Source organism: Trichosurus vulpecula, chromosome 6 (assembly GCF_011100635.1).
Source record: "Trichosurus vulpecula isolate mTriVul1 chromosome 6, mTriVul1.pri, whole genome shotgun sequence".
In the NCBI taxonomy this organism is placed as follows: domain Eukaryota; kingdom Metazoa; phylum Chordata; class Mammalia; order Diprotodontia; family Phalangeridae; genus Trichosurus; species Trichosurus vulpecula.
Window position 1 is genome coordinate 137,475,711 of NC_050578.1, and position 71,967 is coordinate 137,547,677.

At 40.2% G+C, this 71,967-nt stretch overlaps 1 long non-coding RNA gene across 1 annotated transcript; it reads right to left on the minus strand.

The window, feature by feature from the left end:
• Nucleotides 1–30,488: 30,488 nt before the first annotated feature.
• Nucleotides 30,489–60,737, minus strand: LOC118852791. Its single transcript, XR_005010624.1, has 2 exons — nucleotides 60,245–60,737; nucleotides 30,489–32,422 (listed from the first exon to the last, which is right to left on the minus strand). It is a non-coding gene; the product is annotated as an uncharacterized LOC118852791 (long non-coding RNA).
• Nucleotides 60,738–71,967: the final 11,230 nt, after the last annotated feature.

Sequence of the window (71,967 nt, forward strand, 5' to 3'; positions counted from 1 at the left end):
CAATTCAATTTCAAGGTGTCTTAGAGCAGGAAGCAGATCTAGCCCAGCTAACTCAGGTCTAGCTTAAAAGAGAATTGGTAAGGGAGGAGAATATGGCAGAGACTGTCTCCTCCTGGTCCCTTGATCAGAGAATGAGCTTACTTCAAAGGATCAGATCTTCTCACGGGAGTCCTTGCAGTATCCCTAGAAGAGCAGGAACTGGCGATCATGTGCATCAGGAGTGAAGGACAAGACACACTGAGGAAAAAGCTTCCGGACTTTTAGTTCAGCAGAAAGCCAAGGGGAACCCTCGGGAGACTCCTATGCTGACCACAGCAACAGTTAGAGCAAATGATTGCTCTGCCTGCCTGGTCTGGGTGCAATGTCTTGCCATTCCCTGATCCCTTTATCTTTCTAAGGAGAATGCTTTTTTCAGTCTCCCTCATGCTAGTGCCTTCCTTTCATAGATCTAATATATTAACATATTTTGTATGTACATAATTGTTTGCATATTGTCTCTCCCATTGGAATATGAGGGCAGGGACCATATTTTTCCCTTTCTTTGTAATCCTCAGTACTTAGCATGATACCTGGTATTTAGATGGTGCTTAATAAATAAATGCCTTTGAATCAGCATTGTTAGTAGGGCTGTCTTGCTGTGCTTCCAAGCCCCCAATACCTGTGAGGACTAACCAAAGAACAATGGGTAGCGACTGCTTTCCCAGTGTGAATCCTTCTTTGTAGCTTGACAACCACCCCCTAGTATTTCCACTGTTTTCACCATCTTGTCAAAATCCAGAGTGATTCTGTCAAAGCTAGTGCCTAGCCACCTAGACTTTTATCACTCGGTTAAGGACCATATCAGCAACCATTTGAGCTCCCCTAACCAAAGCCTCTTTCAGGTTTTCTTTCACCTATCCTTCCAGTCTCTGAAATTTGGCATGCACATGAATTACATGCCCAGAGGGCATTTCCCCTTCCTGCTCAATTGTAAATATTAAGAACGCATCAAATGTTTGCCATGAGGCCATCATCATCACCTTATTGCCTCCGTAGGTTTCACAAACAGGTTTTCCAAGTGAGTTTGGGACTGTTAGCCTTTTATCACCGTACAAATCCAAGAGCTGATTCTCTAATACTTTCCAATAGTACATTCCTTTTTTCCAACTTGGATAACTAGTCCTTCCTTAATGATTCAGTTACTTGGGTGATCCAAGCTTCCCATGTTTTTTCCCCAAGAGAACATGGAAAGATTCCAACCTCAGGTCAGTGACATATCTCCTATGAGATATCAAAGCTTGATCTTACTTATGGGTTATGCTTCTCTATTTACTGCAGGGGACCTAGCTTTAGTACAACATGTTGTTGTTCAGTTGTGTTCCACTCTTCATGACCCCATTTTGGGGTTTTCTTGGCAAAAATACTAGTGAGGTTTGCCATTTCCTTCTCCATTTTGTAGAAGAGGAACTGAGGCAAACAGGGTAAAGTGACTTGCCTGGGGTTAAACAGCTAATAAGTGTCTGAGTCCAGATTTGAACTCATAAAGATGAGTCTATCTGATTCTAAGCCCAGTGCTCCAGCTACTGTCAAACTAAGAGCTGCTGAAGACCTTAGCTTAAAAAGGCCAATATCTCCACTGCACCTGGGGCCATCTCCTGATGTGTATCTGGCCACTAGACCCAGATGGCTCCAGAGGAGAAAGTGACTTCACACAGCCCTCCAATCCAATTCAACTTTAATTAAATGAAATCCAATTAACTTGTACGTCATGGCACCATCTCCGTAATGTCATGGTCCTCTTTGGGAATGAAGGACAAACAACAAACAACAACTGTACCACCTAGCTGCCCACTCTACACTTTCTGACATAAGTACCCTTCTCCATCTCCATGACATCCAGCTTAGTCTTCATACTTTGGGCTCTACTCTTATGACAAATTCCTCTAAAAAGATGTGAAGATCAGTATCAAGGTATTATTTCCTACTCTCAGTACATCCAGTATTTCTGGGTGATTAAATGGGTAGGATGTTCACAGAGTACTAAGTGAATGGCCCCCCCAATCCTGACCTTGCTATGAACTCTCCTAAAATTCCCTAACCTTCATCTTTCTGTTCAATGCCATTGTTATGTCCTTATTTTTGTTCCCCTGCTAGATACATCTAGAATCAGGAGATCCCTATGAATAGCCTGTTACAAAACAGCACAGAAGTTTTCAACAGATCATCAATGCAGAGTTAAGTACCAAGCATGAGTTATACCACAGTGACAGAATAAAGCACCAAGAGATAAATAGTAAAGCACATATTCAAATATTCAGAATGTAACTATAATGTCACTCCATCCATAAGCCAATAATCGGTAAATATTTAGGCAAAAGCATCCAATAAGCCAAAGGAATTTCACATTGACATGTTCTTATTAAAACACATACTTCATGCAAAAATTAGCAGCATCAAAAGAGGTACTTTGTACCAAAAAAGCAATTTGTGATTGTATAAAAATCCTTTTTAGAAACAGGGATCCTCTCTACGAAAGGCTAGAAAAACCAAAATAAATCAAGATTAAAACAAGATTCTAAATATTAAAATTGAAAAAATAAACTGGGTTATTTCTTTCAAAATATTCAGGATAAGGGGCAGCTAGGTGGTTCAGTGGATAGAGCACCAACCCAGGAATCAAGAGGACCTGAGTTCAAATTTGGCCTCAGACGCTTACTAACTGTGTGACCCTGGGCAAGTTACTTAGCCCCAGTTGCTATATCTATATCTGTAGTTATGTATCTGTGCATGTATATGCATACACACAGATATAGATATATTCCATATTAAAACCTGGAAAGGCTTACATGAACTGATACAAAGTGAAGTAAGCAGAACCAGCAGAACACTGTACACAGTAACAGCAATATTGTGTGATGAGCAGCAGCAAATGCCTTAGCTATTCTCAGCAATACAATGATCTAAGACAACCCCAAAGGACTCACATGAAACACGCTATCCACCCCCAGAGGAAGAATTGATATTGTCTGAATACAAGCTGAAGCATACTATTTTTCACTTTCTTTCTTTTTTGTTCAAGTTTTCTTGTACAAAATGACTAATATGGAAATATTTTACATGTTGCATATGTATAACCTATATCAGATTTCATACCATCTCAGGGAGGGGACAGTAGGAAAAGGGAGGCAGAGAGGGATAGAATTTGAGACTCAGAACTTTAAAAACTAAGTTGTTTTAACATGTAATTGGGGAAAAAATAAAATATTTTTAAAAAACAAAAATATTCAGAATTGAAAGAACAAAACAATGAACAAACAAAAAGATTTTGAAAATATGAATGTCTTTCAAGAGGTAAAAGAAAAACTTCTGGAAAAAAATCCAGACACTGGATATGTTCAAATTGGAAACAGGAAGAAAAAATTGGCAAAGTGAGATATACTTGGGCCCCTACCACACAGGACTTTGCATAAACACAAGGCAAATCAAAAATAAATGAAAAATACCATAGCTCCCACATGTAACCACTAGGTTACTTTAGGGATGCAGGTCTAGCTGTCAATCACCCTCTAAGTCAAAGGACCTGCCTAAGCATGCCCAGATAACTTTTCAAGACCAGAATGCCAAGGGTGAAAATTCTTAACAGCTCTCTTCTCCTCCCCTATACAGAATGCCAAAATGGATGTTCCTAGCCCATTTGTTTCTCTGACTTTTTCTCAGCTCAAACTTTAAGAACAATACCTTGGTTTGGGGGAATATTGCATTGGGCTTAGAATCAAGGAAACTCACCTTCATGAGTTCAAATCTAGCCCTAGACACTTTCTACCTCTATGACCTTGGGCAAGTCACTTAATCCTGTTTGCCTCAGTTTCTTCATCTGTAAAATGAGCTGGAGTAGGAAATGGCAAACCACTCTAGTATCTTTGCCAAGAAAACCCCAACTGGGGTCACAAAAAGTCAGACACGACTGAAAAAAAAGACTCAACAACAACATGGGAAATATGGTAACCAACTGCAAGTTATGCAGAATGTAAGATAAGGCAGAGAGTCCCATTTGTGCCCACTTATTAGAGGAAATTAGAGGAAACCCAAGCTTAAACTAGACAATTTGGTTAATAAACAGTATTAAGAGTCTCTTTTTTTCTAAGTTCTCCAAACAAACTGAGGAAATAATCTCTGGATTCAGGACATGACCCCAGAGAGCTGGCCTGCTTTGAAGAGGGAGAGTGGGCTTCCTCTACTTTCATAAAGAGAAGGTGGAAAATAGAGGAGAAAACCTACTTTTGAGCTGCCCAGTGGTCACAAGTTGGCCTGGTCTGGGGAGAACTGGCATCTCCTCCTTTTCCTTTGGGAGGTGGTAGTTATGAATGCCACTTGGAGGTCACATCTATATTGGTAAACTTTCAACAAAATTGACCCAAGAAGGATTTATCATATTTTAAAATCTTAAAAACAAAAGGGCTCTTATGGAACAAAGGCCAATCCTAGGCCCAGAGGGAATCTAAGAGACTGAAATGGGTAAATAAACATGAGGACTCTTGGTTTCCTTTCTGGAGAGGTGAGGAGGTGAAGAAAGAATGTCACCAAGTCTCATCCCAGCCTTTCTCAATCACAACTTGTTAGGTTATACTCCTCATTCAGATAATTCTTTGCCTCCCTCCCCTCCAGAAAAAGCTTACTGTGGTTTGCTGGCCATCTGGGCCCAATATGGAACTCCTGGCTTTTGGATCAGTTAGCACCTCTTGTTCTCCCAGGTGACTGAGCCAATCACACCCAGGAATATGGGTCTTCCCTCAGTCTCAGCCTCTGGCCCTGGACTGTCTACCCTTAGCTTCCAAAGTCTGCTGTCTCTGACTCAGTAGAAGAGACTGCATCTTCCCCCTTCAAGTTCAGACCAAATTTTGTTGAACTCTGTTAAGTGTCTAAGATGAGAGAGACCTTCAGGAACATCTGCTCTAACCCCATCCATTTACAAGTCAGAAAACCAAAGCCCAGGAAGGGAATTATTCTAAAGCATTTATTCATTGAGGTACCATTGTCATGCTCAACATCAATCTTGACCATGCCTAGCCTCTCTAGAACTTCTTCTATTCAGACAAGTTCTCCTGCCTCACAGGAGTGTGTGGGAAGAACATGGAGGGCTAACACCTCTGGTGTGGGGGCCTGCCCAGCCCTTTTCAGGGATGCTCATCCACCTTTGTTGTCCACTATCACCCAACTCTCACCTGTGGCTTCAAGAAGCTGTAGTATGATCCAGCTTTTGGGCTAAGAATTCACCGTTTCACAAAAACTGCTGGGAAAATTGGAAAATGGTACGACAGAAACTGGGCATACACCAATATCTTACACCGTACAACCAAAATAAAGCCAAATGGGTACATAATTTAGGAATAAAGGCTGATACTATGAGCAATTTGGAAGAGCAAGGAATAGTTTACCTGTCAGATTTATGGGAAAGGGAAGAATTCATGACCTAACAAGAGATAGAGATCATTACAAAATGCAAAATGGATAATTTTGATTATGTTAAATTGAAAAGTTTTTGTATAAACAAAGTCAATGCAACAAAGATTAGTAGGAAAGCAGGAAATTGGGAGAAAAACTTTACAACCAGTGTCTCTGATATAGGCCTCATCTCTAAAATATACAGGGAACTGAGCCAAATTTATAGGAATACAAGTCATTCCCCAATTGAGAAATGGTCAAAGGATATGAACAGGCAGTTTTCAGAGGAAGAAATTAAAGATATCTACAGGCATACGAAAAAATGCTCTAAATCACTACTGATCAGAGAAATGCAAAACAAAACAACTCTTAGATACCACATCTCTCCTGTCAGATTGGCTAACATGACAAAACAGGAAAATGATAAATGCTGGAGAGGATATGGGAAAATTGAAACACTGTTACATTGTTGGTGATGTTGTGAATGGATCCAGCCATTCTGGAGAGCAATTGGGAACTATGCCCAAAGGGCTATAAAAATGTGCATACCCTTTGACCCGGCAATACCATTTCTAGGGCTGTATCCCAAAGAGATCACACAAGTGGGAGAGGGACTCATATGTACAAAAATATTTATAGCAGCTCCTTTTGTGGTAGCAAAGAATTGGAAATCAAGGGGATGCCCATCAATTGGGGAATGGCTGAACAAGTTGTGGTATATGAGTGTAATGGAATACTATAGTGCTGTAAGAAATGGGGAAGATACAGACTTCATAATAACCTGGAAAGACCTAAATGATCTGATGCTGAGTGAGGGAAATAGAACCAGGAGAATACTGTACACAACCACAGTCATATTGCTTCTATGATGACTAACTTTGATAGACTTGGCTCTTCTCATCAATACAAGGTTCAAAGACAGCTCCAAAGGACTCAAGATGGAGAGAGCTATCTACATCCAGAAAAAGAACTATAGAGTCTGAATGCAGATTGAGGCAAACTATTTGCTCTCTTTTTTTCTTTTTCTCTTCTTTTTCATTTTGTTTTTTCTTTCTCATGATTCATTCCATTGGTCATAATTCCTCTTTACAACTTGACTATTGTGTAAATAAGTTTAATGCGAAGGTGTATGTAGAACATATATTGGATTCCATACCATCTTGGGGGGGAGGGGAGAGGGTAGGGAGGGGAAGAAAATTTGGAACTCAAAAACTTGTGGAACTGAGTGTTGTAAACGAAAAATAAAAAAGCTAATTTTAATTAAAAAAAGGAAGCTGTAGCATGCTCAGCAGCCATACCCTGGTTAAAAAAAAATCACAGCAGACAGATTAAATCAGATTCAGGGTAACCTCCAGGTGGTGAGTTAAGTAAGTAGATGAGTTAGGGGGACGTATACAGCAAAGTTGTAAAAACTTCCCCCAGCAGACAAGAACAATTTGTTCCAACAGCCATGAAAGTGGCTGAAGGAGCACTTAGGACTTGGTCAGATGTCAGACACCAAGGTCAGCAACTGCATCCCAGGTCATCAATGGTTGTCCTGACTTTTGTCTTCTCTGTGGACTTGTATGACTCTGGAAGAGACAGTGAGGCTGATGACTTTATGCAGCTCTGCCTCACTGAAATCCAATTTACTCACAAGTCAAGACATCACTCTTAAAACAAGGGATGAACAGGGCAACTAGGTGGCACAGTGAGTACAGTACCAACCCTGGAGTCAGGAGGACCTGAGTTTAAATCTTGCCTCAGACAGTTGACACAGTACCATCAAAAGCTATGACCTTAGGCAAGCCATTTCACCCCAATTGCCCCATCTTTCCCCCTCAAAAATAAACAACCAAGGGATGAACAAGAACAATAGTACAAAGTATACTAAAATGGAACTGTGTTGTGACCCTGAGTCACACAATGTACACATTGATACTGTATGCATGAAACTGTAAGCAAGAATAAGAACTACTGCCCCTTGTAGAGTTAACTCTTGCTATGCTGTTGAAATTTTTACCTCCTTTCCCCTCCAGCTAATCGATAAGGTCCTTGAGATCAATGACTATGTACAATTTGGTCACTCCCACAGTGCTATTTGTTCAACACATATGGAATGAATGAAGTGTGATATTGTAAATCACACATGTCATCTCAGATTGGGAAGAGGTGCTGATGGCCACATCTAGCTCAATCTGTGTCTGACCAAGCCTCCCCCTCTACAAAATATGCTACAACTAGGTATCCAATCTGTTCTTAATTACCTCCAGTGAGGGGGAAGCTATCTCCCGGGGTAGCCCAGTCCACACTGAATAGCTCTAATTATCAAACCATCAGCCTAAATTGTCTTTGTAACTTCCATCCATTCTGTCCATCAGGACAAAACAGAATAAGTCTAATCAATCTTCCATTTAGCAGTCTCAAATATCTGGGGACAGCTATCATGGTTCTCCTAAGTCTTCTCTTCTCCAAGTTGAACACCCAAGTTCCTTCAACCAGTCTTCATCAAGCATAAATTAGAGGCCCTTCTCGAGATGCTCTCCAGGTTGCCCAACAGCTCTGGAGGAGAAAGTGAGGCTGGCCCTCATTTAAATCAATTCACTTGCGTGTCACCGCATCATCTCCCTGATGTCATGGTCCTCTTCAAGAACGAAGAACAAACAACAACAAGGTTGCCCATCCAAGTCTTACCTAAAATGTGGAGAACACAACAATGCACGTGTGGGATGAAGAGATACTCTTATCTCATTAGGCCTAGACACATGGCCTCTGCACTCAGCTGCAGCTCCCATTAGCTTCTTTGGCTGCCATGCTACACTACTGACTGACACAAAGTCTGCAATCCACTTAAACCCTCAGATCTTTTTCAGATGAATTGCTATTTTGTTTTACCTCTCCCATCTTGTACTCACGAAATTGATTTTTGATCCCAAATGTAAGACTTTACAATTAGGCCTATTAAGATTCATCTTATTAGACTTGACCTGACTTTCCATCCTTTCAATATCTTTGAAAATGGGCAGCTAGATGACATAGTAGATAGAGAGGTGGACCTGAAGTCAGGACTCTGTGAACTCTTCCTGAGTTCAAATGTGGCCTCAGACACTAACTGTGTGACCCTGGGCAAGTCACTTAACCCCATTTGCCTCAGTTTCCTCATCTGTAAAATAAGCTGGAGAAAAAAATGACAAACCACTCCAGGATCTTTGACAAGAAAACCCCAAATGAAGTCACAAAGGGTCAGACACAACTGAAATGACTGAACAACATCTTTACAGATCCTTGCTCCTGTCATGTAGTGTGTCAGCTATCCTTCTGTGAATCATGTCATCTACATGCCATCTGCACTTTGGCTAAATCTTAACAAACAAACCTAGGTTTTGGCCCAAAAAGAATACCAGTGAAAGGATATCCATTACATCATGAGACGATATATTCCATTTTAGGCTCGCTCCAATGGGCAGGAAGTATTTCTGCTATAAGGAGCTTGCTATTGGAGAAGGCATGGGCCTTGATGTCCTGCTTATCACATTTTAAAGTATATAGATTAAATCTGCCTGCCTATAACTTCTGCCCATTGCTCTTAGTTCTGTTCTCTGAGGCCAAGGAAAAGAAAAAAAAAGATAGAAAGATAGATATATAGATGGATGATAGATGGGTAGATAAATAGATGATAGGTAGATAGAAAGATAGATAGATGGGTGGATGGGTAGATAGATAGATAATAGAAAGACATAGATAGACAGGTAGATAGAAAGATAGATGATAGATGGGCAGACAGATGATAGAAAGACATAGAGAGACAGACAAACAGATAGATGATAGATGGAAAGATAATAGGTAGATAGAAAGATGGATGGGTATATGGATGATAGAAAGACAGATAGATAGATAGACAGATAGATTTCTGGGCTAAAGAGAACCAACTAATTAAAGTGATTATCAGCAGGCATTTTAAAAATAATCATTGAGAGTGATATTGTATATAGGGGGATGGCAATCCAGTTCCCAAACCTAGACAACCTGGGTTCAGGTCCTGCCTTGGCCACCTACCAGCTGTGTGACCCTGGTCAAGTCACTTAACTTTTCAGTGGCCCAAGCAACTCTCCAAGCCTAGAAGTTGCAGAGTGGGGCCCACCTGACATTGTTAGAAAAAGTTCCTTCACTGGGAATAACCTAGACCAAGAAAATCACAGGACGGGAGGAGGAGGAGAAGGAGGATGATGAGGATGGATGAGGAAGATGATGATGACAATGATGATGTCCACTACCATGAGGAAAAATAACAACAAAAGAACTAATTAAATATTTATTGAATAGATTATAATATTTAGAACTAAAAAAGACATTAGAAAATTAGTCTAACCCTCTCAATTTAAAAATGAGGAAACTAAGGTACAAAGAGCTAAGCTGACTTGGCCAAGACCACAGTAATAGTGCTGCCACCAACCTGGGATTCCAATATTGACCTTCTGTGTTTTCTACTCCACCAAGTTGTGTTTCAGCCTAGCATCTGCCATGCATTAGAATTCATCTGGGTGGTTTGAGTCATGTCAACTCAGTAATGTCTCCATTAGTAGATAATTCGTATAACTTTAAACTATCCTTTTTCGTCTCTCTCACTCATTTTTGAGAACCTGAGATTTTCTTAGTTGCACTGAAACAAGACTGTGCTTAAGTAATGCATGTAGCATTGTATTATATCATAGAAGTGACCTAAACCAAGCCCAATGTGACCCAATGTGACCTTACAGTGTGCCAGAGAAACAAGGCTGACCTCAGCCCTGCCTGTATTCCCTGACTAAAGTGATAATGAGGACAAAGTGAGCAGGGATTTGCCCCAGGTCACTGAATTTAGAAGGTGCCAGAATTGGATGGCATGGACAGACTTGCAAGACTACACCAGCCCAGAAAGAATGAGGTTTAGTACCAAGTTTGCAATGATAAGTTAAAATAGAAGTAACCATAAAACAGTTGGAGTGAGCTCTTCCCCCTCCCTTCCCTGTTCTTCCCCCCACCCCAGTTGGCCACCCCAGTAGCAAGGGTCCTATCTCTATACCCAGTCCAAATGAGGGTTTGCTTCCTGCCATTTGCCCCAAGTATTGTTTTTGATTGTGGTATTTGCCCTAGGTGTCAAAATTCATAGATACAGCCCTTCCCCTAAGCCTTACATAATTAATGTGGTTTCCTTTTTTTTGTTTTCCTGTCTTGCATGGTTGGAAAAATTGCCTTACAGAAATGACTCATGATTGAACCCCTAATCTCTCTCTGTTTTTGTCATTTCTGTTTACAGTAGTTTTACTTGCTGATGTGAAGAAGTTATGACTCCAAAGACATGTTAGAAAAGGAGTGGTTTTAGTCACATTTATAAGGAATGATGAAGGGAAGGAAGGGGAGAAAGGAAAGAAAGAGGGAAGAGAAGGAAGGAGGGAAGAGAAGGAAGGAAGGGAGGAAGGAAAAAGGAAGGGAGGGAGGAAGGGAGGGAGGAGAAGGGAAGGAGAAAGAAAGAAGGAAAGAAAGGAGGAAAGAAAGAAGGAAGGAAAGAAAGAGAGAAAGAAAGAAAGAAAGAAAGAAAGAAAGAAAGAAAGAAAGAAGGAAGCAAGGAAAGAAAGAAGGAAAGAAAGGAAGGAAGGAAGGAAGGAAGGAAGGAAGGAAGAAAGAAAGAAAGAAAGAAAGAAAGAAAGAAAGAGAGGGAGGAAGGAAGGAAGGAAGGAAGGAAGGAAGGAAGGAAGGAAGGAAGGAAGGAAGGAAGGAAAGAAAGAAAGAAAGAAAGAAAGAAAGAAAGAAAGAAAGAAAGAAAGAAAGAAAGAAAGAAAGAAAGAAAGACAGGAGGGAGGGAGGGAGGAAGGGAGAAAGGAAGGAAGGAAGGAAACTTTCATGTCTTTTTCTTTCTTGGGGAAAAAGGCAAGATTTGTTCTTCATTCTCAAGATTCCGTCATTTACAAGGTTAAAGTACAAAAAGAAACCATATTACATGGGATATTTAAGATCCAATCACTATATCCATCTCACAAAAAGCCACTAAAACTGGTTCCGGCAGAGAAGGAAGAAGGAAAGTTTATTAGAGCAGACCACAACCTCGAAATAGCCCTAAAGCTGGAAAGATAATGTCAGACTCTGTTAAGACAAAAGTGAGCATGGCGTCCTGGCACTGAAACTTTGGGAAAGCTCTTAACCCCAGGGACCATGCAATACTGGGCAAGCATACAGGACCCAAAAATCTGTCAACTGTGACAATAACTGGCTGTCTCTTCTATGCCGTTCTCATCATATAAGCTCAACCTGAATGGTGCCAAAACAATCCATCATTTTATTTTATTTGGTATTTTAATGCAAAACAGGTCTCCCAAGACCAAACTTGAAACTGCATTTTCCAGACCTTTTGACAAAAGATTTCTTTGGTTTCCTCTGAAACCTTGTCCAATGCCAGCAGGGCGAATGCAGCTCCTATCCTTGCTATGGCCTCACTGGCTTGGTTGGGGTTCAATAGGATCTAACTCCAGGAGGATCTGATTGAGAAAGGAGAGGAAGAAAAAGCCATGTTTAAAAAAAAACAACAACAACAATGCTGCCTAGTCCTGCCTCTTTATCATGTATTCAGGAGAGGATTGCTTTTTCTCGAGTCAACGATGGCCATAAAAAAACCAGATGTTCTATTGACTACAACCATTTTAAAATGGGATGCTGCTCCTGAAGTGAGTGACTGAATGTAGATTCAGAGAACCTGGGTTCAATACCAGCTCTGCACCTGCAATTGATGTGACTTTGGAAGATACCTTCCCCTCCCTGGACCTCAGTAAACATTTTCAATGGGGGAGGAGCTAACATGGTAGAGTGGAGAAGATGCCAGCCTCAAAGTCAAAGACCAGAAGATGTGCTTGGGCTTTAGTTCTGACACTAGTTGTGTGACCATGGGTGAGTCATTTAAATTTTCTAAACCTCAGTTTTACCATCTCTAAAATGGAGCTAGCAATGTGAACACACAACAAGGAAGTGCTTTGCAAACTTTCAAGCAGTAAAATGGGAGTGATGATGAAGACGATGACAGCGTTGACAGTGGTGAAGGTAATAAATGTCAATGGTGATGATGGTGACAGTGTTGGTGTTGATGATAACAATGCTGATTTCATTATTTATAATAGTGATGGCAATGGTGATGATGTTGACAATGAGGAAGAATGACTGAGCCAATGAATAGATGAATGAAAAACATTTATTAAGCATTTACTATGAATAAGCTCTGTGCTAACTTCTGGTAATACAAATCAATAGAAAAAGCAAGACAATTCATATTTTCAGGGAGCTCTCATATTAATTGGGGGAGATAAAAAGTTTTTTTAAAAGTTAATTTGCAGAGCAGATCTAAAGTCCCCAAAGTCTTAAGGTTGCAGCTGTGATGGAGATGACAAGGCCCAAGAGCTGTTAAGATATATCAGGAGGTCAATGACAGCGCTGGGGCTAGAAAGGGCATAGAGAAAGGGAAAACCAGGCAACCCCATTGGTAGCAGGTCTTCCCACCATTCGTAAAGACCAGGTGGGTTCTGGCTGGGAGAAGAGGTAAAGAACAAAGGACATTCCCGGTGGTGGCAGGGTTTCTCACCACCCAACCATCACAGAAAATTCTACATGTTCCAGACCCAGGAGAGGGGGGTGAAGAGATACAGCAAAGGGAAAAGAGTAGCCCCAGTGGTTATGGGTCTTCCTTCCACCCAGCCACCCCCAATGAGTCCTGGACTGTACAGGGCCAAAGGAGGGGATAAGATGATTATGATTGGGGGGCAGCTAAGTGGTGCAGTGAATAGAGCACCAGCCCTGGAATCAGGAGGACTGGAGTTCAAATCAGGCCTCAGACACTTGACACACTTGCTAGCTGTGTGACCTTGGACAAGTCACTTAACTCCAATAGTCTTGCCTTCTCCCTTCAAAAAAAAAGATTATAATGATTGGGATGTCATTACTGATGTCATTGATAATGCCAATGATGATGTTAGAGATGATATTGAGACAATGACGATGGGATTGCTGTTGATGACAATGATAGTGGAGATGATGGCTATGGTGCTCCTGAAACTGATGCCATATTGGTTATTATAATAATTAGGATATTGTTGGTAATATTAATAGTTCTGATAATGAAGAGTCAAATTAAATGAGCCCTAAGAACGCTTCCAGTTCTAAATCCTATGACAAAGTGAGAAGGTTCCTACCTGTCTGTACTAAAGCTAAAAAAGCCACACACAGCACCCCATAGGTGAGGTTAACAATCTGCAGGTTGATTTCCTTTCTATAACCTATCAGACAGGAGCACTGAAGACAGCTTGGTCATCACATTGAGTTATCTCCTCTCTCACATCTGTAACAGACCAAGCTAAAAGAAGATTAATTCAAATGATTGATGACCTTGTGAATTATGACATGTATGGCCTTTTGAGACAGAAAAGGGCCCACAAAAAGCTGACACCACACTCGAAGCTGTTTCAGAATGGGAGAAACTGTCAAAGCTTACACTCTGCAGATATAGCCTTGTAGAATGCGGAGTCCTTTTCATACCATGAAGAAGTATCAGAGGAAGACTTTGGGGAGACTCTAGGTATAAAAAACCTAAAAAATTTACAGATAGTCAATGCAAATGCCTGGTCCACTTGGCAAGTATGTCTTTTGAGTGAAGAGTGAGTGACAACACTTGAAAACATGTGTTAATAAAAAATAAAAACAAATAAATTTTAAAAATATATATTAATGCAATTTCATTTTTACTGTTCCAAGTCAATATTTACCAAGAAATAACCCAATGTGATTGGATCTGAATTTAGTTTCTCATCTCAACTGCCCTATATGTAAGGAAGAAATTCACCTTAATATCATTCCTCATCATAAATTAATGAATTGGTGTTTTCTCTTCTAAATACACCTCTTTGAAGTTTGCTTAGCCAAACTGAGTCATCAGGTTTAATTACCATTGGGTAAACTGAGGTTAGCTCCATGGTTACTCCACAATTATATAACCTCAAAGAGTCTGAATGGCTTCCCACATACACACACACACACACACACACACACACACACACACACACACATACATGAGCAATTTGTTGTAATTCATTGGAGGCAATGGCATGTTTCAAAGAATGCTAGATTTGGACTCAAAGGAGCAGTGTTCAAATCCAGATGTTTCCAGTTGCTGTCTGTTGCTTTCTACAAGTCAATTGACCTCTCTGGGCTTCAATGCCACATTAGTAAAATGAAGGGGTTGTATAACATGGTCCTTCCAGCTTGAAATCTACAGTCCTATAATTAGTTCTTATATCCATGTGGATCCCAAGTCTTCCTTCTCATAGAAGGACTCAGAAAGATGCCCAATTTTGAGGCATTTTATGGGCAAACCTCCATGAAAAATCCTATTTCAGGAGCCCCCAGTGATAACATCATCTTTACTGGGCCTACCAGAGGTTACATTAGCCAAATGTAATAAATTAGCATTTATATGTATTTATTTTTTATTTTTTATATGTATTTCTTTTTATTTATATGTACATATTAATATTTATTATACAAATAGCATAACAAAAGAAGTGATAAGAAAGATTTCCCATGCCCACATTGGTGGATTCTCAACAGGTTACCACACAACCACTGGGGTTCAGGACCCATGCAGAGCACATGGTCATTGGGGAACATACATGAAGGGGTCTACATATAGGGAACGCACAAGTCTTAAAAAACATAAGGCAATTCACACTTCCAATTGTGCAAAGTTATCCTACTGTTCTCCATTCCTCCATGCTGGTATTCATCTAAGCTGTTATTGTTCTCCTGGCTTCCCTGGCTTCCTTCAAGTCTCAGCTAAAGTGTTTCCTCCTACAAGAAGCTTTCCCCACCCCTTTCAACGCAAGTACCTTTTTTCTGTGCTTATTTCCAATCAATCCTATATATCTCTTGTTTGTACATAGTTGTCTGCAGATTGTCTCCCTGATTAGACTTTTATCTCCTTGAGGACAGGGACTGTTTTTTGCCCTTCTTTGTAACCCCAGTTCTAACTTAGCACAACGCCTGGCACATAGTAGGTGCTTGTTGATTTGATCTGACTTGTTGCCATCTGCTCGGCTTCATTTGTGATACAGATTCTTCCAAGTAAGAGGGAAAGATATTCACAGTGGACAGCTTTAATTGTGAGCCTAATGATTTTGTGTTTTATTGTAGAGATAAGTCAGTTGGTTGAGGCAAAAGAGATGCTTCATCACTGCCTGAATCTCTCCCTCTCCCACCCTATTAATACTTGTAAGAACAAATGGAGGGATTTCATTCTATTTCTCTAATGCTACATTTGATACAGCACATAGACTATGACAGCACCTGCTAAAACCATTTTATTTAGGCATATCTAAATCACCGATGGAAATTCTAAATGGGCCAATTTCGATGTATGTCTGGTCCTCGTGGACCCAACTAGCTCCATGAAGGAGCATGAGGTTGTCAGTGGTGAGGCCTCTCCAATGGATGAGATTTCAGAAGAAACAGGAGGATGGGGCTAGTCACAAATGGCAAGGCTAATAAAAAGACTCATAGAGCCTCAGACAACCTGCAATCGTTCTCTGTCTAATATAAGACCCTGTTTCTTGCTAGTAAATTAATCAAGTATTCAATAAATCAATTTGGTGTTTATTAGGACCAAGATATTTTATCTGGAGTCCTGGACCTCATCATTTAATATCTCTATGCCTCAGTTTCCTTACCTGTAAAATGGGAGGAGGCATAGCTACAATGGCCTCTAAGGTCCCTTCTGGCTATAAATCTATGATTCTGGTTTCCCTCACCAGTTCCTCTTTTCCCTTTTGTGATCCCTTTGACCCTGTTAAAAGCTTCAGATATCACCTACTACCTCAATAATGGTTTCTTCCTCTCTCACACTATATAGCATTTTGTTGCGTAACTCATGGGATGTAATGCGGCATGATAGGAAGAATGTTGTATTTGGACTTAAATTCTCAGGGGAGGTTTCTCCCCGATGAAGCCATATGGCCCTATGAAAGAGCCTCAGTCCTTGACCTCTGTGTTTATTCTTTGCAATTTTAGGTAAAAAGAATGAAGCTTGGGATGATGTGAGTTTCAAAACGTCAGGAGGGCATCCCAGCATCCTAACATTTCAAAGTCTGGGTTTGTATCCAGAGCTGCATCAGTGCCCCCAAGGAAAAGAACAATCTTCGGGAACAACATTTGGGACCCCCATCCAGTGATAGCTGTGACAAGGGCTGATCCAGCAATGATGCTGCAATTAGATATGAATTTGGTGAGACTACAGCTATGTATGAACTAAACTAAGAGTGAGCTTACTCCCCCCAGACACCAAGATAGTACATGCTATACTCCCAAGTATGCTATCAAAGCATTGGGAAAGACGTTGGCACATTTGTTCTCGCTTTATGGACAAAGTTAATGTCTCTCTGTAGAAGCTAATTGATGTTAGGTGATTCAACAGAACTGCAGCAGAAATAATGGGTGTCTAACAGTGCAGGGGATACCACCAGTGGGGGCTCATGCCAACGTCAATAGAGAAGAGACACCACAAGCCCCTCAAGATATCCTGAACCCGCAGGGGAGATGTAGCCAATGTGGCTCTAAGAGAATGATCAAGAGAATACTTGTTCCACTTGAATTGAGTTGAAGTTTGCTTTTTTGAAGTTTCTACCTATAGTTTCTATTTCTGCCCCCTGTAGCCAGGCAGAGCAAGTAAGATTCTTCTTTCAATGTTCTATTCCTTTGAGCTCCATGGGTACTAAGGTAGCATGGGGCAGTGGACAGAAAGCCAGCCTTGAAGCTGAAAGACCCCTCTGTTCAATGCTGTGTGACCCCAGCCAAGAGATTGAGTTTCTCTGTGCTCTAACCAACTCTCTAAGACTATAAACTGCAGGGGGGATGCTTACCTGTATGGGTAAAAAGAGTTTGCTCATTTGGCAGATCCCTTCACAGATGAAATCACAGATCTAATCCCACTACCAATCCAGGGCTGTATGTTTTTTTACTCACACCATGATTGTGGGTCCTTCCACATATCTCTTTCTAGGCTTCCTTCTTGTACCAAACTAGGAAGGCCTCAATAAGCTTCATCCAGCCACAACCCTTGATGGTTCTCAGGCGCAAGCCCAGGCTGACAATATGTTGAGCATAAACAGAAACATGGGGTTTCCTTATAGCTCATGCATGCATAATAGGAAGACTGTATGAGAACTCAGGCTTTAGAGGAAGCTTGGATTTGTCCTTTGTAGGAGGTTATACATGGCACGTGCAGATTTTCCTTACTTGGTTCCAATCCAACATATAGAGGTTTGGTTAGTCTATGTCAGTCCCCATAGTGGCTGGAAAGCTGGTGCATTGTGGTGATGAAGAGTTTTCTGGCTGGCTGAGATAGAAGGACTGATGATTCAGGAGGCACAGAACTGGAAATAAGTTTTCAAAAAAATTTAAAAACAAGCAGTATTTACCTCCATCGGTTCCATCCAACTTTTCATTCTGGTGGTAAGCAAGAAAAGAACTCCTGGGAGTTGTCTGGTGGGGAGATTGGCAGTGACTGTACTTTCTTACTCATGTCTGTCTTTAGTCTATGTGAAGATGGTGCCTTTCTTTTGTCTCTTCTATGTTTGTTCTTTCCTGATCTTAGCTGAATGAGTACTTCAGGAAGGGAGTGCCTAGGCTGCCAAAGAATTCAGGAGATCCATCAGAGCTATCAGAGAAGTCTCACCAGCAACCAGAGCCAGTGGCTCAGGCAAAATGAAGTGAAGAGTCAATACAGTCTCAGACTGACCCACTTGACCTGGGCTGTCATCAGTGAATTAACCTCTGGACAGAGGCACTGTGCCCTGCAGGAAGCCAGGCAAGCTGATCAAGGGAACAACTTGCCCATCACAATTTAATGACTCAAAGTGAACTTGGTAGGAATCTCAAGAGAGAATAAGACTCCCAGGCCCAGGAGTTGTGAGGTATTCCTTAGGCCCAAGTGTTCCCTACGTGTATACTTCAATGCCTTTAGGCTCCAATTTTAAGCCTATTCTCCCCAGGGACTAAGTATGCGAAGGAAGGGGGAGTGTGCCCCCAGCTTCAGGATATTGTTGTAACTTCTGTCACTATATCTTGTCAGTAAATATCCTTTGTAAAAAGCTATTAGAGTTCTACTGGTTGATCAGTGTTTCGGTGCACATTGGAAGGAGGCTCGTGAACAAGAACAATACAAATCAAAGCCCATCTGTCAAGATGGTTTGACTGAGGTATGGCCACTATACCTGCTATAGTTTCTTGGAGCCACAGGTGAGAGCCGGGTGGGTGACCAGCCCTGAAAGGGCTTGGCAAGCCTTTACACTAGAGGTGCTAGACCTCCCTGAACACCCCACACATAAGACGGTATAGGACAGGCATCAAGTAACCGTTCCAAAAAGATGAGTGTCACGGGAAGAATATCCCCATGGCTGTTGTTGTCAGAGAAGGTGGGCCTTGAGTTGTACTTTGAGGGAAGTATACACAGGAGTGTGATCAGCTGAGGGAAGGAGGGAGGAGTAAGGAGACAAACATGAAGAAAGGCACCGAAATGAGCATACACAGCAAGGTGATGATAGCATCCCACTTATCAAGATGACCAGAAGTTAAATCTGGTCTCAGACACTTCCTAGCTGTGTGAGCCTGGGGAAGTCACTTAACCTCGGTTTGCCTCAGTTTCCTCATCTGTAAAATGGGAATACTATTAGCACCAACTTGCTAAAGTTATCACGAGTACTGACTGAGATGATAGCTTAGCACAGTGCCTGGCCAATAATAAGTGCCATAAAAATGCTTATCCTACCCCACCCCAACAAAACAAATTCCCACATCATCTATGGCCCAAAACATATGTCTATACCTCTGCATTTGCAGCCCATTGCCTCTTTGTCGAGAGGTAAGCCGTGTGTCTCATCTTCAGACTTCTGGACTCCTGACTTATAACTTCATGAATCAGAATCATAAAGTCTGTCAAAGTTATTTTTCTCTATAATGTTGTTGTCATTGTGTAGAGTGTCCTTGTTCTATTCACCTCTTTGCATTCATTTATAAAGATCCTCCCAGATTCCTCTGGAACTGTTTCCATCATCTCTTTTAGCACAATAATATCCCATTGCATTCATATTCCATATTTTGTATAGGCATGCACCAATAGGAGGGCACTCCCACTGGTTTCCAACTTGGGGCTACTACAAAAAGATTTCTATAAATATTTTTGTACATAGAGGTCTTTTTTCTTTGATCAAAAGGCATGGACAGTTTAATAAGTTTCTAGGAATAGTGGTAAATATTTTACTAGAATAGCTAGACCAATTCACAACTCCACCAATAATGCACAAGTATACATATCTGTTTTCTCATAGCCCCTCTAGCATGTCACATTTCTCTGATCATCTTTGCCAGTCTGATGGGTGAGAGGTAGAACCTCCAAGTTGCTTTGATTTCTGCATACTTTTTGCATGTAAAAAAGCCTATTAATTTAGAAAAATTGTTCTATTTCTGTGAAGTTAAAAGTATTTGTTTCACTGAAAATGTAAGGAACTTTACTGCTGTTCTGGGCTTTGAGTTTTGATTTTCCTTGCATTTGTGCCCCCAGGGTCTAGCTTAGCACCTGGTACATAGCAGACTTTAACAAATGCTTGTTGAACTGAGCTAAAAAGATTTCAGGAGAAACTTTTTAGCAGCATTAATCAATTATCGATATTTTCTAAGGACTAGACATTGGCAAGAGTTAAAATTATTAGAGGAAAATTGAATAACAACTTGAAAAAGAAAAGCAACAGGAAAGACGCAGAGACAGATGACAGAAAGATGTATGATATACAGAAGATGTGTCGAGGTCCTTTCGATGATGGTAATGCAAAGAATGTCGCAGAATGTACCATCCATAGCCCTCCCACATAGCCTGTCACAGATGTTTCCACAACACTTTATTACCATGATCTCCAGGATGCCCATTATTAAGGAGATTCATAAGTATTTCATGGTGGAATATTACCAGTAAAAAAAACTGTCCACATCATTAAGCTGTCTACAATGAGGGAGAGACAACACTCTTGTATTTGTCAATATCAGGTTCAGGAACCCCGCATAGGATGGCATGTGGTTCATCCTTCATTCTCAAAGAGGACCATGACATCAGGGAGATGATGACATGACTTGCAATTGACTGATTTGAGTGAGGAAGGGCTGTGCAAAGTCACCAGCCTCACATTTTCCTCCAGAGACATCTGGTTACAGTGGCCAGATGACTGGAAATGACTGGAGATGGCCCAGGATGCAGTGGGAGACCTTGCCCCTTTTAAGCTAAGATCTTTTCAGGTTCTCACTTTGAGTGAGGCAACATCCATTCAGTGAATAGGTCTCTTTAAGAAGTGAGTCAAGGGATGGCCCCTTTTGTAGCATGTTTATAATAGAGCAGTTTTCATAAGCAAAAGCAACAGAGAAAAGTCCTTTTTTCCATTGAAATGTGATCACCTTGAGTCATACCTGCACAGCTTCCTTTTCCTTAATGGAATGAAATGTATAACCACAATCTGAGATTCAGTCTGGGAGAAATGAATTTAGAAAGTGACCTCTGTAGAAATAGCTAATGAGGGAATTTTGGAAGCAAATCAGGATCTGAATTGAGAGGCTGTGATGAGTTGGTATTAAAGTAATTGGAAATAAATTGCAAATGGTAGGCTGGTGCTCGCAGACTAGGCTTCAAATTAAAGCTTCATGGCATAGATGGTTTAGCCTAAGACTCCTGAGGGTTCCTTTAAGAAGTAAGACCAAGGTGACTTTGTTGAACCTTTAGCCCCTGTATATACTACACCATGTGTAGACCCTTTATGTACTGCATCATGTATAGATAGCTACACTCAGACCTGAGCAAAGGCCACAGATTTAGAAAGAAATATAGATGTGCTTTACTTTACAAAATTGATGCAGTCCAGAAAGTTGCCTGTATATTTTTTTTTCCAAAATCTAATTTTGATTTTTCAGTGTTTCTGGGAAAGTTCCCTATTTGAAGCAAGCTTTTTGGCAAAATCTTGAAGGGGAGAAAGGTGGAGGTGAAATGCCCTCACTTTCCTTAATTCTAAATAGATATTCAAGCCACTTGGCATTCTAAATTTGGAGATGAGAGAGAAAAGCAAGGAAAGGTAAAGAAAGACAAGGGTAGTAGAAGGAAGAGAGAAAAGAAGGGAGAAGGGAAGGGGAAAGGGAAAAGGAAAAGGCAAAGGAAAACACAAATAAGCAAATAAGATATATTAAGAGATATACAAAATACATACACATATACACACATTAGTATCTATATATAACATATACATAAACACATGTTGTTCAGTCACTTGGTCATGTTTGACTCTTTTGGAATGTCAGTGCTGACTATGGGGTTTTCGAGGCAAAGATTTTGGAGTGGTTTGCCATTTCCTTCTCCAGTGGATTAATGCAAACAGAGGTTAAGTGACTTGCCCAGAGTCACAGAGCTAATAAGTACCTGAGATTGGATTTGAACTCAGATCTTCCTGACTTTAGGCTCAGTGCTCTATCCACCGAACCACCTAGCTGTATCCTACATAAATATATACACATATATTTACATGTATATAGAAAATATGCATAGATAAACAAATTACAATATATACAAGCTAAATTTGATGGCTTTTCTGGAAGATTATTATCCCCTGAGAAAATGAGGAAATGTCTCTTATAGAAGGTAGCACCTAAGTGGTATCCTGAAGGAAGCCAGGAATTCTGTGAGGCAGAGATAAGGAAGATGAGTGTTCTAAAAAAAAAGGGGGAGCCTATGTAAAAACACAGATATAGGAGGAAGAATATCATGGATGATAAATCCATTTAGTAAAACCACAAGGTTCTTAGTGAAAAACCACTTCCTACCTACTATTCCTTGGACATGACTCTCTTCTCTGGGCTCATTTTCCCAGCTGACACTGATATTTGCAGTTTGGTTCCCCAGAGAGGCAGCTGAATACTAGGAGTAAGGTCCTAGGTGTAACCCTGTGGTTTGATAGGGTTACCAACACTTTGCTCAGGCGCATCTATAAGTATGCTCCTTGTGGATTATCACCCATACCCAATTCTCCTTTAGAAAAAAAAATTATTAAGCACATATAGCAAGAATTGTTCTTATAGAAACAGCCCCACTCCAAAAAAAAGAAAAAGAAGAAAGAAACAGGAGTATAATCCCGCTTTGCACACAGAAGGTGCCTGCAGAGAGTGGACTCAAACTTCCAGAGTACATGTGGCCAAAGAGTAAAATGACTGCTCCTGGTCACTGGTCGCCCTTTTCTCCCCTTGTGGAATCCTCCTGACATTTCTCTTAGGTGTAGTTATCTGCTGGGCTCCAAGAGCTGTTCCCCTCCGAGAATCCTGAAGCTGACTTTCTTCCGTGTGTCTGGATTGTCCTTGATATGTCTCAGCTCCTAATATAGGATCTGTCAGCAGCCGTTGCTTCTCTTCGGACACTTACTGTTGCCAAATTTTTCTGACCTTGCAAACTTTTAAAATTCACAAGGTTGTTGCCTAGTCAAGGGGAGGAAAGGAAGGAGGAGAAAGAAAAAATTCTCTCCTCCCCCTCCTAATTCCCTATGACACTTTCCCTCACCACTGGACTTGACTGCCCCTAGAGTCACTGCTCCTAAGATGGTCAAACCCCTAGATATGTGTCCTGTTTAATTTATACCCCCATATTTCACAACTGACTTTCTTCTACCAATGACAAAATATTCTCCAATGACCCAAAGCCCCTGTGAGCCTTTCAAAATGCCTAAGTATTTTTCAAAACTTTTCTTTTTTTTTTACTAAGCCCCACTCCATTTATTTATTTATTATTATGAACTTAAATACCAAAAAAGAAGTATTTGATTGAGTCAAGATATGTAAGCCTCCTGTGGTGTATGCTTGCTGAGAGTTTTTCCTATTATTTGTGAAGAAAAATGCGTTCTTATTTCCATAAAATTTTAACCAATTAGACTGATCTTCTTTGTCCTTTTGGACAAGGAAATTTTAATATTTCTATAGCTACCTTGGAGCAATGAGTCCTACACTCCTTTACAATTGTATGGTGTTTTTTTCTTAATTACATGAGTTTTTATTTAGACAACTTCTAGACTCATTATTGTGTATTTTACCATGCCAAAATTGTGTGTTGAGACTCGTAAATCAAACTCTTTAATTGTTTTAAATGTGTTATCCCCACTAAGCTTTGACTTCAGGATGCCAGACTCTCTTTTAACGTCAGTTTTGTCCTTGAGAGGCTTAAGCTCGGTATCTTGCCTAGAGAAGAAGGTATTTGCACTGCCTTGAACCACTGGTTCAATCTATCCTCTGGGTTCAGGTAGATAGATTTCAGTCTCTATTTTTCCATGGAGCACATGGAGAATTTTATACTCACCAAGCCCAAAGGACATTTTCACATCACTGAAAAAAGTTTCCACCAGATGAAATACTTCTTTAATGTGACTTTCAGTGAAACCATGTAACTTGATGTCATCCACAAGCAGTATGGGATTAATGCAATATTTTGATATGATTCCTTCTTTGACTTGAATATCATGCTCACTTCTATTGAAGGGTATTATTAATAGATTTAATGTCAGACAGAAAGATAATGTGCTTAAGCTGTATGCCTGTAAGGACCTCATGGTTTATATCAGTTCTTCTTTGTGTTATCATGCTGGTGGCATGTATTAAACAGAGAAAATTTTTTCATGAGCACATGAAACACTCTAACAGTATCATCATGCTTAGGATCTATTTTATGTATTAGCAATATTAAGCCGTGAGGGTGGAACTGAGTCAAAAGTTTTGTAAGAATCAATAAAGATGCTAGAAATGCCACCATATGCAAATGTTGCTGAATACTCAGGTGGCTTGATCAATAGTAAATCTATCAATAGTTGCACTTTAAGCCCCTGGGACTTTTTGACAAACCTTTTTTGTCTCTCAGTTAATACAGTTTTCTTATATGTATATATTTGGGCAATACAAACTAATTGTTTTTTAATAAAGTATGTAAAACGTGGTAGGCCTATATTTGGAGAGGTAGTTGCTTACTGGTATTCTCATCTTTTAGTAAAAAATAAGTGATGCCTTTTGTTAAAAAAATTTGGGATCAGTTTGGCCCAGTAAAGTGCTTTGGGATCACAGTAATTCACACACCTCTGTGACCTGTTTGAGCCAATAATTATGGATTTCATTGCTTCCTGATTTTGTAGAACAGCTAAAGCGTCTGTCACCCTCCCACCCCCTCACCTCTACCCACTCAACCCACCTTCCACTACTCACCTTTCCCCTTCCCCTCCTGGCTTATTGCTCATCACATTGGCAGTAGGCAAGCTTTGTATTTTGTGCTTGATCCAACTTACGTTTTTGTCGTGTTGGAGTTATCTCAACCATATACAAACTCACCCTCAGTTTTGTCCTTGGTAGGACCAAAAAATGGTTCATGTACTGCTTAGTGGGTTCACTCTGTTTTCTACTTTCTTAGCTTTTCAAGCTTCTGTGGCAGAGTTTCTGAACAGTGTTGGATTGCATATTTTACTCTTTTCTATCCTTTGACTGCTTTTCTGTCACCTTTTGACTTCCTCTTTCAAATGTTGACTAAAGGCATCAGGAATTTCTGGTATATTTTTATTTTACAGATTCTATTCCATGTATTTATTTCTGTTGGCTTTACTCGGGCAATAGGATTTTAATGTTTTCTACTACACATACTGAGTCGGTATAGATGTAATAGTCAATAAGCATTTATTAAGTGCTGACTGTGTGCTAGGTACTGCACTGGGCTCTGCAGATAAAGAGAAAAGCAAAAGGCACAATGTCTGTACTCAAGAAGCTAACATTCTAATCAGAGAGCTATCACATAAATGGGTACAACGAGAGAGAGAGAGAAAGAGAGAGAGAGAGAGAGAGAGAGAGAGAGAGAGAGAGAGAGAGAGAGAGAGGAAGGTAATACAGATGGTGCAATGAGCAGAGTGCAGGACTTGTAGTCAGTAAGACATGAGTTCAAATCTGAATTTAGGCATTTACCAGCTGTGTGGTCCCAGGCAAATCATTGAAAAACTCAGTTTTCTCAAAACGAATTTGAGAGTTCATAAAAATGGAAGTGGAACATTAGTGGGTGATGGCCAGATCAAGGGGAGGACCATCTCCTTGCGTAGCTGAGGTAGACTGGACAGCTAGGTCACAGGATGTGAATAGACTGAGAAACTGAGATGCTCAGATATTTGAGGGACCTCAGGTTTCTTCCCCTATAAAACATGAGGAGTTTGGATTGGATAACCTCCAAGGTCCCTTCCATCTGCAAATTCACAATCCTATAATCCTCAATAATCTCTAGGGTCCCCTGTAGCCATCGATGACTACAGAGCTGACATTGAGAGAGGAGTACCATGACTTGGACACTTCCCAACTCCCAGGCTATGACTAAATCCACTGGCCCATTCACTGGCTAGCGAGGGCAGGTGTTGCATAGGGCTGGCACCCAGCCTTTGCCTAGGGAAAAAAATTACATGATCACAATCCAAAGTGGAACCAATGATGGGCAAGACAGAATCTACAGTGGCAAGAGAAGGGGGTTGGGCAGCAGGCGGAAGACTTGGGAGCCAAGGAAACTCTTTAAACTCAGACTAGCAACTCCTGAAAAAAATGACAGCAATCAGGAACTAGTCCTGAGGGTGGCCTGCTTCTGTCCGGGCCTATCAAATGCACCCAGGGGTTACCTCACATTACTGGAAACTGCCCTTTGAACTCAGCCCTGGCAAGTCTCCCAGGCAAACATAACGTAAAAGAGTCTTTCCTCCTTGGGGCCCACATGGGGGTGTCCCTATAGACACTGGAGAGCTGGTTGCAACAGGTTAGAATGAGGCCCTGAGCCAAGAAAACAAGCCCTCACCGGTGTTATTTCCTACTGCTTGTGTTGTTTATTAAAAAGTTTGGGTTTTTTATGTCTGGCCCCATCCACCCCCCTTTTTTCTGGACTGCACTGCAGGCTTAGGAATTATTAAAGAAAACACTAGTATTATTTTTTGCAAAAAAAAAAAAAGTGTTAATCCGGATTGAGGCTAAAAACTTTGCTTCATCAGCCATCCCAGCAGTGCAGTCTAGTTTGGGGAAAAGGAGTGGAGGGGGCTGATGAATTGTTCCCCTTGTTCAAAACAAATTCTCTGAACTCCCAGGGAATTAAGAAGCAATCCTCTTGGTAAACCACACAAATGCTTCAGACCCGGAGAGGAGGAACAATGTCTCTCCTCAATCGACTTGAACACCCAGGATTCAAATAAGCAAGGGGGGAGATCAAAAAGCTGAAACTCAGAGTCCAGTCCATCTGTGAAATGCCCATGGATCTCACACAAGGAATCATGGTTGCTCCTGGGCTGATGAGAGAACAATCAGAAGACTTGGTGGCCTTTTGGAAGCTAGCAGATTTCTCAGTAAGAAAATTCAGGCTGGGCAATCCATCAATAAGCCAGGCCTCCTACAAATGAAGGGGTCAAGACTGGGCAGCTGCAGGGCCAGCACAAGTGAGCACCAAGGGGAGCCAGGCAGTTCCCCCAACCCAGAGCTGCCAGAGGCAGAAAGTGAGAAAAGAGGTTTGAGGATGAGACGGGGGGCCCTAAAATCTCTGTCAGAGACTTGCATGCTCAACCATCAAGTTTTCCGTTTTCCATCAAGCCAAATCTTAAATCTTTTAAGTGTACTTTCCCTCTCTGGTTAAAAAAGGCTATCCAAACATTTCTAGCACAGATCTGAGGTTCTGGATGTAAGATAACCTTGAAAGTTGTCTAAGAATGGGAATTCTTCCAGAAACATACTTATGTATCAATTCAATGGGGGCATAGTCTCAAGGCCTTCTGAGTGTTATGTCTAGGGAGTGCCAGGGTGTAGCCCTTAAGAATCCTACTGAATCCTTCACGAGTTTTAGGATCAGTCAATCGACAAGTATATATTAAGTGACTACTATATGCTGGGAACTGAGCTTGTTGCTAGGGATACAGACACAAAGAATGAAATAATTCCTACTCCCAAGGAGATTACATTTGAATTGGGAAGGCAATAAATATATAAACTAAAAATAAATACATATATTTTAATTAAATGCAGGATATTGGGGGGGGCATGCCATTGGCAGTTGGGAAGATCAGGAAAGTGTCCATAAGATCACAGAGGCCCTTGGGACCTCAGAAGTCACTATAGGCCAATGGGCCACTTCACAAGTGAGGGAAGTAAGGCTCGGAGAGAGTAAGTCATTTACTTAAGGTCAGTAACATGGAAATAAGTAGCAGAGCAGGGATTCAAACCTAGGTCATGTGACTCTAAAGCCAGGGCCTTCCTACTGTACCAGGCTGCCTCTTGGCCCTTTGGCTGCTAACCCCACCCCCAATGCCATAAGCACCTGAGCAAGATGGATATTGGAAAGTGAGTCAGGACACTAGGCTTTTCCAATATATCATCTTTCCTTCCTCAACTGCTTTTCCTGACCTCTGACTCTCCCACATTCCTAACGATCAAATGCCTCCCCCATCTTGGATAGAGGTAATTGAGCCGAATTTGAGGCCAAAGGACCTGACTCTGAGTCCCAGCTCTGCTAGTTATGAGTCAGATAACCTCAGACAGTCTGTTTGAGCTCTTAAAGCCTCAATTTCAATTTAAAAAATAATTATAACATCCACCGATGATCACTGAGTGGCAACAGGACAAGGCGGCATGGACCCATGGACAGAGAGACTGGAGAACAATGTGGGTTTGAAATGGTTAACTCTAGGGTCAGTATTTGAAGAAAGGAAAGTGAAATCAAAGCAGGAGTGAGGATATGAGAAAGTACTGTGAGATTGAAGGACTGGAGATCACAGGGATGAAAAGACTAGGTTTAGGAGCAATAAAGCAGAGACAGACAGACAGACAGAGATGGAGAGAGACAGGGAGGGAGGGAGAGTGACAGAGAAGCAGAGAGAGACAGAGACAGGCAGAGAGAGATACAGAGAAACAGAGAGAGAGAGACAGAAGTTATACTCAGAGAGAGGAATGTCAGAAACAGAAGTGGGTGGGTAATGGCAAGATGTGCCATGTGGCCATTCTTGTATATGGCTGATGTGGAAGAGGTCATGAGATCTGAGAAGGTCGAGGTACTGGGAAGTTAGGGTATTAATAATTAATGCTTGAAGCACCCCAGCATAAGGAATTGGGGAGGAGAGTCAATAAATCCGTTACAAAATTACCTAAGAAAGGTGAGAAATGACTTGGGGGACAGTAGACGATAGTTACTACAATCTGGATAGGATGCTATGTTTTAATAGAGTGAACTTTGAAGGAGCAGAAGTTGCTGTATTATGGGGCAAAAGGAAAACTGCACCACAGGGGAACCAGGAATATTCAAGCTTCCTCAAGGACAAAGTGTCAGGGGTATGAGACAAGGTGTAGTCAGTGCTGGGGAGAATGGCTGGAATTGCAATGTCATCTAGGATGCCAAGTCTCTGAGAGTGCTTGAAGATAGAAGGACATGAAGAGAGAAGGTTCAAAAGGAATGGACGTATATTAGCTGTGAAATGGGAATTCCAGAGGGCACAGTGGAAGGGTGGGGCAGTTCTGGAGTGGTTCATAAAAGCAGCAGAGTTGAGGAAGAAAGGGATGTGAGAAGAAGAGTTGGGGGAGAGGGAAGGAGAGAGTCATTCTTAGGAAGCCAGTGATTAAGTATCACAGGGATTTGGGGAGTAACAGAATAACAGGTGGTAAAAGTTTTCTGGTCATAGGGCATAGGAATGAATGAGAGCAATTTCTATTTATCCATTAAATGCCAGTGTTAAATCTTTGAGATTCTTTCCAACTAGGAAAATCTTAAACTCTATGATACGTTCCTTCTTTCTCTTCTGACCCTTAACCAACACAAGTTCCAAACCATTATATGGCTTCCTGGAGAAAGAGGCTCAGCCTGGGAGTAGGAACACTTGGACTACGGCTTTCCCCACACTGTGCCACACCTATGCAGCCATGAGCAAAGCCCTTTCCCTTCTCTAAGATGCTAACCCAATATGAAAAAAAATGAGAATCTAACGCAAAGTCTTCTGATGGTCTATGATCTTCTTGTAATTGAGACATGAAAATGAACTTGGAGCCAGGGAGACCCAACATCGGCCTCAGGCATTTCTGTGACTAGACAAATAGACTTCCAGTTCTAAATCTGATTCTATGAGCCTGTGATTCCAGAGTCCAATTCAATGATCCAATGGATATTTGTTAAATGCCTATTATGTGCCAGGCACTGTGCTAAGCTTTAGGGAGATAATTAATAAAAAGAAAGACAGTCCCTGCCCTCAAAGAGCTGGCAATCTAAAGGGGAAACACTGCACAAAAGGACTCAGGGAGGTAGTGTGGGGGAATGGGAGGGAAAAACTGAGACCCAGAAAGCTTAACTGATTTTTTTACCCAAACCCACAGAGCTGGTTAGTGGCAAAGTCAGAATTGGAACCCAAGTCCTCCCTAAATCAGATGCTTTTTCTACTGCCTCATGCTTCCTCCCAGAAGATTTCATTCATTCCCCCCCTACCCAATTTTCCAGATGAGGAAATTTAGACTAGCTTTTAAATGAGGAAGATCATATGGAACATCCTTGACTTACATGGGAAAAGAATGTGCCATTCTGATAAACAAAGTCTCCAGTTTCTGCTGTTTGGTCCACAGAATATAACTTAGTACAATGTTTCATATACTTATTCTGAAAAATATGTACATCAATATAAGTGTGTATATATATATGCATATATAAACACATGTATATAATACACACATATACATACATGCATGCATATATACATACATACAATACACACACATATATGCCCATACACATTTATACATATATAATAATTTGTTTTCCTTCATATTCACTATGACCAGAGCCATAACTAGGAATTTGGGGGTCAGTCTATAGCAAATAACAACACGTCAGAATAACAACAACCAACATTTCTATAGCAATATACTATGTGCCAGGCTAAGCGCTTTGCAATTATTATCTTATTTGATCCTTACACGTAAAGTAAACACCCAGAAAGGCATTTTCAAATCAAACTTTTAATGACAAATTTAGCTGAAGAATGGGGATATTCAGACATTGCTTCTCAGGAAGCAATCACTAGGGGAATTAACATAGTGGAAGGAACTGACCTGGGATGCAGTGACCAGGGAAGAAGGCCATCTTTCCCATCTCAGCTCCCTATTTTAACTAATTCCTGCTAGCTAGGCTCTAAGATTAGGTTTTCTTTTTTTTCTCTCACACACAAGGTAAATACTTTCCAAATTTCTGTACCCTGAGCCAAAGCTTTGATTGCACTACCTTAGTTACATCTCTGCCCATAATCCTATGCACAGTGCTTCAAACCACAATTGTTCTTCTGTTGATTTATTAATTAAAGGAAGTATTCAAAGCAAAGGCCCAACTCCCCTGGGACAGTATTTTTCTAGAGCTCTCAAAGGTGTTTTCATTTCTGTGGAAGTCAAAACTCAGCAACTTGTCCAATAATATATTTTAATCAAAACATTCTTTGTCTCTCCATTTCCCAGACTGAGGCTTAGTAGAGGTTGTTAAAGGGTGAGAGAGGGGAATAATAGAGACGGAGAAATCGCTGAGGAGGAAGTAACTCCTACCAGGACTCTTTGCTTCCCTTCTCCTCCCCACAATGAAGCTGAATTCCTCCCAGTTCAGACATGTGCTGCAGCACCAATAAAAAAAGAGCTTGCCTCTCTTCCTCCCAGGGATCATGGCTGCCTTTGAATTTTTTGTAAGGCCAAGCAATAAACTGCCACTGCCAAGCATCCCTGTTTCACTGGAGATGATCAAAGTGGAAAAAGGAGAAACACCCTCTTGGATGACAAGCTGGCTTTTAAATTGAAATTTAAGAGAAAAAATTCAAGTACAAATCCATAGTGATCCACTGAGCTTACGCACCCCTTCCTTGTCTGAATCTCAAATGTGTTTCCATCTTGAAGCCAAAGGTTGATCTTTTGGCTAGAAGCGAAACCCCAGGGTTGCATCTATTCCCCTCACCCTGAGGGAGGAGGGGGCAGAACAGAGAGGCAGAGGAGAGAAGTCTGGGTTGAGGAGAAGTGAAGGCATAGAAGAAGGAGAAGAGTTTGCCCCTCTCAAGGTGGGGTCCATTCTCTGCCATGAGAACATGTCAGTGACTTGTTTCTCCAGAAGAAAAAAAAAAGGAAAATCTGGCTTGGGGGTGCAGGAGAAATGGGGGGAGATGATTTAATGGGTGTATAAATCAAGGCTATTGGCAAGAACATGGAAGAGAGAGATAGCCGAGGGTAGTGGAAGAGAGGGCTGGCTTGGGAGCCCAATAACTGGGGTTGAAATCCCACCATGTACATTATTTTCCCCAATGGTAAACCTCCAGAGACCAGGAAATCTTTCTAATCAGTCCTTATTAAATTTTTGATTAATTAACTTCATGATTATTTGACTTCTCTGGGCCTCAGTTTCCTCACTTAAAAAATATAGTAGGACTAGACTCTTTCTAACTCTTCCTCTAAGACTGATCAACTTAACAGCATCGAGAGGAAGAAAGTGTCAGGTGCGAACTGGTCATAACGCCTGAGTTCAAACCTAACTCTTCCAGGTGCTACCTATGAGATAATGGGCAAAGTCCTTTAACTGGTCTGGGACTCAGTTTCATCATCTGTAAAATGAGAGAGCTGGTAGTTGAGGCAGCATGATATAGTGCAGAGAATACTGGATTCAAGCACACCTGCAGATGAAAAGGTCCTTGATTGAAGAGGGTGACTCTCTCAAGCAAGAGATGGTCCTGGAAGAACAGGTGTCCTTCCTTCTGCCACACAGTGATGTACAAACTGCAACCCCAGGGGCTGACTCAGGAAGATGCACGTCAGGTATGTGATCTTGTGGAGAAAGAGGTTAGCATGAAATGAGAAGATTCTGTCAGGGGACTTCCAAAGACTCCCTCCTGTAGCAGACTCTCCTCTTCTGTGAAATAATAATGACAATAATGGTGATGTGATAAATTAATAATAAATATATGATTTATAAGAATAATATTCCTATAGTGCTTTAAGGTTTGGAAAGTATTTTCCTATGTTATCTCACTTAACCCTCACAATTTTGTGGGGTGAGTACCATGACCATTCCCATTTTCCAGATGGGAAAACTTAAGGAACATGGAGATTAAATGGCTTGCCCAGGGTCATACAGTGAGTAGGTGTCAGAGGCAGGCTTTGAACCCAGGACTTCCTGATTCCAAGTACTAGCCCCTATACCACTTAGCTGTCTCAAAAACATGGGGGTGGGACACATGGTTTTCAAGATCTGGAGTCTATGGTACCATGAACTTTCAATTTGGTAGCACTTTAGAGTTTCCAAAGGGTATTTTGTTTTGTTTTGCTTTGTCTCAGAATAGCTTCCTGGCTCCAAATCAAATGACTGAGACCCAAGCTCAAACACTGCCTGTACTACTTCCTAATTGTGTGGCTTTGGACAAACCCTCTAATCTCTCTGGGTCTCAGCTTCCTCCATAAAAGATAGTCTCTTGTAGAGACATGCAGCCGCTGGTCCATGACCTTGTTTTAAATATTTATATATATATATATACATATATATATATATGTATGTATGTATGTATGTATATGTATATATGTATATATATGTGTGTATGTATTATATACATATGTATGTGTGTATGCATGTATGTATGTATGAATACACGTGGTCAGGGTGTACATACACACATACATATATGTATATATATTGCACAAAAAGTTACAAAGGAAATCAATTATAGTGAAATACTATATTTAGCATATTATAGTACATACAATATATTACTATAATATATAAAAATATGCATTTATAAGGTTTCACAATATTATAATACACAGTATAGGTTACTAATATATAAACATATGTATTAATAGTATTTCACTATAATTGGTTTCCATTTGTAACCCCTCTTTATTTTATTCTAGGCACTTACAAACATTACTCTGTAAGGGGGCCCAGAGGCTTCACCAGATTGCCAGAAGAATTCTAGACAAAAAAAAAAAAGTTTAATAACTCCTGCTCTAGGGGCCCTTCCCATTCTCAGAGCTAGGAAACTAACCTAGAGTTCCCACTGGGATTCCTAAGTGATCAGCTGAGTTCCCAGGGAACCATCCAGGGTGGGAAGCAGGAGGGGGGGATGGTAACTTTTCAGGAAGGAGGACATCCCTGGAGGGGAAACAGGACACCTTCAAGATTAAAACTTAGCTGGAAAGGGCATAGAAGATCAGAGAATAGCCTTTCTAGCATTCCCTAGTGCCTGGCGGAGTTCAAAGGTTTTCCAAGCCTAAGGCATTGGGCAATTATAATCGCACTGTAAAAGAGAGAAGGTTAATGAATAACCTCTAAAGGAAGTTACTTCACATAATGACGACAGTCTCTCTGAACTCAATGTGAATAATCAAGCCTGTACTGTCAGCAGAAAGGAAGGATGGCTATAGGCTAGGAAGCCTGCTGCTTAGTAAGGACACCTGGGGGAGGAGTGGTCTCTTTACCTGCCCAGAGAGGAGCAGAGACATTCCCAGACCTGCCTGAGGAGTTTAAAGGGCCAGCAGTTTGACAAACCCTCAGCTCACAAAGTGGAAGTTTGGTTAGTGGGAGTAGCTTGGGGAAAAAGCATTACCAAGGAATCACTAAGCAGCCCAGAGAAAGGAATGAGGTGTAATCAGCCAGAAAAGCAAAACATTCCCATTCCCTGCTGCCAGCCCCTGCCAAAATGAGGATAAAAGCTGGAGATGTCTTTGAGGGAGAGGCTCGCTAATGCCCTATTGACGGAGATTTGAATGGATCCAAGCATTCTGCAAAACAATTTGTAATTATGTGAGAAAAGTCACTGAACTCACATCTTTGGATTTGGCAATTCCACTCCTGGGGAAATCCACCCCCCAAAAAAGTTCAAAGACACAAAGAAAGCCCCGATATATTCCAAATATTCATTGGGACATTTGTTGTGGCAGCAAAGCTGCTCAAACCCAAGGTGAATGCCCATTAAGTGGGAAATAGCCAAATAAATGCTGGTACTTGAACGCACTGGAATATTATTATGCATAAGAAATTCAGAGGAGTATAGGAAAAAATCAGGAAAACAACATATGCACTGGATTTAAAAACATTTCAAGAACAGCAAAAACAATGCTAAAAAGTACCTGAACTTTGACAAATTCCAAAGACCAATCTTGGTTGAAGAGAATAAATGATAAAACGTATCTCCCTGCTCGCTACAGATAGGTGGGGCCCTATGGGTGTAGATTAGTACATACACAGTAAGACAAATTTTGGTATGAGTTTGCTTTCTTGCACTGATTTTTTTTGTTATAAGGGAAATTTTTGTGTATGTGTGAGAAGGAATATGTAGTGGAAACAGGATGCCTAAACAAAAGCCATCAGTAACAGCTGGGGGGTTGGAGGGGGTGGTGAGGGGAGGGTTAGTACTACTAAGGAAATGCAATATTCATTCATTCAGCCAATGCATTCATACAGTTCAACTATAACTGGCATTGTACTAGGTGCTGGTGATACTAAGGGCAATAAAAAGCAGTCTTTAACTTCAGGAAGCTTATATTCTACTAAATTGAAGTGGTTATTACCTGAGCTCAGCTAAGTCTTCTCAATTGCATGCCTCTCTTTACTTTTCTTAAATTAAAGAAATTATTAGAAATTTAATTATTAGGAGCTATTAAGAATTTAGGGCAGCTAGGTGGCTCAGCAGTTAGAGTGCTGGGCCTGGAGTTAGGAAGACCTCAGTTCAAACTCATTCTCAGACATTGACTAGATGCGTCATCCTGGGCAAGTTCCTTAACCTTGTTTACCTCAGTTTCCTCACCTGTAAAATGAGCTGGAGAAAAAAAATGGCAAACCACTCCACTATCTTTGCCAAGAAAACCCCCAAATGAAGTCACAAAGAGTTGACATGACTGAATAATAAAAATGAGGAATTTAATGATCATCAGCAAACACTAATATGTTGGAGGGGGAGAATGGAAAAAGTTTATTTATCTAAAAAACTGTGAATATCTGTTACCTATAGTTTGGGATGGGGCTGGGGCGGGGCGGGGGGGGGGGGTGTTTGGAGAGTTTGTTGGTACTCTCACATGAAATGCATGAACTTCCCTTGTGTTTTTGGATCTATGAGGGGTTAGGAGGAGTTTGTCATATGTTCCAGGGGACTGGTACAAGCACAGAGAAATAATGATGAAGTCCCCCACGTGGCAAATTCTGGAAAGCCTACTTCTGGGACAGCAAGTGTAAGGAAAATGCCTAGGAGAGACTTTTTAGCATGTGTGGACATTCTGTAACCTGCTCCAATTGGCTACTTATGTGGTGAATAGATGGCTCTTCAATTAGCCGTGGAAGCATTCAAAAAGGCTTTTTGTCAACCTCTGCCTCTCTCTCTGTTGGATTCAGTCCCTTGGTTTTGGCCTCTGGATGTTTTCCCAGATGATGGCATCCCAGGATCCTGGGAGGAGAGAGGCCTTGGGTCTTCTCCTTCTTTGAGACCATCATGGTAACCCATGAAGACAGATCTCAGTGCTTGCCTACCTCCTCATTCACTCTTTCGTTTTAGGTGAAGGGCTTAGAAGCTATGGCCTTATGCATTTATTTAAGTCTGAAGAGAGTGCCACCTGGGAGTTTGGGAGCCGGAATTAGCAGCCAGTCCAGCGTCATGCCCCAAGGAGCAAGTGAGGGTCGTTCAGAACCCAGCCCAGCAATAGCTTAGATGCCAACTCTCAACGAGCAGTGAGGCCACATTTGGACATGAACTTGGTGGTCCTAATGCTATAGAGAAACTGGGTTTAGTCAAAGATAAAGTAAAATATCCAAGTGTCTTTGAGAGGCAATTTAAACTAGGGTTACTTCTTTCTTTTCAACATATCCCTTCCCCCATTCCAGGTGTCTTTATAGGCCTCTGTACGGTCCTTTGATTGGCCCTGAACTCCCAAGAGACTGACTGCTCCAAGTACCCCCTTCCAGATCTCTCTGTATTTATTTATACTTTCCCTAAGGGTCTTTCTCTGCTAACTAACCTGGTGGAGTAATTTACCAGAATGTTTAGTAGTTACTAATGGGTTGTTTTCCATATCCCTGGGTTACATATGTGCATGTTAACAGTGGACATTTGTAGAAAATGCTTTATTCCAAGTAGTATGGGGAAGGAGTTCCGGACTTGGATTCAGGGGCCAAGTCCCAGTGGGGCTATTTACTAAGTTATGTGACCTTGGACCAATAACCTCCCCTTTCTTGGCTTCAGTCTCCTCAGTTATAAAAGGCAAGAGCTGAAGGAAGTGGTCTCTAAACTCTCTTCTCCTTCTAAATCCTAGGTTTTAATGGTAGGAAGGAAATGTTTGAAGAGGAAATTAGACTTGCATTCCACCAAATTTTATCACATTAGTTAAAGAACATTGAACTGAATTTGATAAACGTTAATTAAGCACCTACTATGTACAATCCATGCTGAGCCCTAGGGACTTACATTTCACTGTAAGAAAAAACTCAAGCCATCAGCAAACACCTTAAATGTTCAAAATCTCTAATGGTCAAAGACATGAAAATTCTAAAAATCTCTGAGTTTTCACCTTATGCTCATCAGATTGGCAAAGGTGGCTTACATACAGGGAGTGAGATGTGGTCAGGCTCCCCAGCTTTGATGGGGCCTTCCAAAGTGGAGGTGGGGGTTGCAATGTTTTCCGATGTTTAGCAAGTTTCTATGGCCCCCTGTTTGTTAAAGGTATACCCAATTTCTCCTACTCTCTCTCTCTCTGATTGCCCTTTCTTTCCCTCCATGATTACATATGTCTCTGACATGAAAAGACATAAGTATGTTTGCTGATTTTTTTTCCATCTGCCATCCACAGCCATTCTGTGACTCTCTTCCAATCTCTATCTATATCTCTGCCTTGCTTGCTCCTGGAGCAGTGTTCAGCTCTCTTGGGTCATTTTGGAGTCTGCCCTCCCTCTCACTTCTAGTGGAGGGAGTTAACTGCTCCAAATACCTTACCTTTCTCTTCTCAGGAAATTCAAGCTACGATATCTCCCACATCAAGAAAAAAAAGCAGCTAGGCAGTTATTTTGCCCTTTGAGGATGGTGAATACTTGGTTTTCTGTGGCTCAGCTCTGGAGCTCTGATGCAGACAAAAAAGATCAAAAAAGATTAAAATTTTACATTTCAAATGAATGCTCCTCTGGTCACCAGTCCTTAATCTTCACTGCCATTCCTTTTTGGCAAAGTTCAGGGTAGGGAACCATGGTGTCAAGTTGGAAAGATGTTTTTTAAAGGCAAGAAAATCAGGCTGAAAATTCATTCTGTATTTTAATGGAAGGGGAAGGTTTTGATTAAAAAAGAGATATTTGTAAAGTTTGTATTTTATTAAAGTTAACATGTTAATTTTTAAATTAAGTTTTAATTTTCCAACTCATTGGATGAATAAAAATAATGTCCTTCATGACTGAGTATTCAATAAATGTGCCCCATTTAAAAAAATATTAGATTCCCTGGGTGAGAATGAGGGAGTTCTGAAATTCCTTCCAACTCTAGGTCTATGATCTTATCAGTCAATCCAGTAACATGTATTAAGTGCCTACTGGGGTGGCTCAGTGGATATCAAGCCAGGGCCTAGAGCCAGGAAGACTGGAGTTCAAATACAGCATCAGATACTTACTAGCTGTGCAACTCTGGGCAAGTCACTTAACCCTGTTTGCCTCAGTTTCCTCATCTGTAAAATGAGCTGGAGAAGGAAATGGCAAACTACTCCAGTATCTCTGCCAAGAAAACCCCAAATAGGGTCATAAAGAGTCAGACACAACTGAAATGAATGAACAACAGAATGTGCCAAGCACTGTGCCAAATACTGGGGATCGAAAAAGAAGCAAAAGACAGTCACTGCCCTCAAAGAACTCAGAATCTAATGGACTGTGATCTCCATGATACTCAGACCTCAAAGTAAGGGTTCACTCCCTAACCTAATGAAATATTCAGTGAACACCTATGAAAATGGTAAACGATGAAAAATTCCTTATCGATGAGTACTTTTGGGAAACAATGCGAAAATTTTCAAGAAGAGGGTTGTTTTTTAAAATCATTCATATCCTTTTGCCCAATTGTCCTATCCCTGAGAATGTACTCAATGGAGGTTACTGATGGTAAGAGAGTATCTATCTGGACCAAAACCCTAGAATCACCTTTGGGATCACCAAGAGGCAAAAACAAAATAGATGCTAGGTATTGGAGAAATCAATGGGCAAATTATGGTACATAATGGAATGAAATAATGCTGTAAAAATAAAATGGATTTAAAGAAGTCAAAGAAACATGGAGAAACTTGTATGATGTGATGTCACACTTAGAAAAGTCAAATCAAAAGATTAATATGTGCATTGCCTCCAAGTACATAAATGAAGGCAATTTCAAATGGTAATAAGATGCAGATAAAACCAAGGGACAACCTCAACACGGTCTGAAAGGAAAAGGAATTATGATAGTCCTGATCTATAAATCCACAAGTGTAGGGAACTCCCAGTGTAAAAACTCCCTAAACTGAACATTAATTCATTTGTAATTTGGAGCCTCAGAGAATTTCTTGGTGTTAAGTGACTTGTCCACCATTATATAGCTAGTATATGTCAGAGGCAGAATGTGAACTCAGGTCTTCCAGCTCTAAGACTTATTTGCCATCCATTCTTCTACATTGCCTCTCCTGTTAAAGTTATAACACACTTACACATTCTTTCTTTTAACAAACTGAAAGCGACTAGATGGAAAAGTTACCCATGATATCTGTTGAAATTATTCTGTATTTTGTTTTCCTTACTTGCCTGGGGGAATTATACTTTGTGGCAGAGTCAATTGTGATTTTGTTAAGGTTTGCATTCTGTGCCAATACAAAATTTATCAATAAAAATATAGCTTTCCAGATTGTTTAAAAATGCTAAATGAAGCCTAAATGGATATAATGTAGGATGAGTTTTAATTAAAGCAAATGTACAGTTTTATTTTAATCAAATTTTAAGAAACAGCTGCTTATTCTTCTTACATAATAAAGAGCCATCTCTGGGTCATCAGAAACTGGGTAATTACAATTCATTGGTCATAGAATTATGTATGGGAGAAGGTGAGAGAAAATGGTGCAACCCTCCTCCCCTTATTCTAACACACACACACACACACACACACACACACACACACACACACACTGCAAATGGAAGGTCTTTGATTTCAGGAACGAGTGCCTGGCGTATAATGTATCCCTTATACTTATCTTTTGTGTCTAACAGTGTTCTTGGCACATTGCAAATGAGTAATAAATATTGATTGATTGCTATTTTAATTACTCTAAATGAAGCTTAAAGTATCAGCAATAACAGTATGATTGACACCTTCCAATTGGTGTACTGGGTGAAAATGCAGGAATCATACTAGGTAGCCTCTGAAATTCCTTCTAATCTCTTAGAACCAGAAGGCAAAGTAGAAATTAAAAGAATCCACCTGTCACCTCCTGATAGAAATCCAAAATAATAACTCTCAGGAACATTATAGCCAAAATCCAGTCCTCCTGGGTCAAGAAAAAAATACCACAAGCAGCCAAAAAGAAGAATTCAAGGATTGAAGAGCCACAATCAGGACCACAAAATTTAGCAGGTACCAATATTAAAAGTGGACAGCTTGGAATATCATATTCCAGAAGGCAAAAACCCTAAGCTTACAGGCAAGAAAACAACCTACCCAAGACAACAGAATATAAACATGGAAGGGGCAAGGGGAAATGGGCATTTAATAAAACAGATTCCCAAGCATTCCTGATGAAAAGATCAGCACTGAGTAGGAAATCTGACACACAAGAGACAAGAGAAGTGTAAAAAGAGAAACATTAATGAGAAATCAGAAGGAACTACAAACCTAGTTAAATTGTTTACATTCTTATATGGGGAGATGATAGATGTAGCCCCTTAGAACTTTATAATTGCTAGGTGTCATAAAAGAAGTTTAATTAAACAAAGGACCAGGATATGATTCTCTTGTGTTTGAATGACTTTAAAAGAAAAAATGGACTATTCAGTGGAGAAGAGAAATACACTAGGAAAAGGGTGAAGGGAAAAGAATACAAAAATGTATCTTACATAAATGGAATGTTCAAAAAGGAGTTTATATGACATAGAGGGGGAAGAATGGGTGAGTCAAAGAACAAATTATAGAAAAAATCAAAAATTTCATTAAAGATAGTGACAACAATGAGACAACATAACAAAATACTACAGCCAAAGCAGTATTTAGGGGAAAAATTATATCTCTAAATGCTTTATCAATAAAAGGGTGAAAGAACAGATCGATAAATTAGGTGTGGAAATTAAAAAACTAGAAATCTAATCAATTAAAAAATCTCCATTAAACACCAAAATAGGAATCCTGGAAATAGAGGGGAAATTAACAAAATTTACATAAAAAACCATTGAATTAATAAATAAAACTATGAAACATTTTTGAATAATCCAATAAAATAGATGTCCTTAGCTAATTTGATTAAGAAAAAAGAAAGAACAAAATCAAATTACCAGTGTAAAAATGAAAAAGGTGAATTCACTACCAGTGAAGAAGAAATAAAAGGAATTAGTGTTATTTCATCCAGCTGTATGCTAATAAAACTGACTATCTAAATGAAATCTATTAATATTTACAAAAATACAAAATGCTCATCTTAGAAAAAAAATTAATAAGGAATAAATTAAATTCCAAAGAAAAAACATCAGGATCAGATGGATTTGCAATTGAATTCTATCAAATAATGAACAATAAATGCAAATTCTACAAAAACTAATTGAGAAAAAAGGGGAAAAGAATAATTTCTCCTATGATACAAATATGATCTTGATACTAAAACAAGGGAGAGTCAAACATTGAAAGAAAACTATAGAGCAGTTTCCCTACATATCGATGCAAAAATTTTAAATAAAGTCTTAGAGAGGAAACTACAGCAATATGATTTCTACCAGAAATGCAGTGCTGGTTCAATGTTAAGAAAACTCCAAGGGTAATTAATCATATTAATAACAAAACTAACAAAAATCATTTATTTCAATAGATGCAGAAAAAGATTTTTATCAAACACAATACCTACTCCTGTTTTAAAAAAAAAAAACACTAGAAAGCATAGGAATAAATGCAGCTTTTCTTAAAATGATAAGTTGTTATTGTTGTTCAGTTGTATCTGACTCTTCATGACCCCTTTTGGGGTTTTCTTGGTAAAGATACTACAAGGGTTTGCCATTTCCTTCTCTAGCTCATTTTACAGATGAGAAAACTGAGGCAAACAGAATTAAGTGACCTACCTGCTCAGGGTAACACAACTGGTAAGTGTCTGAGTCCAGATTTGAACTCAAGATGATAACTCTTCCTGACTCCAGGGCTGGCACTCTATCTCCCCACTGTACCACTTAGATGATAAAGTAGTGTCTATCTAAAACCAAGAGCAAGCATTATCAATAATAGAGATAAATTAGAAGCCTTCCCAATAAAATCAGGGGTGAAGCAAGGATGCCCATTATCACCATTATTATTCAATATTGTACTAGAGGTGCTAGCTATAACAATAAGAAAAGAAAAGGAAATTGAAGGAATACACATAGGCAATGAGGATACAAAACTATCACTTTTTGGAAGATGACATGATATATTACTTAACAAAAACTAGAGAATCAAGTAAAAAATTAACCAAAAAAAAATTAACAGCTTTAGCAAAGCTGCAGAATAAAAAATAAACCCACACAAATCCTCAGAACTTCAACATAATACCAATGAAACCCAGCAGAAAGAGATAGAAAAAGAAATTCCATTTAAAATAGTTGTCGACAGTATGAAATACTTGGGAGACCTTCAAATTGCTAAGACACATACAGGAACTATATGAACACAATTACAAAATACTCTTAACAGAAATAAAGGCTAATTAAAGTAATTGGAGAAACATTAATTGCTCATGGGTAGGTTAAGCTAAATAATAAAAGTTGCAATACTCCCAAAATTAGTTTTTATTCAGTGCCCTAGCGAACTACCAAAATAATTACATTAGGGACCTAGCAAATATAAGAAAATTCATCTGGAAGAACAAAAAGTCAAGAATATTCAAGGAATCAATGAAAAACAAAGTGAAGAAAGGCAGCCTAGCAGTACCAGATTTCAAACCAAACTACAAAGCAGTAATCATCAGTACAATCTGATATTGGATGAGAAATGCAATAGCACACAATATGCAAAAGATTGGGGAAAGTATTCATTATTCAACAAAAACTGCTGGGCAAACTGGAAAACGGTCCAGTAAAAATGAAACAGAGACCAACATCTCACACCATAAACCAAGATAAGCTCAAAACGAATACATTAAACAAACATAAATGTCACATAAAAGAGAACATCCATAAGCAAATTAGTGAGAAAAATTACCTGTCAAATCTATCAATAAGGCAAGAGTTCATGACCAAACAAGAAACAGAAGATCACTAGAGGTAAAATAGATAATTTTGATTATATAAAGTTTAAAAGTTCTTGCACAAACAAAACCAATACAACCAAAATTAGAAGAAAAGTAGGAAACTGAGGGCAGGCAGGAGAAATACAAGTTTCCCTGATAGAGGTCTCAATTCTCACATACACAGAAAACTAAGCCAAATCTATAAAAATCTATTTAAAATTGCCCAAATGATAAATAGTCAGAGGATATGAATCCTCTTTAGTTTTTAGAGGAAGTTTTTAGAGGAAGAAATCTAAGATATTAAAGCCATATAAAAATGCTCTGAATATGTAATAATTAAAAAATGCAAGTTAAAACAACTCTGAGGTACCATCTCATACCATCAGATTGGTGTATTAGGAGGGCAGAGTTTACAATTTCAAAGAGGATCATATATATGTCTGAAAGGTTCGGAACCGCCAGATATAAGAAACTCTCAAAGTAGGAGGCAGAAGAATCAAAGCATATATTTAGGCTCCACAGTAACCAACCCATGAACCAGCATCCCCATTTTGATATATTGATCAAAAGCTTCCAGGCCCATTTTTGGTTACCAACACAATTGGCAAAGTTCACAAAAAAGGAAAATGACAAATGCTATCTTTATAATATATCAAAACTAGAAAGGACCATGTATTCAAATGACTTTAAGGTGTTTAGGGGGAAAAATGCTATAACTCCCTGAGGGATGGTAGGGCACTCAGCTGATGAACAGAAGGTACTAATAACACCAATAGTGTGAGTCTGGGCTCTTAGCATCCAGCTGACAATTAAGAGACAGCACAACAGAGTAGAAAGGACATTGGATAGGGAATAAGAGGGCATGGGTTTGATTTCCAGTTTAGACTTAGTGCCTGTGTGATCTTGGACTTCAGTCTCCTCATTCATTAGATGTGGACATCGATCCTGAAGGATTAGGAAGCTCTAAAGGAGGACATTTGGAGACACTCAAAATTGTTTCTCTAATACTCTGTTCTGTTCTTTACACTGCAACCTAGTGGTAGCATCTTCCTTATCATTCTTCATACGTAGCACACCCCATCTCCTGACTTGAAGCACTTTCTCTAGCTGTCATTCATGCCTCGCACACCCTTTCCACTCATCTCCACCTCTTAGCTTCCCTGAATTCCTTCAAGTCTCAGCTAAAATCCCATCTGTTCCAGGAAGCCTTCCCTTCCTTAATCTTATTGCCTTCTCTCTGAGACTGACCCTCCATTTATCCTGTCTATATCTTATTTGCATAAAGTTGTATGTTGTCTCCTCTATTAGACTGAGAACTCCTCTGACAGCAGAGATGTTTTTATTTGTTTGGTTTTTTTTACCTTTCTGTGTCTCTACGGCACTTAGCACAGTTCCTGGTACCTTTATTAAATAGACATTTTAAATGTCTTAAATATTCAACGGACACATGAAATAGACATTTAATAAAAGTTAACTGATTGCCTATTCAGACTAGTTATAGGATTTCAGTTCAGTAAGTCATAGTTTAGAAAGGATCGGAAGCTTAAGACACTGGAGAATGTCCAGAGGAAGGCAACTAGTATAGTGAAGGGCCTTGAGTTTATGCCATGAAAGGATCAGTTTAAGGAACCAGGAATGATAAGCAGGGAGAATAAAAAGATTCAAGAGTGGCATGATGGCTGTTCTTAAGGATTTGAAGGGCTGTTACATTAAAGACAGATTCATTCTATTCTTCTTGGCCACAGAAGATAGATCTAGGGGTAGCAAAAAAGTAAAGTTGAGTTTGCTGTCAGGAAAAAATTCCAGATTAAGTGTATTCAAAAATGGAATGTGTATCATCATAGTAGCTAACATTTAGGGAGTATTTAAGATTTACAAAGTGCTTTGCAAATATTGTTTCATTTGATTTCTCAGCAACCCTGGGAGGTAGATGCTATTATGATCCCCATTTTACAAATAAGAAAACTGAGGCAGACAGAAGTCTTGCCCGGAGTCACACAATCCTACAGGTCCAGCACTCTATTTCCTGTACCATCTTGCTGCTTCAGAAGGTGATAGACTCCTACTCACATCGGGTCTTCAAGCAAAGGCTAGATGACGGCTTGTTAAGAATGTTTTAGAGAGAATTCACATTTTGGTACAGATTGTATCAGATTGTAACTGAGGTCCCTTCCAGCTCCAAAGTTCTGTGGTCTCTGAGGGACTTTCCTGCTATAGTTGCCACTATGGGCACTCTCTTTCAGAATCTTTGCCTTTCTTTCCTTAGCATTGAATAATAATGAGTTTGGAGCTGAAAAATACTTCAAGGTCATCTAGACCACAGGTCTCAAACTCAAATAGAAACAGGTCACAGAACTATACAGAAGGATCTGTGCAGGTGATGGATTGACTTAGAAAAACCACATATTATCTACATTGTACTGTATTTTTATTTATTCTGTTGAATATTTCCCATTTGCATTTTAATCTAGTTTCAACCACACTCGGGAATATGTGCCCCAGTGTGTTTGGCACCTCTGGTCTAGACTAATGTTCTCATTTTACAGCTAGCTAAACTGAGGCTTGAAGCTGTGAAGTGACTTGCCCAGGTTCACACAGGTAGCAAGTGTCTGAGCCAGGGTTTCAACCTGTTTCCTCTGACTACAAAACCAAAGGTCTTTCCACTCTACCATGGGTAGTCTACAAATTTAACCACATATGTGTCTTTTGTCCACTTTGAATTCTATCACCCTTTTACCTTTCAAATGTATTTCAACCCCAGAAGTTTTCCAGACATGCAGAAACCTAGAATCCACCAATCCCACTTTGCCCCTCCCATGAGTCCTTGCACATTCAGCCCAATCCAGAAAAGTGGCTAGAGAAAAGGGCCACCTTAAGACTTGGCATCTGTCCCAGGCATTGAGTCACTCAGAAATGATGTTCTGGAGCTCTCCTTGCTGCTGATGTAATCATAAGATCATAGGAGGCCACTGAGTCCAGTCTTCTCATTTCACACATGCGGATCAAGAGGTTAAGTCATCTGAGCTTTCTCCAGGCTCAACACAGACCTCTAAGTTTTTTTAAGAAAAAGAGCTTCAGAGATTTATAAGGACAGTTTAAATTATACTTTGGCTATCCCATGACTTTCTCTGTCAATATCTGGGGAAAACACAAGGGAAAGTCAAGTTCTCCAAAGTTACCCAAAGGTCAAAGTATGTTATGATTGCCTTTTAGATTGTAGACCACCTAAGGGCAAGAATGGTTCTGTCTCTTAACCCAATGCTTAAGCACTTAGAGCTGAAACAGTAGCCATACCAGATTTCATGAGAACAGCACAGGACATTTTCTTCAGACATCATTTTTATATTGATCATAGGGATCACAGTGAAGTAAAAGGAACCTACTTTTCTAGAATACAGTAAAACCTCATGAACTAAATTTTACCCTTCCGGAATTTATTAAAACACAATCACAGAACATACTGAGATTATCAATGTATGGCTATAAAAATAAATCTATTTATATCTATAATATCTATAAAAATAAAAACAATAAGTCAAAATAAATATTTTTAAACCTGTTAAAAGGAATATTTAAACTGCTTTTTAAAATGTTTTGAGCAGGGCAGCACAGTGGACAAAGTATTATAGTGTTTCCTGATTCAGAATAGAAGGACCTAGGTTCACTTATAACATTGAGCAAATCATAACCAGTGTCGGTCTCTTCAGGCAGAGATAGACTAGAAGACCTCTGAGATCCCTTCTACCTCTAAATCTATAATCCACACCCAAAAAACACAAGAACTATTTGCAGATGAAGAAAAAAATGTGCTAATTATAAGTTACTTATCTGTTCAAAATGTTTATCCCTAAAGGACCTGACTGCAGAGCTTTCCAAATCTTGGAGCATATAAGACCCTGGAGAAGAGGGAGGAAATACAAAGCAATGGCCAAATTCTTGACTAATTTAGAATATAATTCCTAGATATTTTTTTCATTCATTCATTGATTCATTCATCCACATTTTTTCATTGAAAACAAAGTTCAAATCCAAGTCAAAAAAAAAAAAACAAGCCTAACTAGCATGGTGAATTGGCTCCAACTGACAGTGAATGCAGTACAGCAAATATTTAATGAAGAATGTTCCTGTTCAACATCTGAATTGGCCCATGTTGAATCTCAGTGTGGCCATGACCTGGCCACTGTCATCACCACCAGCCATCTTAGGTTCCATGCCCCAGGTGAGCTGTGTCATTGTGAGCTTGCTGCTCTTGGATGAAAGTTAATCAGTCTTCAAATGGAAGTTCAAAAGTTTTTATAAAATTGGTCATTTTTCTTGATGCCATTCATATTGGTAAGTACAATATAATATTCTAGTTTCCTCCAAAACTTCAACTTCCCAAAATTTTAATAATTCAAGAATAGAATGAGGAATGCCTATCAATGCTGACCCTCTCAATGCACCTGTTCTGCAATTCAGTCTTAGAGAGCTGCCTAGAGCAGAGGTGTCACACACATCCTGAGTGAGGCCCAAAGCAGACTAAAATGAAATTTGAAAATATTTAACAAAATAAATAAAAATACAATAAAACAGATATTTCATTTTAGAGCTAAGTCAATAAACAACCTATCTTATATGTGGATTAGTGGCCCCTGTTTCTATTCGAATTTGCCACCACTACCCTAGAGCACCAAATGGGAACAGGAATGGGGAATGGGAACAAGCATATATTGAGTACCTACTATGTGCCAGGCACTGTGCTAAACACTTAATAAATATTATCTCAAGCACATTTCAAATATCATTTGATTCTCTCAATAGCCCTGAGAGGTGGGTACTATTATTATCCCTAATTTTAAGTTGAAGAAACTGAGGCAGGCAAATACTAACTGATCTACCCAGGTTTCAGAGAGGGGACATGAAGCCAGTTCTTCCTGCCTTAGAAGCTGAATTTCTATCTGCCACTTTAAAATTAAACTTAATTGTCTTCAATTGTTTTAACCAGATCTGTAATCTAATCCATATAGGAACCTCCCAACCTCCTTCTACTAACATATATCACCACTTTATAATTGACCTTATCAGTGGTATGATGGCCAAGCTCACACACCCAGGATGTGACAAAGCAAGACTTGAACTCACTTCTCTGACTTTGAGGAGAGCTCTTTATCCTCTATGTCATTGTTTTCCCCTTGGATCTTTCTTGTCTTTAATTTTTCTAAAGTGAAATAATAACCTTTTTGGCAGATAAATACACAATTTACATAAAGAGAAAACTCCCTAGAGCAGCTAAAACTGGTAGAAACAAAAGAAACAGAAAACAAAAGTGGCAGAAAGATAGAAACAGAGAATAGCTTAAATACAGAAATACAATCCAATATATTTATCACTGGTATTCACAAGTACTATTGTCCATGGGAAGACCATTTGTTTCCTTTATACTAGTTGTTTGAACTACAGATAGCATAAAATCTTATGAATTAAGACATCTTAAAAGTGTACGTTGGCAACACAAGATGATCTTTTCATAGAAAATTAAAGGACTTTGTAAAAGTATGAGGCAAAACCCATTTTAGACATTATTTTTTTAAAATATTGAATGGACACCCTCATGATCTATTCACAAACTGTTAAAAATGCTAAACTTGGAATGGTCCATTCATGGCTAGTAATGGGTACAAAACCTTGAGTGGTGCATATTCTGAGTATAAAGGGTAATGGCGCCTTTCAGAATTAAACCAGTGTTTTCCTAATTTGGAGAATTCAATAGCAAGGGGAAGAGTTCACACTCTCTTCTTCCCTAACCCCACTCCTATGAATACTATCTTGAAGCAGAAGAGCAGAGCAGTAGGAGATACCTTGCCCAGCACAGAGCAAACCTAGAGAGTTGAGCTATAGAATGGAGGACGCTGAGGAAGCCAGTAGAGGAACCTGCTCAGCAGAGATGCTCTATCTAGAGGGAGCAGCATAAAGAAAACACAAGAAAAGGCCAAAGATAGGAGTTAATTTAATCACTTGCATGCCCTACATGTATGTGTACCTCTCTTCTAGTGTACTCTCGTGTGTGTTTACTCTGCTCACTGTCACCATTTTTGTTTGGAGTAGAATGTGCCTCAAGTTTAGAAGGAAAAAGTTTTTATTACTATTGTTCATTTTGTGCCCTTTCAATAAATGTCTTTGCTTAAAGTTAATTGTGTCAACTAGCTAATTACTAAGGGTGAACACACTGGTGGGGGCTCATTGGGGACCCTACAGTATAGGAACCTGGGGGTTTCTTACAATGTTAGAAGCATGGACCCACAAAGTAAATGCTTGCTAACTTGACAGAGCATCCTGAACCTGCAGTAGACATCTCCCCAGGGATCCAAGTTACAAGTTCACTTGGGGGGTAGCCCAGAAGGGACGCTATGCTTTTAATAAGCAAAAACAAACAATGAAATCTGTGACATCAAAATAATTGCCTATATGATCTTAAAAGATTGCTCATAAAACCATTCAGTGTAAAAAACTTGGACAGAGAGGAAAAGCATTGGTGCTAACTGCAGCTATTGATATGGCAGCACCTTGTCGATGATAACAATGAGTAGCATATCATGCAAAGCATCTCTGAACAGTTCCACATGGAGATAATATAATGGAAAGGTGGATTGTCCATAAATCTGAAGACCTTTGCAGCCAGCTAGGTGCTAAACTTGATTCTTCCTATTTATCATTGAAAGTGGATGAAGCAATAGGTGTTGTTAAACATGCTCCTTTGATTACATAGGTACAATATGTAATTGAAACTAATGTTAGGTAAGAATTGTTCTTTTGAAAAGCTATTGATGGCTGTGCCAATCCAGAAAAATGTTCAATATAAATGACAGATTTTTCAATGAAAAGAATATAACGTGAACCCTATGCTGACAGGGCTAAGGTGATGTAAGGGCAAAATGTATGTCTACAAATACGAGTTCAAAATTTGGCCCCTTATGCAATCTGGCCCACTGCACACTTCACAGACAATCATCATATGAAGAAAAATGAGTGAGGAGCTACATATGGCATTGCAAGTTCTTGCAAGAATAATAAATTTGATATTCTTCAATCTAGCACATTAAAGGCAAGGCTCTTTACAAAATTGTGTGATGACATGGGGGTAGAGCATAATGCTTTTCTATATTATTGTGAAACACACTGGCTTTCTTGTGCCAAAGGACTTCAAAGAGTATTTACGCCAAAAGAGGAAATTGCTATTTTTCTTAGTAATAGCAAGAAAAAAGAAGTACATTCATTTTATAACAAAAATTCTTGCTGACATTTGTATATTTGATAGATGGCCCTTGAAAGTTGTGTATTCTAAATATTATGAAACAGTTATGACAATGGGCAATAAATTTATAATATAATAGTTTTTCGTATGCTTCCCAATTTTAAAAATGCCTGTCACACAAATGAAATAGAAGAAAGTGAAGACTTTCTTATTAATAAGTTATATTATTATTTGTTTAAGATTTGCTTATGTGTTTTAAACTGCAATAAATTTTAAATTTTATTCTAATAAAATATAAGCATCATCGTAAATAGTGGATAGAGAACTGACCTTCAAGTCAGAGAGTCCTGGGTTCAAATCTTGTGGCTGACACATATTGGCCATGTGATGCTGGGCAAGTGACAGCCTTTCAGCGCTCTGGGCAACTCTTTAAACAGAGGCTCTTAACCTGGAGTTCACAAACTTGCATGTGTATATATATATATGTACATGCACATACATGATATATATGTATATGCACACATGTATACACATATATACACATATGTATACACCTAAAGTCACATAGATATAGATACACATATATACATACACATATTATACAGAGAAATATAGATAACTATTTCTATATAACTGGTTTCCTTTGTAATCTTGTGTATTTTATTTTATATATTTAAAAAGGTTACTCTGAGGAAAAGTTTATAGGCTTTACCAGACTACCAAAGGGTTCCATGTCACAAAAACATTTAAGAATGCCTGCTCTGGCACAATCAGTTGCAGAGAATGTACTGACCTACATTAGTAGAGGGAGCTGCCTCATCAGTCAGTTCCCTTTACCAACAATAGGTTCAGTCTTTATCCCTTTTCTAAAATACAAGCTGATGACAATTGTTTAATAGAGGCTTGATTGTGTATGAGAAAGAGAAAGAGACAGAGAGACAGAGATACAGAGACAGAGAGAAAAAGATAGAGACAGAGAGAGAGAAAGACAGAGAGAGGAGGAGGAAGAGGAGAAAGAAGAGGAGGAGGAAGAGGAAGAAGAAGGGGAAGAAAGGGAACAAGGGGTAGAAAGGGAACAAGGGGAATAAAGGGAAGAAGAGGAAGGAGAAGAAGGGGAAGGGGAAGAAGAAGGGGAAGGGAAAGAAGAAGGGGAAGGGGAAGGATCAGCATCACTACATAATGTTTGGAAAGCACAGAGTAGATAAATTAATTGCTATATATGTTTGAAAGTAAGGAAACTGATTTTTTTTAATCAGGCTTTTATCTAAGGAAAGATGGCTTTTCTCTTTGCCAAGGCCAACCCTTTGGCACTGCCTTACCAAAAAAAAAAAATCAGTTCCCTTCTTCCCACTCCCCCTGACCTCACAGTGGCTCCCTATTGCTTTTTGAATGAATTTGTTCCTCAGTTTGTGATTGAAGACTCTCCACAACGTGCGCCAATGTATTTTTCCATCATTATTCTATTTCTCCCCCTATCTCACTGTACAATTCTACTCAAACCAGTTGTCGTTCTGTCTACTGTCTCCATGTGCTTGCCCTGGTCCCCAGTTCACTTCCTCCTCATTTCCACCTCTCAGAATCTTCATCTTGCTTCAAGAAGCAGTACAGATACCACACCCTTATGGAAACTTCTCCATCTCTCCAATCACTAGTGTTGGAGTCCAATCACACTATGATTGGTGTTCCAATTATATCCCCCATATTCCTCCCACAAGAAGACTTAAGCTGCTTGAGGGCAAGGAACTGGCTTGCTTTTGTCTTTGAATCCCTAACACCTCCTCTAGCACCTGTCACTTGGTAATGAATAAAAATGTATTTAATTCAGTTGAACCCAATTGAAACCAGCCCTCTCCCAGTTGATTTGAAATATTGATTCTAGGATCTCATGTCTTAAGATAAATGCAGCCCTGCATATTGCAGCCATATAGTCTGGCTATGGAGAGGGAGCTAGGTGGCTCAATGGATTAAGCGTGGGCCTAGAGTCAAGAAGACATGAGCTCAAAGGCAGCCACTGACACTGACTAGTTGTGTGACCCCAGGCAAGTCACTTAACCTCTGTTTGCCTCAATCCACTGGAGAAGGAAATGGCAAACCACTCCAGTATCCTTGCCAAGAAAACAGCATTAATGCGCCGTAGTTCATGGGATCACAAAGACTCGAACGTGACTGAACAAGTCTGGCTATGGAGAAGGAGCTTTAGTTTCCTCTGATCTATTGCATTTAGGAAATAGAAGTAGTAAAGCATCCAGAAGAAAGCCATGAGGATGGTGAGGGCTTTGAATCCAGACCATATGAGAAGTGGCAGAAGAAGATTGGAGACAAAGCAAAGATAGCAGGATACCAGGAACCAATATAGCTAGATCCGTCCCCAAACTCCTTCAAATAGATCTAGAAAACACAGCAGACTGCGTTTGGATGAGGAAATCCAAGACATAGTCACAGAGTGATTTTTCCAGCCCAACTTAATATAGGGAGATAAACAGAGAAGTCTGTGACCACTAGGGATGGGGTCTGGCCAGAAGCAACATGTGGGGACCATTCCAGCACAGGAAGAGGCTATTTAATGGAACAATTTGAGATCCTAGGCTGTTACAAGGGAATCCCTATACCCTGTCGAGGGATGGCTCAACAGAGACAGGTGCCTATTGTCAGCTTTATTGCCCACTACCCAATCCTGGGTCACATATCCAAGGCAGTCTGATCTAAGAAATTATATTCTGGGGTAGGGAAGCCTTGAGTCATGTACCAAGAAAGGAGGAAGTTCATAAACAAGCATTAGTGGTATGACTCTAAAGCCTACAGAGGAATAGCTAGGGCAAGAATTTCAGACACAAGGAGAATCTACAATTCTATCTCTGTGCAAGAACAGAGCTCTCCAGTTGTGGGTCCCAGCACCCTTGCTATGGCCCAAATTCAGATCAGGAATTTGCAGAACTTAAACCAGTGGGACAATGATCAGACATTATCCTGGATAGAACCCCTCTGAAAGCTTACAGGTCTACAGCCAGAGCTGTCTCTGAAATTCTGGAATAACACAACATCCAGTACCTTAAGAAAGCAGTAACAAGACCAGCCCAGAACTTCTTTTCAGAAATACACTGAGCCTAGTCCTAGCATTAAGTCCAAGGTCAGGGAGCAAACCTGAAGAATGAAGAAACAAAAAGAATCATGTCATAAAAGGGGATGTGGAAGACACAAACCTAGAAGAGAATGACTCCAAGACATTTAAAAGCAAAGCCTCAAAGCAAACTTTACCATGGGCAAAAATTCAACTAGAATTCCTGAAAGAGATGAAACAAGAGTTTAAAAGAGTTTAAAAATATTTTTGTTGATTAAATGAGAGTAGTAGAGGAAAAATGGAAAAGAAATTAGAGCTATAAAAGAAAGAATTAGAAACAAAATTAACAGTTTAATGCAAGAGGTACAAAGCCTTGTCCAAGAAACAAACTCCCAGAAAATTCGAATGGAACAAACTGAAGCCAATGACTCCATGAGACAAAAGTCTTTTCACTAATGTGAACTGCATCATCAAAACAAGAGCCTCGATGGCATATTTCAAGAAATTTTAAAAGCAATCAGAAGAGCTAAATGACTATAGAAAGAAACTACCAGTCACCTTCTGAAAGAAATCCCCAAACGAAACTTCCAGCAACACCATAGCCAAAATCCAGATTTTTCAGGCCCAAGAAAAAGTACTGCAAGCAGCCAGAAATAAATAATTCCAAGTGCCAAGGGGCCACCATCAGGATCACACATAATTTAGCAGCCACTACAACCAAGGAACAAAGACCTTAGAATATCATATTCCAGAAGGCAAAGGATATATGTAGGCTTACAGCCAAGAATAACTTGGCAAAACTGAAAATAATACTAAATAAGGAAAAAAAAAGACTTTTAATGAAATGGAGGACTTCTAAGCATTCCTGATTAAAAGACCAGAGTTGTGTAAAAACTTTGTCATTCAAACATAGGAATTAAGAGTAACGTAAAAAGGTAAACATAAACGAACAATGTAAAGGACAAAACAAAGATAAACTGCTCATATTCTAATATGGGGAGGTGATACATGTCCCCGCTGCATCTTATCATCATCAAAGGTCCTAGGGGGAGTCTAAGGTCTGGGGGTAGTTCTGTTACGTCTCGATGGTCTTAAGAGAACAAATGGAAAAGGGGAAGAGGAATATAACAGGGGAAGGGAAAGGAAGGTTAGAGAAAACAAAAAGGAGGGCATGTTGCGGGGAGCAACTGATACTCAAAGCTTAATCTCATTTGAACTGGTAAAAGGAAGGAAGAACACACACATGCAGACACACACAGTAGGGTACCAAAATGTGTGTCACTCAATGGGGAAATGGGAGAAGGGAGAAGGAATTATAAGAGAGGCATATTAAGGGAAGGACTGGTCAGGAACAAAATAAATCTAAAGATGTACAAAAATATTTACAGCTCTCTTTAAGATGGCAAAGAACGGGAATCTGAACGGGAGCTGATGAAATGAGGCTGAACAAGTTATTGTACATAAATGTGATGTAATATTATTGTGTTGGTTTTTTTAAAACAATGATGAAGTAGATGGTTTCAGAGAAACATGGGAAGACTACAGTGAATGATAACCTAATGAACAATTTATATAGTGACAGCAGTATGGTGAAACAAACAACTTTGAAAGAATTAGGAACTCCAAACAGTATAATCATCAACCATGATTCTAGGGGACTAAGGATGAAACATACTACCCACCAATAGTTCAAGAAGTAAAGGAACTCAGAATACAGAATGCAACGTAAATGTTTTTGGACTTGGCCAATGTGGAAATGTGTTTTGCTTGACAATACATGTTTGTAACAGTGGTTTTGTTTTTCCTTAATTATTATTAGGGGAAGAGGGAGGGGGTTGGGGTGGGAAGGATAGAAGGCAGATTCTTCTTGATTTAAAAATAGCAAAATACAATTTTTACAAAGGAAAGAAGACATCACAAAAGAGGATGTTAGCTGCAATCAGGTCACTTGGTAGGACCATTAGGTCAAAAAAATATGGGTGTCCTACTTGGGCTCAGATGTCAGTTGGACTACAAGAAGGCTGAGCACTGCAGAATTAACACTTTTGAATTGTGGTGCTAGAGAAGATTTTTGAGATTTCCTTGGACAGCTAGCAGATCAAATCAGTCAATACTTAAAGAAATTAATCCAGGTTTTTCACTGGAAGGTAAAAAACTAAAGCTGAAGCTAAATTCTTTGGCCACATAATGAAAGAACAGGACTTAATTGGAAAACACCCTGACATCAGGAAAGATTGAAGGCAAAAAGGGAAGGAGGGTGGCAGAGGAGAAAATGAGTAGATAGTGTCATGGAAACAACGAACATGAGCTTGGACAGATTTCAAGAAATAGTACAGGACGGAAGGGCTGGATGGCTATGGTCTGTGGGGGTCATGAAGAATCAGCCATGACTAAACAACTAAACAACATCAAAAACAGAAGCAATGAGGGGAAAATGCAAAGGATTAAATTCAGGTTTGATATCAGAAAAACAAAAACTTTCCTAGTAATGAGAGCCATCCAAAAGTGGGATGAACTCCTTTGGAGTTCCTTTGGAACTAGAGTTCTTCAAGCAAAGGCTGGCTGACCACGTGTGCGTGTTACAGTTGGGATTCTTTTTTTGGACAAGATGGCCACTATCAACTCTAAAATTTTGTGATTCACATAATATATACCAGCTCCTTTCACCAGTTTGAAAATACTCCATTTGCTTTCTTCACTCATTAGTCTGTCCCTGTTTGGTCTTATTTCCCTTTTCCCAAACAATGCTTTTGAAAGTCTGTTTGGTCCGAAGTACTAAGGACATGATCAGATGGAAGATTCAAGATGACAAACCTAGCAGAGTACAGCCCTCTTATGAGATGGGTTGGAGCTACAATTTCTTTAGAAGGAACTCTAGGTAAGGAAACTATATTTATTGATGAAGTTGGCACCTTCTCTACAGTTTTTAGTATTAGACAGTTGAGGATTGAGAGGCTGACTGACTTTCCCAAGGTCACGCAGCCAGTATGTGTCAGAAGCTGGATTTGAATTCAGGTCTCTGGTTCAGAGACTAGCTTTCTATTACCTCATGCTGCCTCTATAATATAATAATCTTATTAAGAATAAAAAATGTAGCTGATACAACCATTCTGGGGAGCAATTTGGAACTATGCCCAAAGGGCTATAAAAATGTGCATACCCTTTGACCCAGCAATAGCGTTTCTAGGCCTGTATCCCAAAGAGATCATAAAAATGGGAAAAGGTCACACATATACAAAAGTATTTATAGTAGCTCTTTTTGTGGTGGCCAAGAACTGGAAATCTAGGGGATGCCCATCAACTGGGGACTGGCTGAACAAGTTGTGGTATATGAATGTAATGGAATACTATTGTGCTATAAGAAATGATGAGCAGGCAGACTTTAGGAAATACTGGAAAGACTTATATGAAGTGATGCTGAGTGAAGTGAGCAGAACCAGGAGAGCATTGTACGCAATAACTGCCATAGTGTTCGATGACTGATTTTGATAAAACTAGCCCTTCTCAGCAACCTAAAGCAACCTCAGCAACCTTGTCAGCAAACCTAAAACTTTTCCAAAGGACTCGTGATGGAAAGTGCCATCCACGTCCAGAGAAAGAACTATGGAGTCAGGATGCAGAGTAACAGACTCTTTTCTCTTTTCTTTGGTTTTGTTTCCTTTCTCATGGTTTCTCCCATTCATTATAATTCTTCTATGCAACACGACTAATGTGAAAATGTGTTTAATAGGAATGTGTGTGTAGAGCCCATATCAGATAACACGCCATCTTGGGGAGGGAGTGGGAGAAAATTTAAAACTTATGGAAATGAATGTTGAAAACTGAAAATAAATTAGTTAAATATTAAAAAAGAATAAAAATTATTCTCTCTTTCCCTCTTCCCTTTTCCTTCTTCCATCACTGCTCTTTTCCCCTCCTCTCCTGCCCCTTTTATTCCTCTTCCTCTTCCTTTACATTACAAAAGGCAAAAGAAGTGGTCTCAAAATACAGAAGCAAGGCCAAAAATACAAGAAACTTTCAGATGAGATCTCAAGGGAAATGCAGAAAGATCAAATTATAAACTGTGGAGGAAGTGATTTGGACAAAGAAAGAGTTAGCCTTCTGGCCAAATCAGAAGCTGAGAAGTAACATAGCTCTGCCTATCAGTGGGACCTTAGGCAAGTCACTTAACTTGCCTAAGTTTCCTGTAAGATGAGAGACTGGACTCATTCACTTCTAAGCTCTTCTTACCTCTAAATCAGAGGTTCTTAACCAGGGCTCCATAAATTTAGTTGCTGTTTTTTTATATTTTTATAATTGCATTTTAATAAAATTGGTTCCCTTTGTAATCTATGCATTTCATTTTATGCATTTAAAAACAACACTGAGATGGGATCCAAAGGCTTCACTAGATGTAGAAGGCCAAAGGTATCCATGACACAAAGCAAGTGAAGAAGCCTATCTCCACCTCCATGATCCTAGAATACCAACTAATCTCTTTACAATACGTGAATGATGTCATGCTAATCTCATAGGTCCGCCTTCACTGCCCCAGTCCTTGCCATTTCTGGGACTTGTCCCGGTAGCTAAGAAACCCAGGTGGCCAGAGTTTCCAAATAATTCTGCCTCAAAGTCATCAATGAAGTGAAGATACATCCAGTATTGTCCATGCCGTGGCCTCTTTGTTCAGTGCCAGGAGAGTACTTCATAAAACCTATTCTACAAGCTTCATTAAAAAAGCTCATCCTCTGACCCAGTCAAGGTGAGGTTGACTATGACATCTGGCATGTTTTCTTAAGAAGTATGATTTCCCCCCTGGCAGAGTTTTATTTTACACCTCCTTCTATGACAGGTTTTATTTCTGCTAATACTGAAAACAAATCCTACCTACCCTCTTGAAATGGAACAACAAGAGGAAATGGGTGTTGTTACTTTGAGCCTTGGGAGAATCATTCCTGATGTGGGCGTGGCTTAGCCCTTCACCCCTCTGAGGTCCATAAACTGAATGCCCACCATACAGTGTAGGCAAGGTGGGAATGTGTGAACACAGGAATGAAAGTGAAATAAATTTCTCTCTGTATTTCTGAATCTAATTCATACCTCCGTAACATTCTGGCTGCTAGGTCAGCAGTATGTTAGGGATATCTGAAAACCAAGAAGAAGGCAATTCATAAATATGCCTTGTATCATACCCAACCAAGGGGGAGGTGAGAGTTCATAGGCTCACAGGGACCCAACCCAGCCCTCTAGTTATACAGATGAGTCAACTGATACCCAGAACCAAGGCAAATCAAGAAGTATTTAAGCACCTACTATGTGCCAGGCACTATGCTAGAGTCTAGAGATACAAAGGAAGGCAAAAACCTCCCCTGCCATCAGGGTGCTCGTAGTCTAATGGGGAAGACAAACAACTATGCACAAACATGAGGGATACAAGATACATTGGAGGTCACCTCAGAAGGAAGGCACTAGCATTAAGGAGACAGAGAAAGGCATCTTACCAAAGGAGGGATGTTAGCTGAGAATTGAAGAAAGCCAGAGGTTATGTAAGTAACTTGCCTGGAATCACACAGGTAGCAAATCCAAGGACCTAAACCCAGGCCCTGTGACCCCAAAACCAATCCTCTGCTGAGTTTCTATTCTGCCATCCATAACCACAACAGTCTTCCCATCCATTTTTTTAACCATCTTAGTTCATGAATTCGGGGCAGCTAAGGGGTGCTACAGTTGATAGTGCCTGGCCTAGAGTCAGAAAGACGTGAGTTCAAATCCAGCCTCAGACACTTAATAGCTGTGTGACCCTGAGCAAATCCCTTCACTCTGTTTGCCTCAGTTCCTTATCTGCAAAATGGATTGGAGAAGGAAATTGCAGACCACTCCAGTATCTTTGCCAAAAAAAACCCAAATGGGGTCACAAAGACTTGGACATGACTGAAAAATAACTCAACATCAAGTTCATGAATTTTGAAAGGATCTTTTTCATACCCAGGCAGCTCAGGCAGCAGAAATCATGTCAGAACCCAATCATTCGGCAAAGGTTCTGCAACTACATGAGAGAATGATGCTTTTAAAGAACATAAAAATAGAGTTAAAAAAATTAATGCCCAAGTAGTTTTGGGGAATCGATATATTGGTTTGTGCCCATCTATGTATCAATGGTATGTGTGCATATGTATATACATGTATGGACAGCTAGGTGGCACAATGGATAGGGCACTGGGCCTGGAGTCAGGATAACCTGAATTCAAATCCAGCCTCAGACCCTTACTAGCTGTGTGACCATGGGCAAGTCACTTAACCCTGTTTGCCTCAGTTACCTTATCTATAAAATGAGCTGGAGAAGGAAATGGCCAACCACTCCAGTATCTTTGCCAAGAAAGTCCCAAATGGAGTCATAGAGTTGAACATTACTGAAACGACTGAACAACAATATCATGTATATAGCAATAGCATTAAAGTATCTTACATGAGACAAATATGTAATATGGATATATTCAAGAGTAACATCACAAATATTAATAAATTAGTTAGTGTAATATACTTGATATTAAGATATTAAAGGTATAAAAGTGTCATTAACTTTGCCTTCTAAACTACAAAAAAAAGTGTTGCCAGTTTAAAATAATCTGATTTTTAAAAGATAATTTTCTCTTATCTTCCAATTAATTGATCTGGACTTCAGTGAAAGGTAATATAGTATTTAAAGTAGAAAAAGACTGGTCTGGCAATAAGATGTTATTTTGATGAACAGGAACAACTGGGTTCAGATCCCTCCTCAGACACTTATGACTGGAGTGCTAGGCAAGACATTTAAGCTTTCTGAGCAATAGTTTTCTCACATCATGTCACCAGGTTATTATTATGAGTTTTAAATGAGATAATATATATAAAGCACTTGAAAAACTTTAAAGTGCTGCATTAAGGTCAAGTCAGAGTTCAGCTCTATGGCCTTGGGAAGGGCACACCCTTCAACTCTATGAGTCTGGGTTTCCTTATTTGCAAAATGGCAGTATGCTCATTGCGCTACTTACCTCAGAGGATACTGGTGGAGAAGTTGCTTTCAAAGCTACAAAAATGGAAGTAAGCATGACCTGGAAGATAGAGGGATGGCATCAGAGTCAAGAAGTCCTGGGTTCTAGTCCTTCCTCTAACACATTTCCTATATGACCATGAGCAAATGATGAGCAAGCCAAACTCTCAGTGCCACATGCTATCAGGTACAAAGGGAACAGTGGGAGAAATTTCCATGCGAGGAGTTCCCCGCAATGATGAAATCACACATGGGGAGCAAAAAAAGATTCTTCACACACGCCATCACTGTGAGTCCATTCGTTAAATACTATGTGCCAAGCACCAGGCCAGTCACTGAGGGATGCATGAAGACAAACATGGTGCATTCCTTCCCCCCTCCTTCATTAGAGAAGCAGAGACAAATGGGGCACAATCTATACTGAAGGGAGACTGGACAAAGTTCTGGGGGATGGACCACAGACCAGCACAATCATGCCTCCACAGCTCAGAAGAGAAAAAAGAAGAAAAATGTCACTGACCCCCCATCCCAGGGATCAATAAAGGATTATTGCATCATCTGTTGACAACAGGTGACTGATCCCTTGTAAGGCCAACTTTGGAATATATTTCAAAGGTACTAGAATGATGTGGAGGGGCATGGGGCACTGAGGAGGATGGAGCTGAATAGGATTTCATAATATGACTACATGAGAAAGAGCTGAAATTCAATTTACGGGCATAGCTCTAGAGTGTGTGTGTGTGTGTGTGTGTGTGTGTGTATTTATAAACACATACACATATATGTGTATAATGTGGCTGCTCTGGCCCCATCCCTCTGAGGATCAGGTCTGTTATACTTTATCCCATTTTGGGCAAGTCACTTAACTTTTCTGTGCCTCAGTTTTCTCATCTGTAAAATGAGAATAATTACAGCACCTACTTTCCAAGGTTGCTATGTGAATCAAATGAAATCATATTTGTAAAGTACTTATTACAGTACGTGGAATATAGTAGGCAGTTAATAAATGCCTATTTCCTTCCCACCCACCTCACATTCATATATAATATATACATGCATATGTGTGTATGATATGTACATATCTACATATGCATACACACATTATAAATGCACAATATTCTTTTTTAAGGTATCCAGATCCAAGATTTCATTGGGAGATAGCCCAGTCCACCAAATCATGGAGGATCCTCTGATTAACCTCATTAAACTCTTTCTCGATTAGATATTTGCTGTCCCCATCTACTGGGGTTGGTTTGGTACACATGTCCTATTCCCAATTCTGGAAAGTTCTCTGGGGACCTAGAAATTCTTAGACACTCCCAAAATCAATAGTTTGTTGTGAAAGCCTAGACTTATCATAGTGATTACAATCACTCCCAAATAAAAAGTAAAAGCCTACTTCATCCCAAAACAATTGCAAAAGAACAAAATTATAATTAAAATAGAATAACAAAAATGAAAACATAAAGGAGGGGAATGAAGGTTATCTTAAGGAAAGAATAGTCCCAATGGGCTCTCAGAGGGGACTGCAAAGGTAGAGTCAGCAGGAGGTCATGATTTCACCCTCAGGGAGATATCAAACTGTCTTGGATGAAAATCCCTCACATGGGTCTCTACTCAATGGATCCCTGTCATAATATGGAAGTTGGTAGAAGATCCAGACAAAAATCTCTCCAGGGGTCAACGCATGGAATTTCTCCATTAGATATCTGCAAAACTATATCAAAATCTAATTGCAGGTCTTAATTCACCTGATGATAGGACAAGCAGGCTACCTCAAATTCAAAGAAATCCAAATATGCATGAGATTATTTAAAAAACTATTAAGCACTTGGAGTTTATTGGAATTAAGCTTTCAAATTCCATAAAAGATGTCACCCATGACTGAGGGTACACCGCCTTCCATAGGGGCTCTAGCTCTAGACTCTGGGTCAACCAAAAACAAAGTCCTTCAGTATTGACCCAGAGCACCCATGTCCATAGAGCCGATATGCCTGCCAAGCTCCATGGGAAGCATCACAGTCCAGTAAATTGAGGGGTTCCTGTTATATGTTGTTCATCCTTTGTTTTCAAAGAGGTCCAATGTCATCACCGAATGATGTTTTGACTCACATGTGAATTGGATTTAAGTGAGGCAGAGTTTCACAGAGTCACTAGCCTCACTCTCTCTTCCTGAGTCATCAAAATGCAGTAACAGCACAAAAGTCAGTTTTTGACCTGGAATGCAGAGGATGACCTTGGCATCTCTGATGCCTGACCAAGCTCTAAGTATTTGATAGCACCTGCTTCAGCCACTTTCACGGCCTTTGGAACAAATTGTTCTTATCTGCCCACTTTGCTGGGGTTTAGCGTTCACAAGCTTGGGGTAGACGTTCTCCTCACCCACTGACCATTTTGAGGCTTGTTAGTTACCCTCAATCTGGTTTAGTCTTTCTCCTGAGACAGGTTTTATCACATTGGGGCTGTTGCTCATGCTACAGCTTCTTGGAGCCACAAGTGAGAATTGGGTGAAAGGTGGACACCAGAGGTGGATAAGCAGCCCTGAAAGGGGCTTGGCAAGCCCTCACACTAGAGGTGCTTATCCTCCCTAATACAACCTATTATATGTAAGCCCAGATTCAATGGACCCTCGTAAAGATATTTTGGATACTATTACTAGAGCATCAAGAGGGAAGTAAGAGAATGTTGGAGTGTGATAGTCAACTGTTTTCTAGGGAAAGAGTGAAAGAGGAATCTAGAGAGGATGATGATGATGATGGTGATAATGATGAGGGTGATGGTGATAATGATAGCATTCATGTAGTGCTTTAAGGATTAGAAAGAGCTTTACAAACCCTGTGAAGTAAATGTTATTATCTCCAGTTTATAAATGAAGAAACTCGAGCAGACAAAAGCTAAGTGACTTGCCCTAGGTCACACAGCTATCTGATACAGCATTTGAAATCAGATCTTCCTGCCCTTCTAGGTCCAGTGATCCATCTGCTGTATGAACTGTTAGTCCTGAGGTGACTGACAGTTGACTGCCTCCAAACAAGATTCCAGGAGAGACTTGGACAGTTAACTGTCCCCTTTGACTCCAGCTGAGCAACTTTAAGCCTTCAAACCACTAGTGTGGCTGATGAATGTCAAAGAAAAACTACCAAGAAGCAGATCTGCAGGAGGATTAATCTAATTAATAGGATTGCAGGGCAAATAGCTTACAGCTGGCAAGTACAGCAGAGATCCTTGAGTTCCTTCATCCTCCTTATTTTAGGGAAGAGGAAAGTAAAGAACAGTGATGGGGTTGTCATGCCCAAAGCCATTTGAGAGAGAAGGGATACAAATCCAACTACTCTTTAAAAAGAAGGAAGAAGGAAGGAAGGAAGAGAGGAAGAAAGAAAGGGAGGAAGACAGAAAGGGGGGAAGGAAGAGAGGAAGGAAGGAAGGAGGGAGGGAGGGAAAGAAAGAAGGAAGTAGGGAGGGAAGGGAGGAAGGAGGGAGGGAAGGAAGGAAGGAGGGAAAGAAGGAAGGAAGGAATGAAGAAAGGAAAGAGGAAAGGAAGGAGGAAGGGAAAGGAGGAATGGAGGGAGGAAGGGAGGAGGGAAGGAAAGAAGGCAGGGAGGAAGGGAGGGAGGGAAGGGAAAGAGGGAGGAAGGGAGGGAGGAACAGAAAAAAAAAGAAACAAAGACCACCATGACATGCTAGGCCAATTCCTATACTATAAACACTAGAAATGGAAGAATGTTCTTCCTTCTTCCTAGAAAAGTTCTTAAAATGGCCAAACCCATAGTGGCATGATGGATCGATAGAGGGTTGGACTAGAATTTTGGGAGATGCTGAGATAGACACTGTCTTCCATTTCCTCCTTTCCAGTGACATGGAAGAAGAGCATGACCATGGACTTGTCCCTTTGCCTGTCTGAGACTGTTTCATCATGTGTCTCCTCACACAGGGTTGTTGTGAGGCTGAAATGAGATAGTGTATGCAAAGGCCCATGTACATGTCAGTCACCACCATTACAAGATGTCTCTCATTTATTTCAGCCCTGGGGATCCGGGGCTCCCACCACTTCCTCTGCTGTTTGTTTAATGATAAAGGCCCAGCTGCCCCCTCCTCCCAGAGCCAGTCCAAAGACCAGGAAAAACATGGGTAAGGTTTAGATTGATAAATGGATTTCCAAACCAAGTATACCATCAGCTCAAAGAGGGTAGTGAGACTTTTCAATAATCAGCTGAAAACAGAGTGAATCCCTTAACCCAAGGAAAATAGCAGAAAACTTCATGGACATGGAAAAGCCAAAGTCCAAATAGGGATGGATGTCATCTGTCTTAATGCAGACAGGACTTGGACTGCATTCTGGGCAGGTTCTGGAAGGGTTCAAGGTCAGGTCAGGTTGGCTACACTAGAGCGCCCGCCCCTCCTTCCTTCCTTGGTCAAGATGCATACATATGCATGCATGTGTATGTATATGTGTATATATATGTACATATATGTGTATATATATACATATATACATATATACATGTATATACTCATATAACATATATGAGATGCATCTATATATTGTCCTTTTTTCTTTTCTCTCTCCCTCTCTCCCTTCTCTCTTCTTTCCCCCTTTCTTCTCTCATTTCTCTCTTCACCTCCTTCCTATTTCCTTCCCTACCCAGGGCTGTGTCCAGCACTGAGCCATCATGCCCATCCCTGCTAACCCCCCAAACTCTACCTAATTCTCTCTAGCATTACTGAGGACAAGAATCTCACTGCCATCAGCTTTCCCCCTCCCTCAAAGAAAAAAAAATACCCACTGCCCTCCTCCCAGCTTCCTTTGGCCTTGCCTTGGTCTATCTCCTGTTCTGGGCTCACACAGTGTCACCAACCTCTCACCTCCCAACTCCCTTGGTCTCTAGGGACTTCTCCAGTGCAGGCCAGTCCCAAGACAAGCTTTCATCCGTCTTCTACTCCCTAGAATCTTTTCCAGTGCAAGCCCTGAAGTACCACCTCCCGACCCAGCTTCCACACCTCATCTTGCTCCTACCAAATGCTAGGCAAGCCTCATAGGACAATGTCAACCTAAAGAAGAAGGGATCTCAGTCTTATTATGTGCCTCCCTCAACAGACCTCTCTCCAACCATTCTGCCTAGACTCACTCCTCAATGGTTAGCATACTCCCACTTCATTATATTCTTCCCCTGTCCATGATTCTGAACCCCCTGTTACCAGTGGGCAAAGTTTGTTCCCCATCACCAAATGCTTGCTGAATGACTCCCATTAACCTCAATCTGTCCCCCTTTCCTCTCCACAATGTACCATTCCAGAACTACATGTTCCTTTCATTGTGTTCTCTGGAATGCCTGCTCTATAATTAACAAACTTTCTTTCATCTCAGACTTCTTATTTTCTCATTCCTTCCATCTTCTGGGATTTATTAAGACCTGGCTCCCTCCCAATGCTACTGCTTCTCTTGTCACCTTTCCTAACACTGGCTCCACTTTATCCTGTAACCCCAATCACTGGTCATGGCAGGGGATTCACTCTTTTCTCCCCATTGACTCTTCCAGATTCTCCATCTACCACTACCATTCAATAATACTTAGGTTTTGAACCTAGTTGTGTGGGAGGAGGATGGGATACTCAAAGGAAATAGAGGTGTTAGGAAAAGGGGGAGGTTTAGAGGGAAAGATAATGAGTTCAGTTTTTAATGTGTTGAAGTTGATGTCTACAGGACATCCAGCTTGAGCTGCCAAGATGCATGACTGATGGTCAAGAGAGAGGTTAGGACTGGACAAGCAGATCCGAGTCATCTGCATAGAGGTGAACATTGAAATCATGGGAGCAGATGAGATCACCAAGTAAAATAATAAAGACGGGGAAGAGAAGAGGGCTCAGGATAGAGCCTTGGGAAACCCCTTTTTAGTGGGCATGATATGACTGGACATATTCACATACAGGCATACTTGGCTTTATTGTGCTGTGCTTATTGAATTTTTTACAAATCAAAAATTTCTAGTAACCCTGCATCAAGCCAGTCTATCAGTGCCATTCTTCCAGCAGCGTATGCTCACATCATACCTCTATGTCACATTTTGCTAATTCTCACAGTATTTCAAACTTTTTCATTATTGTTACATCTACTATGTTGACCAATGATCTTTGATGTTACTATCGTAATTATTTTGGGGCACCATGAACCAAGCCCATATCGGAGGCAAACAATTGATAAATGTGCATGTTCTGACTATTCCATCAACCAGTTTTCCCCATCTCTCTCCCTCTCCTCAGGCCTCCCTCAGGCCCAACATTCAACAATATTGAAATTAGACTAATTAATAACTGTACAATGCCCCCTAGGCATGTGAAGACTTACCCTGATTAATGGGAACAATTTGTTCAAAAGGTCATAAAAATAGCTGAACCAGCCATTGTGGAGCACTTAGAGCTCGGTCAGACATTGAAGACATCAAGGTAACCCACTGCATCCCTGGCCATCACCATTCATCCTGACTTGATTTGCCATTGGACTTTAATGACTCTGGAAGAATGAGTGAGGCTGATGACTCTGTGCAACTCTGCCTCACTTAAATCCAATTCACATGTAAGTCAAGACATCATTCCATGATGTCATTGGTCCTCTTCAAAAACAACAGAAAAACAACATTCCCCAACGATTAAACTGCTTCCATTTCCATCTCAATGGATCTTTACCTAAATTCTTTCCACCATGCTTCTCTTCTCTGGTTGCTGGGTGTCTCGCTTTAATGTGATTTCATATACAAGCCAAGAAGTCATCCATGATGCCATTTGTCCAATAGGAACAGCCAGGTGTCTTCCCAGAAGTAAACATTCTTAATATGCAGTGCTAGCCTGCCCACCCTTTTACCTATCCTCACTCTTTTAAATAAGATGTACCCATCCAGAACTATATTCCAATCATGGATCATCCCATTAAGCCTCAGTGGTACCTGTTAGGTATCTGGTGCCTAAACTTTGTGCATATGTACATAAACAATAAAATTTGAAGCTATAGCTTTTACTTTCTTCGATTTTCCCAGGTTGTCTCACCTGCTATTCTTCCTTTCTTTTTTGTAACTACACTTTATGGTATCTGGTTTGTAAATATACCTAGGAATCTTTCCCCCCGTCCATCATCTTTTTATTCTAAAATTCTTTTGATTTGATTAGCAAAAGAAAAAAACCCCACAACAAATAAATTGTTGTAATTTTTTTTGGTACACTGCAACCCTGGCCTACAGTCTGTCATCCCGATATTGTAAGCAGTAGTGAATAAATCTGACTCTCATTCTCACATCAGCTTCTTATCCAAGCTATTCACTTCCCAAATCAACTTTTGTCTTTTCTGCAACCTTTGTTTTAATGAGGAGTCTTGAGGAAAACACAAGCTGAACCCCTCTTTCCTTCGGTCTCTTGCTCAAGACTTCATAATCTTTAGCAATAGTTCTTTATTCATTCTGGCAGCATCATTGGTGACCCTGTGAATGACTGGAAGTGGGTTGTATTGATCTATTTGGACAAGTCTTGGGAAGTCATCTGCAATGTCTTGGAAACATGCCATAGGAAGACAACAAACCTCCCTATTGTTGTTAGGTCAGAAAACAGCTACCTCGGGACCCCCTGAGCAGGGAATCACCAGTCAGAACTATTTCATTCCTCCTTTGAGCCTTAATGGATGAGTTCTCACCTGTTAGAATCTTTGGCTCCCCTCTATCATTCCTAGGAGGCTAAGCAGTTGTTCCTCCTCGGGTCATCCAGCTCTTTTCACTCCAGGAAGGGCTTCAAATTTCTTTGAGCTTCAAATGCACAATGTCCCTTTTCTTTGCCTTCCTCCTCTGTGTGATTCTTCCAGATTCCAACCTCTTGACAAAGGTCAAGTTTTCTTTCTGCCAATTCCAACTGTCCCCGTTCTGTTTCTCCTCCTGCCCCACCACACCCCTAAGCCCTTTTTCTGGTTTTAGGGTTTGTTTGTTTGTTTAAAGGAACACTTCATTATACCTGAACACCTGGAATACATAAAGGTGTTTCTCCAGCCCCTTTATCCTCTCTCACAAGAGAGAGACCAGCCTACACATGGAACATAGATAATAGTTATTCGGGTATGAAAGAAATACAAAGATTACACATGCAACACAAGTCTCTCTTGTTAGCCTTCTCCCCATACTGATTGGGACAGCCGAGTGGTGCAATTCATAGAGCAGTAGGCTGGGAGTCAAGAAGACTCATCTTGAGTTCAAATCTAACCTCAGATATTTACTAGCTGTGTGACCCTGGGCAAGTCACTTAACCCAGTTTGCCTCAGTTCCTCATCTGTCAAAAGAGCTGAAAAAGGAAATGGCAAACCACTCTGGTATCTCTGCCAAGAAAATCCAAAATGAGGTCACAAAGAGTTGGACCTGACGGAAAATAGCTGACCAGCAACACCAACAACTGACTGAGACTCTTAGCCTTGTTGTTGGCTCTGCCTGTAGCAATTAACATCTACCTCCTAAGCACAAGTTAAGACATTTACAACCTTTATCACTTCGTATCACATCACCTTGAAAGCCCTGCTCAGCCTTTTTGTCTCCCAACCAGGTGACAGTCAAACCCTACTTCATTTTGCTTCTCTCACTGACCTCTAATGGTTTCTCCAGTTAGTCTCTTTTCCAATCTGTTTCCTTACTTTGCCTCACCTTCTTCTTGAATCCCTCTCTTTAGGATTCTTTCCTTCCTTCAAATTGAGACCTTCTCCTCCTTCGGTTCAAATTAATTTCCTTCAGCTTATCCTCAAGTTCTCCCAAAACTCTGCTTTCCCCAGATTCCCTCTCTAACCTTCTATATAGGTCCAAACCCTTCAAAGTCACTATCACACTGGTTTTTCTTAATTTTTAGCCTAGGTACTTGTTTCTTCTCATATTCCTCCACCTGCTCCTTATCCTGCAACTATTGAAAACCACAAGTAGAATCAGCCACATTAGAGGCTTTCCTTGAAATCTTTAGATTCGTGGACCATCCATTAGTTAGCTATCCCTCATTCATGTAACAGGACCTGTGCACCTCCTTTGCTCATCATATATTTCTCTGATATCATTTGTGCCACTTGGCAAAACTTCATTTCTTTTTTTTTTGCATTTTTTTTAATTTTATTTATTTAATATTTTTAGTTTTAAGCATTGATTTTCACAAGAGTTTGAATTACAAATTTTCTCCCCATTTCTATCCTCCCCCTCACTCCAAGATGGCATATATTCTGGTTGCCCCATTCCCTAGTCAGCCCTCCCTTCTGTCACCCCACTCCCCCCCATCCCCCTTTCCCTTACTTTCTTGTAGGGCAAGATAAATTTCTATGCCCCATTGTCTGTATATCTTGTTTCCCAGTTGTATGCAAAACAACCTTTTTTTGAACATCTGTTTTTAAAACTTTGAGTTCCAAATTCTCTCCCCTCTTCCCTCCCAACCCACACTCCCTAAGAACACAAACAATTCCACATAGGCCACATGCATATCATTACCTAAAACCTTTCCACAATACTCATGTTGTGAAAGACTAACTGTATTTTGCTCCCTTCTATCCCATCCCCCTTTATTCAAATTTCTCCCCTGACCCTGTCCCTTTTCAAAAGTGTTTGTTTTTGATTACCTCCTCCCACTATCTGCCCTCCATTCTATCATCCCCACTTTTTTATCTCCTTCCTCCTTCTTTCTTGTGGGGTACGATACCTAATTGAGTGTGTATATTATTCCCTCCTCAGGTCAAATACGATGAGAGCAAGATTCACTCATTCCCCCTCACCTGCCCCCTCTTACCCTCCTACAGAACTGCTTTTTCTTGCTACTTTCATGTGAGATAATTTACCCCATTCTATCTCTCCCTTTCTCCCTCTCTCAATATATTCCTCTCAACCCTTAATTTGATTTTATTTTTTTAGATATCATCCCTTCATATTCAACTCACCCTGTGCCTTCTGTCTCTCTATATATGTATATTCCCTTTGGCTACCCTAATACTCAGGTCTCATGTATTATACATATCATCTTTCCATGTAGGAATGTAAACAAAACAGTTCAACTTTAGTAAGTCCCTTATGATTTCTCTTTCTTGTTTACCTTTTTATGCTTCTCTTGACTCTTGTGTTTGAAAGTCCAGTTTTCTATTCAGCTCTGTTCTTTTCACTGAGAAAGCTTGAAAGTCCTCTATTTTATTGAAAATCCATATTTTGCCTTGGAGCATGATACTCAGTTTTGCTGGGTAGGTGATTCTTGGTTTTAATACTAGTTCCATTGACCTCTGGAATATCATTTCCAAGCCCTTAGATCCCTTAATGTAGAAGCTGCTAGATCTTGGATTATCTTGATTGTGTTTCCACAGTACTCAAATTATTTCTTTCTGTCCACTTACAGTATTTTCTCCTTGATCTGTGAGGTCTGGAATTTGGCAACAGTATTGCTAGGAGTTTTCTTTTGGGGATCTTTTTCAGGAGGTAATCGATGGATTCTTTCAATTTCTATTTTACCCTCTGCCTCTAGAATATCAGGGCAGTTCTCCTTGATAATTTCTTGAAAGATGATATCTAGGCTCTTTTTTGATCAGGTAGTTCAATAATTTTTAAATTATCTCTCTTGGATCTATTTTCCAGGTCAGTGGTTTTTCCAACGAGATTTCACATTGTCTTCCATTTTTTCATTCCTCTGGTTCTGTTTTATAATTTCTTGGTTTCTCACAAAGTCACTAGCCTCCACTTGCTCCAATCTAATTTTTAAGGTGGTTATTTTATTCAGTGGCCTTTTGGACCTCCTTTTCCATATGGCTAATTCTGTCTTTCAGGGCATTCTTCTCCTCATTGGCTTTTCGCAGCTCTTTTGCCATTTGGGTTAGTCTATTTTTTAAGTTGTTATTTTCTTCAGTATTTTTTTGGGTCTCCTTTAGAGAGTTGTTGAATTGTTTTTCATGATTTTCTTGCATCATCTCATTTCTCTTCCCAATTTTTCCTCTACTTCTCTTACTTGCTTTTCCAAATCCTTTTTGAGCTCTTCCATGGCCTGAGACCAGTTGATGTTTTTCTTGGAGGCTTTTGATGTAGGTTCTTTGACATTGTTGACTTCTTCTGGCTATATGTTTTGGTCTTTGTTACCAAAGAAAGATTTCAAAGTCTGAGTCTGAATCTGAGTCCATTTTCACAGCCTGGCCATGTTCCCAGCCAACTTACTTGACCTTTGAGTTTTTTGTCGGGGTATGACTGCTTGTAGAGTAGAGAGTACTTTGTCCAGGCTTGAGGGGCTGTGCTGTTGTTTTCAGAGCTACACAGCAAGCTCTGCCACATCGGTGCTACTCCTCCCCCAAGAACCACCAACCCGGACTGGACTCAGATCTAAGCTGGCTCTGCACTCCTGCTCTGATCCACCACATAATTCCTCCCACCAGGTGGGTCTGGGGCCGGAAGCAACTGCAGCTGTAGCTCTGTAGCTGCACTACCTCCACTGCCCCTGGGGCAGTGGCCAAACCATGAACTCCTTTCACTCTGTCCCAGGAGCTTTTCCCACTAACCTTCTGTGTTGTCTTTGGTGTTTGTGGGTTGAGAAGTCTAGTAACTGCCACAGCTCACTGATTCAGGGCTGTAGGGCCTGTTCCGACTGGCTCCCAATCTGGTTGGTCTGCGCGGCCCATGCTGGGCTCTGCTCCCAGTTCCATGCGATAGACCTTACCCCGTGAACATCCAGGCTGTCCTGGGCTGGAGCCCTGATTCCCTCTGCTAT